Here is a 72,089-nt window from a genome sequence, read left to right as displayed (position 1 = left end):
CTGCAAACTCCAGCATATGTGTGTGTGTGAAAGTGAGTGTGCGCGCATGTGTTTATCTGTCTTTCTTTGTGAACCCGAAACAGTTTGACTTTTGAACAGGCCTCAGGAATAAGGAACCCGTTCGTAAGTCGGGGGACTGCCCGCACTTTCATTTGCGTGGCCTTTCTTTCTTTGGTCCATCGCGGGATGATTTGTGCGCGCCGGCTTTTTTGGTTTGATTTTCCCGGGCAGGCTTCGTTGGATGCCCAGGCATCTTCACATCGGGCTCCTGTCGGTTCTGCTCTTCCGCAGCGTCCAATCCCTTTTCCATGTCGGGGGCAGATGTTGATTTTTTATTTCGCGTGAAGCACATTACTGAACATAAAAGGGGACAAGGGAGTAAACGGGTTAGTGTGAGCCACTAAATGCACATGCATGTAAGTATCTGTAGTTATCTATTTGTGCATGTGTGGGTTTTTCTCCGGGTCAATCTCTGCCTGCATCTTTCCACGTGTATCTTTGTACGTGTCTGACACTATCCGTGTCTATAGCTGTCTGTGTCCTTCGTGTCTCTCAAAGTGTTTGTAAACGTGTCTCTGTGTCTCTCTAAATCTTAAGAGATAGAAAACTAATTTCTTTAAGAAACTGCTCGTTGTTGTGTTTAGTTTGGTGTCCTTTACCCCGCCCCTCCGATTAGCACTGTTGGCTACGGAAATGTGTGAAAGAAATTCAACATATACACATCTCCTACGATGATCTGCAGAGGACTCTACTTGTTGTTAAAAACGGCTCTGCTATCTGGAGGAACAAGCTAAAGGCTCACCGATGCAGAAGACGATTAAGCATAGCATGGCTGGCACGATCACGATCAGGGCAATCACGCTGGTCTTCGTGGGCTCAAACTCAGGGTCGTAGTCTGGCTCTGGGATGACGTCAGGATCGACGTCGTCCAGAACCTCCAAAGGTGCTCGCCGTTGCTTTTCCAAAATAGTTCCTGTAACACAAAGACAAAGATAAAGGTCCCCCGTGTAGCCTTAACAGACTGTCGGGGCAAGTGCTGTTAGCGAGCACCTATGAAGGCCGGTAACGGTACACGAGGGGGTGGGTGGCCAGCACCACGCCCGACCGCCTTCGTCTTCCTAGTGGCAATGTTTACACACCGCACCAGGTACTCATTTGAGGCTGAGTCGATCTAGAGGAGGCCCGGGACCGGTTCAGATAATCGTCACAGGTTTTGGCCGTGAGCGGGAATCGAACTCGGGTCGCCGGGTTCATAGCGCAGCGCGCTAACTGCTACACTACCGCTCCCCACTTCCTGTAACACATACATGCATACACGCGCAGGTGAGTTAGTGACGTTTAGAGACTTTAAAAAAAATCCTCGAACATTTTTACATCATTGCTTTTTGTAAAAACCTAGCAGAGTGAATTTAGACGTATCCCTGGCAGCAATGTGCAATGGCTGTATCTACATTGAACTTCTTTCACACCGTAACGTAGCCACCGTGCTAATCGGAGGTGCGGCGGGCGGGGGGGGGGGGGGAAGGATAACAAACTAAACACAAACATCAGCAATGTTTAAGAAGGCAGAAGCGTCGGGTGATACGAGCCGGCAGCAGCACTCTGGACAGCGCTGCTTGAAGGGCTCCATGCAGAAGTTGTGAGCAAATCTTTTTTGGCCATTCTCACACTCGTGAGGTTGCTCTGCTGTGACATTTTTGAAGGGTTTCTCTGCCTCCTGACAATAATGCCCAGAGTGCACCAGGAAAACAATTCAGAAGACAACGAAGTGCCTGTAAAGTGTATTGTCTTTTTAGTAGGCTTGATATGGAGACTTAGTAATGACATGGTGACACTTTTTTTTAAAATGTTACTGCGCTGACGTCACCACAGTGCGAGCGAAATTCATTGTTCCTACAATTTTGATTTGAAGCTTTCGTGACTGCAGGGATTCATATTCTTGGTTCTTTCAGTAAAGTCACGTAGAAGGGAAAATGTGTTTTTATTATTATTTTATTATTTTATTGTTTCCCTTCTACGTGACTTTACCGAAAGAACCAAGAATATTTTAGATTTATATATTTATTATTTTATTGTTTCCCTTCAACGTGACTTTACCGAAAGAACCAAGAATATGAACCAAGAATGTGTTCCTACAATGTTTGTGCTTGTTGCTCTACCCCTGCCTAGTTATGCAAATTGAGCATCTCAAGGCATTGCACATGCATGGAACGATGCATCGATGTTAATGAATAAAATGAATACTTCGATTCATCGTACTTGGATTGCAAGGACAACGCAACAGATTTTACGAGAGTCATATTTTAGGAGTGATATAAATTGCACGCAGTGAGGCATTCCTGACGTTATAACTCCAGGATGACGTACGTTCACAATAAGACAGGCAGACTTCCTTATTCTCTTTCTGGCAGGATTCGCAGCGCAGGGCAGATACATACGTGGGTTCTGCGGACAAAAAAAACACATGGACGGAGTTAAAAGGCTGTTGATGTCTGCAGATTGCAGGGAAGATTGGGGTCACGAAAGTTCACGTGATGGAACCAGATGTCACGTGCATTTTCAGTAGGGGCAAATGTAAACGCTACGAAGTTCCATTTATCACCTTTTTGATTGATTTTTTATTCGCTTTTTTTCTCAAATAGAGATAAAAAATATGAAACCAATTTGTACGCATGTTGAACTGCTTTCGCACCGTACATAGCCAACCGTGCTAATCGTGAGATGCAGGAAGAAGGACAACGAACTAGACACGTACATTTCCTACAGGAATGTCGGTCACGTGGTTTGACCATTTACTCGTCACACCGTTCAATGCGAGTTGGTGACCGTGGGGGGGATTAGGTTTCGGTCGTGGCATCGGGATCGGTTTGGATGTCACCCACCGGTGACGTTACGCATGACCAGCGATCAAACTCAGGCAGTGGGGTTCGTGGCACTGCCCGAACCGCCGCGACACCCACACGATAAGAATGATAAACGTTTACTTGCCCAGTCGAGTGTGTCAAGCAATTGCATTTAGAACACGGTGAGCGAGTTTAAGGTCGAAATAAGCGACATGTGATGACTCCAAGCAGTCTGTTACGTTCAGGATAAGACTAAAAACAAAACTGTTGTTGAGCAGGGCCCTACATTTAGATGTTTGGCCAATTCCATGCAAGACCGTTTGGCAGGAAACAAGCGCACTTGGAGACTGTGCCTGCACGTGAGTTGAGAACACTCAAGAGCTCAACACGAGTTGACTCCTCGATACGTTGCTGTGCTGCCGTCACGCCACGACTTCGTTAAAATTGGGCTTTACTTTCAGGTAATCCTTCATTATATTATTCAGTTAGAATATTACAGTAGATCATCGATTGTCCGGTGGCTTCGGGGGGCAGGGGGCGCCGGGTTTTCAAAAACGCCGGATAATCAAATGACTATTTAAAATTGCTTATTTTTGCACGCTGTGTTTTTCGGTGTTGTGCATGTGCTTTTGCATTTTAAATTTGTTTACTACATAACATTTGCATAAATATCCTACTCTAAAATAAAAAAATCCTAATAAAAAAAAGTGACTATTTACTGTACCGTACTTACCACTCTAATATTGAAGACTCGAGTATACACATGAAGCATTTTCATTGTTTAAGTTGTATGTATGTAGTGTATAATGTACCGTATATGATATTTCACAATGAAATCAAGCATAGCTACCTTTTTTGTCACGCCACATGGTGCCTCTATGAGGGGTTTTGCCAAATCGGCCCGGGACTGCCGGATAATGTGGGAAGCTGCCGGATAATCGAGGATCAACTGTATTTGGTCAATTGTCAGCAGGTTTAGCCTGTACATGTAAAGTTGGTGCAGGTTTTCCGGATAAAAGCCGGGGGGAAAGTGTTGCATTCATAGGCAAACATATGTCATGACAATGTTAGAATGTTGGGCAGGCGCCATTATCAAGCGCATGGTGACGACGTCGTTGACGTGCTTGAACGAGCGTGATGCTGAAGCCGACAGTCGGTAGCGCTCGCTCACATTTCCGGAATAACGCTCGGACCTTTTTGGCCTCATAAATTGTCCACGCACACGGGCACATGTACACATGCGCGCACGCACATACACAAATACACAAATACAAAGTTCGAGCACCTATGAAGGCCAGCACGGCACACAAGGGGGAGTCGACCTAGGGGAGGCCCAGGACTGGTTCAGATCATCATCACTGGTGTTGGCCGTGAGCGAGAATCGAACTCGGGTCGCCAGGTTCGCAACGCAGTGCGCTAACCGCTAAGCTACCGCACCCCTGACACACACACGCACACACGCACACATGCGCACACACGTATGCATACTGTCTCATGTGATAAGCTGATGAAGACGCAGTCACGGCACCCATACCGTCTTACAGAATCGCCAACATATATACAGGTGTACACAATCTTACCACAGACAGGGCATGACGGTTCCTTCGAAGCTGAAAAACAAAAAGGAAAGGACAAAACGTAACGGTTAGTTAAATTATATTCGCATTAGTTGCTTAACAACACAGTCACAAATCCCATACATCACCACCACACACAGCAGGGAGTGTAACAGGTAAGGGTGAAAGTGTCCTGCTCATGCCTCTGCTGGCTAAAGGGCCTCCACTCGAGGTATAGAGATCCCGTCTACAGAGTATTTGGCCTACTCTTCCATGGTGGCCAGAGACAGGAATATCCACACTTTGCCACACCGTATTGGACGTGCTGATCGACTGATTATGGTGTGTCCCCATGCCTACCGCTCGGTAGACAGAGGAAGAAAGATTTGACAAACTTGCATTAGGGTCACAAGGAAGCGAGCATGGATACATTAAGTTTAATATGTGGGCTTTCGCGACCAATATACGTAAGAGGTTTTCTGGGTTAGATCGTGTGAATATAAATGTGTCGTTACTCCCACCACCAGCACCACCCAACACAGCTAATTAGTAAGGTTTGCCACGTAAACAAACGTGTCAGTTACTAGTTCAGCAATAACCGGTGTGTTGAAGAGTAAACCCACAACATCTACAATTCGAGTACGACGTTTCGCCGGTAATTACAACTAGCCTCATCGGGCGACAGCTAATTATATCGCTGTATTAATAATAATGATCCTATACCAAACGAAAACCTCTTATGGATGGACGCATTAAGAGTTAAAGTTACAAATCTGTATCGCGCACAAGAGCAAGTGGAAGGGGACAGGTGTTAGCTTGATGCAGGTTCGTGAAGCATCAACAATGCCGTACTATGGTTAGTCTCGTCCCCACCACGGTAACGTGTTAGACACCGGTATTCTCAACACTGCTCATGTGAGCAGGAGGGAGGAGGAGGAAGACAACGATTGATGTTTGCGTCGCGCTGGGTGTGAGGGTGCATTGGGCAGGACTTACTCTTCAAAGCTTCCTGAAAATCCTTCCATAACTTGACGAGTTCTCTCCAGTAGACTGCCATGAGAGAGAGAGAGAGAACAAAACGAGTGAACAATTTGTAAATACAGTAAAACCTTGGATTGCGAGTCACTTGGTCTGCGAGTGTTTTGCAAGACTAGCAAAAACTTTAAATAAATATTAATTTGATAAACGAGCGAGGTCTTGCAATACGAGTAGTGTACGTATATGCTTTGTCTGCCGAGCGTCACGTGAACACAACTGAGCCGATGGTTCTTCTCTATCTCTGTCTCGCTGCGGGATTGTGGGTAATCGTCTCCCATGCTCGGTCTCAGTCGGCGTGCCTCACTCGTATAGTCAACATCCGTGCGAGCGTATACTGTTTACTACAGTACTATAGTGTTGTGACCACGTGTATACTGTTTACTATAGTACTATAGTGTTGTGATCACGTGTATACTGTTTACTCTAGTACTATAGTGTTGTGACCACGTGTATACTGTTTACTACAGTACTATAGTGTTGTGACCACGTGTATACTGTTTACTACAGTACTATAGTGTTGTGACCACGTGTATACTGTTTACTATAGTACTATAGTGTTGTGATCACGTGTATACTGTTTACTACAGTACTATAGTGTTTACTACAGTATAGTGTTGTGACCATGTGTGTGTGCGTAAAGCATTTTTGTTATTTTTGTCCAAGTGTAGTGACTGTTCTTTAGTAACTGTACTGCAACAATGCCCCCCATGAAATCCTCAAAAGGAGGCAAAAGCAAGTGTCATTGGATAGGTTCCTTGTTAAAGTCGCACAAAATAAAAAGATTCCAGTGAGCCAACAGATGCCAGTGATTCCGTTAGTGACAGTGAAAGTCGTCCTACACAATAACCCTCTCTCTCGTCTCCCTCACACCAGCCACGATTAAATTAAATTAATAAATTTGATTACTTTATATTAAATTTAAATAAGAAAAATATAAAAAAGTTATTTTGCATTAATAATTTTTACATGAATATTTTTTGGGGTTGTGGAACGAATCATCTGAGTTTCCATTATTTCTTATGGGGAAATTCGCTTTGATATACGAGTGCTTTGGATTACGAGCACGTTTCCGGAACGAATTATGCTCGCAATCCAAGGTATTACTGTATAGTGCAAAGACTTTTAAAATATTGCTTCATGATTGCCCCTGTACATGTCTGTCCATTGTACTTGCATTAATTTTTTTTACAAATGACAGCTTTCAGCTCCAGGAACTGGTCACACTTCTGTGACGGTGGCCCACATTTGCATTCATCACGACAGTTTCCAAAACGTCATAAATATTGCAAGCCATTAAAAGGATGCCAGCAATGTCTTTATAGTTACATGCAACCTGTTTCAATTTGCTTATTCGTGTCTCGACGATAAATCATCAGGGCCATATTATCCAATCGGCACAGTAGGTACAGTAGGCACTGTGCCCAGTGCCTACAAATACTTAAGGGCCTACAAAAACTAAAGGGCTTACGAAGACACATTTTTAGCACGTTTTTTGTTTGTATGTATTATAAAAAATAAAATGTAACCAGGATATCTTCTTGAATAAATATATTTGCATAGCAAGGATAGCCACAATGTACAAAGAGGCAACGTCACGTCAATGTTATCTGTGGCGCGCAGCACGCTCCCATCAATTTAGGGCACATGCTAAATAATACGTGTATCAGTAATGCCGTCTGTACAGCACCTGGACGAAGTACCGTGCGAAACAAGCGGAGTGACAGCGGCGGTAGCAGTAACATGGGGCAGCAGCAGTAGCAACTTTAGAAAGTTGTCACTGAAGGCCTACGAAACAGAAGTGCCCAGGGCCTACAAGAACCTTAATCTGGCCCTGTAAATCATTGATTTTGTTATATCATTCAATCATCCCTTTAAAACATTTTGCAGAACACCTTCCGAACCAGGCAGGTGTGTGTTTCTGGCTCCTGATCACAGCCTGTAGAGTTATCTGGTGTCCTCTCACATGAATCCCAAACTCTCATTCGTGAAAAAATTAACATCGCCAAAACATCCTCATGCAGCGGGACCCTCCTGAAGAGGAGTTTTGAGACTCAGTCAGGATTTCTTTGGTAAATAATGAACATTATTGTACAAGGTGGTCTAAATTAGTTTAGTGAGAAATTAATTCCGTATTTATAATTCGGGAAATTAACTATTGGACCATCCTGTAGATCTGCCAGCATTATTTGGCTCATCATACAAATCCTGTTGCATTAATGAAAATGATTAATAATAAACGTGTTTTTTTGGGGGTTAAATCACGTAAATATTAAGCGCCCGATTAAGCTGGTTGTAATTACCAGCGAAACGTCGTACTCAAATTGTAAATGTTGTGCCTTTACTCTCCAACACATCGGTGTGCTGAAGTAGTAACTAATTGGCACGTTTTGTTTACGTGACAAACCTTACTAATTGGCTGTGTCAGATGGTGTTGGCTTAACAACACATGCAATGTACAGATGGAAAAGGTGGAGTCCATGTTTTTATTGTCGCGCCTTCTCCTGGCAAGCCAGGGTATAGCAGCACCTCGACGCCCACAGTCAGGGAGTTCCGTAACATCTGTGTGCGGACCACCAACCCTCGCTGCCTCCACAGTGCTGGAATACAGCAATGTATGGCCACCATCGGCAGGCTAATTTCTTGGATTACGAGAATTTCATAACCAATTATACCACTATTGTGCTTTTTGAGGCACACACAATATTTAGTGTAGACATATTTAAATGTCTACCCAAAATATTGTACCTTTATTAAGTAAAAATAACTTTAATATATATTTATTTTCCAGTTTTGCTCCAGAATGATATAATTCTGGGTTTTGGTATTGATAACACCTGGGTGGTTAGTTTTCTTTTGGGGGTTATCTTTTGAATAGTTTTTGTGAAAATATTACAAGAGTCTACGGTGCACTGAGAGATGAAATATTCCCAAGCATAGCAAAAAGCAACCAGTCGGATCTCTCAAAACAAATCAAAACTGAATTTCCCACAGTCAGGCTCAATCTTTTTCCCCACACTTACTGGCATAGTGTTTTTCACTCAGCTGACCGGAAACTGTGAATGACAAAACCAATACATAGTTAACAAGGCAGGAGTGATCAAGCACGTAAAAAACCGACAGTGTTTGTGTTTATGCTGATACGGAGTTGTACGAAGCGCACATTATAAACAAACCGAGACAGCATTGAAGGTGCGACCAACATGCATCACGTGTTTAGATACCAGGGGTGGAATGATCAACAGTTGAGTCTTAAGCTCACGATACGTGCAACGAATCACTCGTGTATGAGCCCATGGTGTATCCCTTTGGATTTAAATTGAGTCACGGGTTCACGTGACTCTTGAAACCACGAGTTGCCACGAACATGACTGCAATTATTAAATACATATTTAATAAATATTTGTAAATCATTATTCTTGTTGGGCCAGGAAACCCTCAACAATGTCAAGACTTTTCCGGAGAGTTATGCCACATCTTTGCAGAAGGGGGTGATCTTGCTTTGAGAAATCCAAATTGTTTATTTTGCAGATAATTGATCAGCATTCGGGTGTTTGGCCAATACCAGTAATACTGTATTGTTTTGTTGTTGCTATGGGAGGACATTAGGGATCTGGGCGGAAACCCATGCAGAACAGGCGTAGAACAAACTGCACGCAGAGAGGTGCACATGTTGGGAATCAAACTCAGGTCTTGCTGTAATGCTCAACTAAACTACTAAAACTATGTTTTATTTCACCAGGTAAAGCCCACCGAGCTATGTCGCTCTTTTTCAGAAGCGACCTGACCACAAGTGATGACCCAATGAAGTGGCGTATCACGTGGACATTTATAGCAGCCGAATACTCTAAACGCGTGATGTTGATTCTAAATGTGAAGGGGAAAACTGGAGGACCTGGGGAAAATCCGCACGACCGCAGGAAGAAACATGCAAACTCCAAATATAAATGCATTACTGACGGGATCGAACCCTCGACCTCCTGTATACCTGGCGAGGTAGTTAACATCTCGCCACCAATTGCATCATTGAATCGTTCCACATTGTAATGGAGGGTGGGGAGGTATTCAAATGTATTATTGGCATTTCTCTATTTGTATTAAATTAACCGATTTGCTATCCACGATATTCGCCGTCATTACTTTGAATGCTGTTTTAATTCGTAGCGATCTAGGCCCTGATTACTTTCATGTATTCTTAGTTTTTTCGGTAAAGTCACGTTGAAGAGAAACAACAAAATAACAAAATATATGTAAAACAATAAAAAATTCTCACGACGTTTCGAATTACTGCAGTCACGAAAGCTTTAAATCAAAATTTACTTTCATGTAGTCAAACTTTTCGTTCAAGTTAACCGTCACAACACCCACTATATGCGTGCAATTTTCAGTCTTTAGCGTGAGTAGCAACACTCACGGCTGACCGTCTCTTCTCTCACACAAATACAGTAGGCCTGTATATTTCAGAGTTCAACGTTGTTGATGTTAGGATTTGTAAAACAAATTGACGATCTTTTTTTTTACTTTCAGATCATTGATTTGAGGTAATTACGAAGTACCTTTGTGCTTACAAAAGTGACGTCACACGATGCAGGTTTCTTTTACAGGCCCGTAAATGACACAAACATTTAATTTCCACTTACGTATTTATCAACTAAAGTGTCAAAAAAAAAGAGTAAGATCATTCTAAATATAGGTAGGGCCGTTTTTGGATATTCAAATCAATCTGACAATGGGCAACAAAGACAAAGATCCCCCGCATAGCCTTAACAGACTGTTCCGGCAAGCGCTGTTAGCGAGTAGCACCTATGAAGGCCGGCACGGCACATCAGATGGTGTGTCGCCAGCACCACGCCCGACCACCTTTGTCTTCCCAGTGGCGATGTTTACACACCCAAGGTCGACTCATCTGAGGCTGAGTCGACCTAGGGGAGACCCAGGACCAGTTCAGATAACCGCCACTGGTGTTGGCTGTGAGCTAGAATCAAACTCTGATCGCCGGGTTCGTAGCGCAGTGCGCTATCCGCTACGCTAACGCTCCCCACACAATGGGCAACACCGATAGCAACACCCGCCATTCGCCACTAAGTGACGGTGACGTCACCAGGGCGCCTGTGCCAGGCCAGGTGCACTGAGGCCACGTGAAGTGTCGAAGGCTCGCCGACAAGAGGTCTCGGGACAGACCCAGGTGCCATGGGCTGGCTGACTGAGACGACTGGTAGATGCACCAGTTGTACTCCCTGCTGTGCCAATGGTCAATACACCCACGAGCACACACACATTATACCCCTTTGTTCGGTACACTGTCTTCATATGCTCTTGCATTGCTACACGTAGATCGCTTTTTTGTCTCAATCCACTGATGGATGAGGGTTTCCCCATGCCGTACTCGTCATGGCGGTTATTTCACCATGCTGGTCGTTGTGGGTTGGAGTCAGTGGTGGGGGCTGGACATTGAAGCATAGGAGATCAGTACAACGATGGATTTTTGCGGTGCTGCGTTTGGCTAACAACAGCCTGGTTGAATTTAGATGCTCATGAAGATGAAAATGCAAATTGCAAGGTATATATTTCAGAAACTTGCACGGATGTTTCAACTGCCATGACGGAGAACGATATTTTTTATTTTACTATTTTTTTTACCAGGTAAGGCCCACTGAGCTAAATAGCTATTTTTCAGAAGCGACCTGGCCACAAATGATAGCTCAACGAAGCAGCTTACCAAGTGGAAATGTATAGCAGCCAAAAATACTCTCAACGCATGTTTCTAAATATGGAGGGAAAAACCAGAGGACCCGGAGAAAAATCCATGCGACTACGGGGAGAGAGAGAGAGAGACATGCAAACTCCAAATATACACGTAGGCTTTCGCGACCATTATATACAGTCGTTAGGGTCAGGATCGAACCCACAACCTCCTTCATATCAGGCGAGGGAGTTAACAGGGGGCCACGAGATTGCAAGTTATATAGTGTACAAACCATTACACCGTGGCATCACGCTGCTCATTTGTTAGACAACATATTTAGGTGTTGGATTTGTTTTCTCTCCAAAAATCCTGGAAAACGGTGGAGCAAAGTATCGGTTTGTTTGCGTTCTCTTGAGCTAGGCTGCTGAAACGACTTCTGCCGAGAACGTGCGAGTCAGCCCGCTGACATGCCCCTCGAGTCCGAACGCACGTACCGTCTCCAATTCTGTTGTTCATCTCCACAAACTTGGAGCCCATGGTTTGCTCCACCTGCTCGTACAAATCTACAAGACGGTGAACAACACGCACGCACGCACGGACACAGAGCGTTCCAGTTAACACGGCCAGCCTTTTCCGAATCCACAAGACGGTGAACAACACTGAAGCACCGACAAAGAGCGCGCACTCACAGAGAGACAGTTATAGAGAAACAGAATGACGGGCTCATAGAGACACAGAGAGACACGGAGACAGAAAGACAAGAGACTCACAGAGAGACAGTTACAGAGAGACATGGAGAGACAGACACGCACAGCGACTGACAGAGAGACAGTTATAAAAAAACACACAAACAGATGGGCTCATAGAGACACAGAGAGAGAGAGATATGGAGATACAGACACACACAGAGAGACAGTTATAGGGAGACACAAACAGATGGGCTCAGAGACACAGAGAGAGACATGGAGATTCAGACACATACACAGACACTCGAGCATAAACAGTTATAGAGAGACACACAAACAGATGGGCTCATAGAGACACAGAGAGAGAGAGACAGACACACAGAGACTCACTGAACGACAGTTATAGAGAGACGGGCTCATAGAGACACAGAAAGAGATACATGGAGATACAGACACACACACAGACACTCACAGAGAGACAGTTATAGAGAGACACACAAACAGATGGGCTCATGGAGACACAGAGAGAGAGACACATGGAGATACAGACACACACACAGACACTCAAGCAGAAACAGTTATAGAGAGACACACAAACAGATGGGCTCATAGAGACACAGAGAAAGAGACATGGAGATACAGACACACACACAGACACTCACAGAGAGACAGTTATAGAGAGCCGGGCTCATAGAGACACAGAGAGACACATGGATACACGCAGATAAGTGTACATACATAGAGATAGGCACAGAGATAAAGACGCATGATGTACGCAGGATGAGACAATCAAATGCAAAGAGACAAAGGACGAATGCATCGTAATTATACCTCTGTGCATTTATATTGAATGCCTCTCACCTACGTCTTATATTTCTCTAATTACCGTATTTTCCCGCATATAGCCCGCATACGCATATACCCCGCAGACGCATATACCCCGCAAAAATAACGATTTGTGTAAAACAAGTTTCAGATAGCCCGCACCTCCATATACCCCGCAGGGTCTTGTTTTGTTTGTAAAAAGTGGTATACCCCGCGGGTTATATGCGGGACAATACGGCACTGCCTCTAATTCCTATCGTTCTTTCATACCTCGCTACAAATGTAAATAATCTTATAACTCTCTTGATGACTGTATCTCTCTTCTCTTCGAAATTAACATCTCTCCTAATTTTCTCATAATATATAAATGTAATCACCCAAGCGAGTCGGCGCATGGAACATCTAAGAGACCGGGGTGTGGAGCCAGCAGAGGGCAGGAGTAGGGGCACGGTGACTGTGCATCTGTGAAAAAGAGCTTCATAGCTCATCGGATTCCTCCAGTATAAATAAATATTCCGATCCTGTATGCAGGAAATAGCAGGGGAGGGACGAGGTCACTCGAGGCCGTGAGCGGTCGAGCCGAGCGAAACGATCTCCGGCGGACAGTCGGTGGATGAGAGGGGAATGGAAAGCCCTGGGGGGTGGGGGGGGTGCCAATGGCCACAGGGGGCCTGTGGATGTGCAGACGACAGGGGGCAGCGTGATGGGTGTTAGCGCGAGGACACGGCCAGTGTAGGAATACAACAGGGGGAAGGGACGGGGGAGTGGCGTGGAGGCGAGAGGGCGGTGCGAGGGGAGAGAAGAGGCAGGACCAACGGAGGGGGGGAGGAGAAGGCAAGGGGCCGTCCATAATGACGTCACGCGATTTTTTACCCCCCACCCCCCCTCGTCACACGACGTCTCAAAAAGTCAGACCCCCCCAAATATGACGTCACAAAGCTCTGCCCCCCCCCCCACCCAAAATAAAACATGCTTCAAATCGCTTTGAACTATTGTCATTGTAGTTCGTATTTAATGTGGCGCTGCACTCTGATGTTGTAGGAGAAAACATTCATTAAAGTCTATTTATATTCTTAGTTTTTTCGGTAAAGTCACGTTGAAGAGAAGCAACAAAATAATAAAATATATATAAAACAATAAAAAATTCTCACGACGTTTCGACCATAACTCAAACGGTCGTCTTCAGGTGTGTTGGTTCGCATAAATTTATTTTTAAACGGCGCATTTATTTATTTATAGAAAACGTTAGTGCCACACACAACGATTTGGCAGTTTACCCAGGACTAGTCCATCTATATTCTGAAAAGAGGAGGGGGGAGACGAATTTTTTTTATAAAGTATGCTGTCTGAAAGCCACTGTAAGCGTGAACAATCAATTAAGACCTGAAATGGTTTATCAAATCTTTCCAATGATTGCTAAGATAGAATCCATCTTCTCGGTTGAAATTGTCTCTGTGCTTGTATATGTGGATAGCCTCATGAACGAATCTCTCATGGAAGCCAGATGGCTTACAAAGAACCTCTGTCTTGGCTTCCATGAGAGATTCGTTCATGAGGCTATCCACATATACAAGCACAGAGACAATTTCAACCGAGAAGATGGATTCTATCTTAGCAATCATTGGAAAGATTTGATAAACCATTTCAGGTCTTAATTGATTGTTCACGCTTACAGTGGCTTTCAGACAGCATACATTATAAAAAATAATTTCGTCTCCCCCCTCCTCTTTTCAGAATATAGATGGACTAGTCCTGGGTAAACTGCCAAATCGTTGCGCGTAGCGCTAACGTTTTTTTTATAAATAAATAAATGCGCCGTTTAAAAATACATTTATGCGAACCAACACACCTGAAGACGACCGTTTGAGTTATGGTCGAAACGTCGTGAGAATTTTTTATTGTTTTATATATATTTTATTATTTTGTTGTTTCTCTTCAACGTGACTTTACCGAAAAAACTAAGAATATGAATTACTGCAGTCACGAAAGCTTTAAATCAAAATTTAAAGTCTATTTAATTAAGTAGAACGTGTTGTCTATATTTATTTAAAGTTGCGCAAGGCCCAATGAGCTACGCAGCTTATCTTCAGAAGCGGACCTGGCCACAAGTGATAGCTCAACGGAGTGTACTTATCGCGTGGACACTTCTCTCAGCCAAATACTCGGAAGCACGTTTCTCAACGTGGAGGTAAAAAGAGAAAAATCCACGCGGCCACAGGGAGCGAGAGAGAGAGAGAGACGCAAACTCCAAATATACAGCAGACGTTAGAGTCGGGATCGAACCCACGACCTCCTGCATGAGCCGCCCGGGCGGCGGGCGGCGTTTACAGGGGAGGCCTCCTGGGGCGAAGGGGGAGGGCAGGGGGACAGCCACACGGCCGAGAGGCCACGTGGACGGAGAGGAGAGTTGGTGGCAGTGACTGGGCGGTGTGTGCGGAGTTTAATGTTCAGTGTTAGGCTCCACAGTGATGGTGGTGATGCACGCCACTCATTCACGAATTGTTGTGGAGTTGTCACGAAAGCCGCGCCGAGTTGAAAGATAAGTCTTCGAGTCGTCCCTGATTGTTGCGGTGGGCATTGCATATATTCTGAAACGCATCTTTATCCTCCAATGTCTTCTGAATACCTCTCATCTCTATTCTGTTTCACGTCCAGCTCATCTGAATACATCTTACATTCCTGTTCTGTCTAACACATGCATTACATACAGATCTAGACTAAATTACATTTTTAACACATCCACTATCTCGAGCATACATTTCCATCATCTCTCAGATACGTGTCTTACAGCTCTATTGCAGACACAAATTAAATGAAAGTAAAAAGGGTGACTCACAGATCAAGCGCTTGGAATGTTCTCCCAGCAGCTTGGAGATAATATTCTGCACGCCCTTGTACGTCTTCGTGCGAATGAAGGGCCTGTCGATCTCCATCCTGTTCAGCAGCGCTTTCAGGGGCACCGCGATGGCTTCCGTGCACTTGAAGCATGGCTCGCACGGGCGGGCGACGAGCAGCAGTAGCAGCAGCGTTGGCAGCACTGCGGTCACGAGGCACGAGGAGCGCTGGGGAGCCATGGCCTGGGGAGCGAGAGAAGGGGTCACGTTTAGCGACTCGACCTTTACTCGTTGTGCCAGTGAAGCAGGCACCCATTAACGTGGGCCATTTTGGAAATACAGGGGCTCCTCTACTTATGAACGAGTCAGAATCCAGAGGTGTGTTCGTAAGTTGATTTGTTCGTAAGTCCAACTTACTCCTGTCGGTTCCGAACATTTTGTACGACATGTACACTAAATAAGAGAATGGCTTTAAAAGTTGTATAATCTCATATAAACATAGATGCCACTGGTTCTTCAAGCTCTGCAGATGCCACCAATGCCATCTATTGCGCGGCGGTTAACTTACGACTTACGGTCCGAACAGGCAAACTGGACGTACAGACAGGTTTGTTCGTATCTCTAAGTCGAATTTTCCTCAGTAGAGGAGTCCCTGTAGAACTTTATGGTCATAAAAGATGTAAATGGCTTGCGTTATGGTAAACAAGATTGCTAAATTTGGTAATCAAAGCCAAAACATCACCAAATGCAGTTACGTGGCATGTTTACGTTTTCGCGCCACGATTCGTAGTTCACGTAAAAAGACTAGAACCGATACGACCAGTTATAAATAACAGTGGAGCGTTGGCATTGGGCAAGGGTCCGTGGTGGTGGTATTAAACCAGTATAGGGAAGGAGATGAATCTTAGAAAGAGGGTGGGCACTCAAAACAATAGCAACGTGCACGCCCCCATCAAACCAAATCCGTCACTGGCAGCAAGGCGAGGAATGGAAATGTACTCTTTGGTTTTATTCGGTAAAGTCACGTAGGTAAAACAAATTAAAATAAGATAAACAATAAAAACACGACGTTTCGGAGGCAGTGCAAGCTTCATTTTATTTTAATTTGTTTTACCTACGTGACTTTACCGAATAAAACCAAAGAGTATGAATCCTTGCAGTCACGAAAGCTTCAAATCTAGAATGGAAATGTCTCAGTGAGGAGAACGACTCCCCAATGAGAGGCCTTGCAGCAGCCAAACCGTGCAGCAGCAGCAGCAACAGCAGAAGTAGCAGCAGAAGCAGCAGCAGCAGCAGCAGGAACACCATCAGCATGAGCAGCAGCAGGAGTAGCAGCAGAAGCAGGGGCAGCAGCAGCATGAACAGCAGCAGGAGCAGCAGGAGCAGCAGCAGCAGGTGGAGCAGCAGCAGCAGAAGCAGGGGCAGCAGCAGCATGAACAGCAGCAGGAGCAGTAACAGCAGCAGTAACAGCAGCAGCAGGAGCAGATAGAGTGCTTCCATGCTCACGGCCCTGAACTCCTCCTCTGTGCAGGCGCGAGGCGTGCCGCACATTCCACATTCCCCAGCCTCTCTGCCCATTGCCACCGCTATCGATGTCCAAATGATGAGCCACTTTGTTGAGCTATCATTTGTGCTAGCCATGGCGCTTCTGAAAAATAAGTTAATAGCTTCGTAGGCTTTGCCTGGTAGGATGGGGATGGTTTAGTTTCATTTGTATGATTTGGGTGATTGTTTTCTTTACCTGTACTTTGCCCCTGCTGGACATCTGTGGAAAAGAGCTTCATAGCTCATCGGATTCCTCCAGTAAAAAGAAAGATTCTGATTTTAGTTATGAATTATAAGGTTACCAGGATCGCATTTTTCACGATACGATGCGAGAATTTTCACGATGTTATTGACTATCGCGATAATTTTCCCGTAACTCTGCATTTGTATTTCCCACATTCTATCATGATTGTGCTTGGCTGGACTTACACTTCGAATAAGGTGCTTTGGCAGTTGTTCAAAGGCAGCTCACCCAAGACAAAGCAGCCACACCTCTAATAATCCTTGCACCTTCAAATTACAGTCTATCGTTGTCACAACGCGCTTGTCTCTCCAATCAGTTCGCATGTCAACCACGAACGGGACCAGAGTGAGCCCTGCCTCGAGATCGTCGTCGTAAGCGGGAGGGTGGTGACGTCATGGGGCAGTGACGTAAGAGAGTTAGGCATCTTCTTTGGTTCTTTCGGTAAAGTCACGTAGAATGAGAATAAAATAATAAATTGATAAAATAAAATAACACAATAATATTCTCACGACGTTTCGGCCACAACACAAGCGGCCTTCATCAGGTGAAGGGACGAGACTGTCTGGTAGGACAGCACTAAAATAATAAATTGATAAAATAAAATAACACAATATTCTCACGACGTTTCGGCCACAACACAAGCGGCCTTCATCAGGTGAAGGGACGAGACGAAACGTCGTGAGAATATTATTGTGTTATTTTATTTTATCAATTTATTATTTTAATCTTATTCTACGTGACTTTACCGAAAGAACCAAAGAAGATGAATCATTGCAGTCACGAAAGCTTTAAATCGAGTTAGGCACGCCCAGTATCGGGTCACGTGACCCCCGTTCTCTGTGCGCCACCCAACCAGCGATGATTATTCTACGTGCTATGATTATGCTATGTGCTACGAATACTCTACGTGCTATGATTATTCTACGTGTTATGATGTGCTATGATTACTTTGCGCCCTATAATGATTTAATGTGCTATGATTATTGTACGTACTATGATTGCTCTACATGCTATTATTATCTATACACTATGATTATTCTACGTGTTGTAGATTACTCTACGTGCTATTATTAGCCTATTATGATTATTATATGTGCTATGATTACTCTACATGCTATGATTACTCTACTATGATTATTCTATGTGCTATGATTACTCTACGTGCTATGATTGTCTGTAATATCAAGGAGGCTCTTTCCCCGAGTCACTCACTACAAGCCCAGTGTAGTAGTAGTAGTACAAGTAGGGTCGCTTACCGCTTTTTCTTTCCAAAACGGGACTTCTCTCCAACAGTGGTGACGAGGTATTGTTGTTGTATCCCTCCCGTTGTGTTCTAACACCAATTAAGTTTTGCCTCTCCAATCAATTCGCACGTCAACCACGAACGGGACCAGAGTTGAGGCCTGCCTGGACACAGCCTGGAGATCCGTCGTCGTGAGCGCGCGAGTTGGTTGTCGTGACGACGCGGTGACGTAACAGTCACGTGGCCCGTTCTCCTAGTTCCGGGTCACGTGGCTCGTTCTCCCAGTTCCGGGTCACGTGGCTCGTTCTCCGAGTCCCGGGTCACGTGGCTCGTGTTCCGTGTGCTCGTGCGAGCCATCCAACCAGCGACGCTGCCGCGTGCACCTCGTGCTCGGCTGTGATTTGAATTCCTTAGAGACCCCCACCGGTGCCCTGTATAGGCGTGCGATGATGGTGCATGCGTGATGTTGGTCGTATTGGTGGTTGTTGCTGTAGTCGGTGGTAGTTGACGATGAAAGATACTGTTATCGGTTTGTGGTGGTTGTTTTATTGGTAGTGGTTGTTGGTGTTGACTGGTGGTTGTCATTGTGTTGGATGTGGTTGTTTTATTGGTGGTGGCTGAAAGTGTTGGTTGTTTTATTGGTGGTATATGGTGGTTGTTGTGTTGATGGTGGTTGTTTTATTGGTGGTAGATGGTGGTGGTTGTTGTGTTGATGGTGGTTGTTTTATTGGTGGTTGTTGGTGTTTTGTTATTGTTCGTGGTAGTGGTTGACGTTATAGGTAGCGGTGGTTGCTATCTGTTGGTGGTGATGGTTATAGATGTTATTGTTGTTGGCGACCATTGATGGTTGTTATGGTTAGTGGTGGTTGTTGACATTGGTAGTGGTTGTTGGTAATGATTACAGTTGTTGGTGATTAAAATCGGCTTTGGTTTATAGCTGGTGGTTGTTAGTGCTGTTGTGGTAGTTTGTGCTGATGGTGGTTGCTGATCGCGTGCTGCTGGTGGTGGTTGCTGTTGAGGTGGTTGTTGTTGATGGTCATTGATAGTTGTTGTTGTGGTTACTGTCGACTCAGTCTCAAACGAGTTCATGGTGCAGTGTGTAAACATCGTCGCTGGAGAGACAAAGGCGTCCGGGCGTGGTGCTTGCCACACCCACCCCCTCGCGTGCCGTGCCGGCCTTCAAAGGTGCTCGCTTGTAGCACTTGCCTCTAAAGAATCTTAAGGCTACACGGGGGAACTTTGTCTTTGACAGACCAGGTGAGAACGGCGGAACACACGCAGTGCCGCACATGAGGCCACAGGACAACTTGTCATCATCATCATCATCGTTGTTGTAACAAGGCGAGAGTTTCCCAAACATTGAACGCAGAATGTCTCATCATTCATTGGTCTTTGTGATCAATCGCACGTGCCACTTTCATGCTGACATGGCCAGCTTGTGTGATGGCTCACCTGAATTATAGGAATATACGTGAACACACACTTGGGGATCGAGTTGTGTCATTTGAGTAATCCGATAGATTCCCCGGGGTCCTGCCACTGCGCTGTTGTGGCTGTCTTCCGTTAGTGATAAACAGAATACATTAGTAACGTCTCCTTTTTAAAGCTGCGTACCACACTGTAAAAGTAATGATTAAAAAAAAAACTTTTTTAAAAAAATACGCTTTAATAAATTGTACCGTACTAGTATTGAAAGAACTCCACGACTCCAGGGAGTGGAATCGAAGCTCGCCACAACGTAAGGGACCGTGGTGCTTTACAGCCAACGTCAGTTGAGCGTGGACAATTAGACCCAAGCAAAAAAATAACATTAAAAAGAATTTGTAAAAATATATATTTTTTATTTTATGATAGAATACAGTATTGTCATCAGTATGACATAAGCATGCCAGGTTTGCAGTCGATACCACATTGGGAAGTGGGTAAAAATTGAGTTACAAGATTTGAGGATACAACAATAGAGTTAATAAAAAGCGTGTAATAATAATTTTAAAAAAACTTAAATTATTTATTACACAACGCAACGACCGCACAACCGCCGCCTGGCGGTTCAAAACTGCGGCGGCACTGATTGTGTACGCGCATTGAATTAACTCCGCTGAACGTATGCGCTCCCCCAGAAGGTCCGTGTGGCTGATGGGATGTGTCAAACACACTTCAAACCGGTAGATGGAGGGAGCGATGTATGGACAAGGTTGGCCTATTGCCTGCTGAGTTATGTTGTAACGTTACACGCAAAGAAGACGATGCCTCTCTGACTGACAGCGGAATTTGCTTCGAAGCGATCTCTGTGCGCGCGTGAACTCCGCACCGTGTAACCACGACGCGTAAACACGCGCACACAACGTGGAAACAAAGATCAAATATATTTTTTATTTAATGCTTTCGTGACTGCAGGGATTCATATTCTTGGTTCTTTCGGTAAAGTCACGTAGAAGGGAAACAATAAAATAATAAAAATATTTAAAATAATAAAATTCTCACGACGTTTCGACTGCAACACAAGCAATCATCATCAGGTGTGAAAACCTTCACACGTCGTGAGAATTTTATTTTTTATATTTTTATTATTTTGTTTCCCTTCTACGTGACTTTACAGAAAGAACCAATAATATAAAGATAAAAGATCCCCCGTGTAGCCTTAACAGACTGTAGGGGCAAGTGCTGTTAGCGAGCACCTATGAAGGCCGGCACGGCACACGAGGGGAGGGGGGTGAGTGGAAAACACTACGCCCGGCCGCCTTTGTCTCCCCAGTGGCGATGTTTACACACCGCACCAGGTACTCATTTGAGGCTGCGTCGACCGAGGTGACTCCCAGGACCGGTTCAAGTAATCGTCACTGGTGTTGGCCGTGAGCGGGAATCAAAGCGCAGCGTGCTAACCGCTACACTTACCCCTCCCCCCCACGTGGAAACACACACATGTCAACGCACACACGTGTAAACACGTAAACCGGAAAAACAGCAGCCATTCGCCACTAAGTGCAGGTGAGGTCACCACGGCGCTTGTGCCAGCCTAGCTGCACTTTGAGGCCACGTGAAGTGTCGAAGGCTCACTGACAGGTCACGGGACAGACCCAGGTACCATGGCTTTGACTGATTGAGATCACTGGCAGATGAATCGTCACCCGTGCCTCCCCACTGTGCCAACCTAGCCGTTTTCATTTCAACAAGTTGGGGCCTCTGTGCAAACACAGCACAGTATACAACGCATCACTCGGTAATGTCAGCATGAACAAACGAATCATGTTGAAGCAAGTCTGAAAGACCCGTTATGCTGTTAATTCAAAGCTATTCTATGGAGTCACAGTTGTTGTGTCCTTCATGAGCATTCTGAAAACAACCTCCTCCCTTCCCCCAGGACAGGTGCCGGCAAACCAAAAAAGTAACAAGCAGAGCCACTTGTTTTAGAATTCGATAACAAAAAACTCAATATTTCAAGAGCCGAAATGCACTGTGTGGTGAATACGAGACGGTGGGTCCTTAATAAACAACGTCACGAAACAGCAGTCCTTAAAGAGCCACATATTTGTCAACCCATGCCCTAGGCCCTGCCCTTTAAAACAACCAGTCGCTCTGCCTCCGCCAGCCCATCGGATTCCTCCAGTCGAAATAAATATTCTGATCAAAGTGGTCTTATATCACGAAAACATTGTTTAAACTGTAATGGTACAATATTCCAAAACAAATGCTACACATTTGACAGAATACGTGATATCAACCAACCTCTAAAAAACTCACATTTCAGATGTCCATACTTTGTTAATTTGTTCAACCTTACTATTTTACAAAGTATATTTTGTAAATAATGTCCATGTTTTTTTCGTACGTGTGTGCGCGTGAATATATTTGAATTTGTTCATTTGGAAAGCCCAGGAAACTCTGTAGGGAGATGCAGTCTTGAGAGTGACTAATGAGGGGTTATTAGCAGGTATCTCATCCACTCATTTCTTACAAGGTGAACGCAGGGGTACGGAGCTGTATGCTTGTAATTTAAGACTCTACAACCTTCACAGAGCCCTCTACCTATGCGTGGAGTCTCTGTACCTGAGTCTGGAGTCTCTGTAGCTGAGCCTGGAGTCTCTGTACCTGAGTCTTGAGTCTCTGTACCTGAGTCTGAAGTCTCTGTACCTGAATCTGGAGTCTCTGTACCTGATCCTGGAGTCTCTGTACCTGAGTCTGGAATCTCTGTACCTGAATCTTGAGTCTCTGTACCTGAGTCTTGAGTCTCTGTACCTGAATCTTGAGTCTCTGTACCTGAGTCTGGAGTCTCTGTACCTGAATCTGGAGTCTCTGTACCTGAGTCTGGAGTCTCTGTACCTGAGTCTGGAGTCTCTGTACCTGAATCTGGAGTCTCTGTACCTGAATCTGGAGTCTCTGTACCTGAGTCTGGAGTCTCTGTACCTGAGCCTGGAGCCCATGTCTCTGGCCGGGGTCTCCCCTCACGTCTCCAGCGCCATGCCGCAGTATTTTTCAAGTAGTGGTACCCCAAACTTTCGCAGCTCTTAAAAATTCCCTTTTCACACCATCAATAGGTAAACTTCCCCCCCCCCCCCGCGCCAAACGGCAAGTCCACCCGCACGTACACCACCTCTATGCCAAGTCGGCCAATCAAATGCTAATTTTTTTATGCTAATTCCTTTGTCAAGGCACCTTGTTTCCTCGCACACAGCTTAAAGGTCGCGGCTGTGTTTCACTCCAGCGCTGTCCTCGAGACAGCCTGATCCCTTCACCTGATGAAGGCCGCTTGTGTTGTGGCCGAAACGTCGTGATTTTTGTTGTTTTATTTTTTATCTAGGTGACTTTACCGAATAGAACCAAAGAGTACGTTCTGCTTAATTAAATAGACTTTTTATTAAAAATTGTATCCTACAACATCAGTGCAGCGCCACATTAAATACGTACTACAATGACAATAGTTTAAAGTGATTTGAAGCATATTCTTAGCTCTTTCGGTAAAGTCACGTTGAAGGGAAACAACAAAACAATAAAATATATAGTGTTATCTACGTATCTCTTCCACAGGGAAGGACGAATGGGTGGATGTCAGGATGGCATCTGTTTCAAATTTCTCCATGAAGACATTCGCTACCACTGGTGATAAGGGAGAACCCATAAGGGTGCCTTCATTTCGTTTGTAGAATGTACCATTCCAGATGAAGTAAGTTTTGGTAAGACAGCGCCTCACCAAAGTTGGTACATCAGGATTCAGTCCCTGTTGGACCAAGTCTTCAATGATTGCTATCGTGTCAGGTACAGGTACCTTGGTGAACAGAAACTACATCGAAGCTGACAAGCAAATCATCTCAACAACTACACAACCAACAATCACCTCACCAACTCCACAACCAACAACAATCACCTCAACGACAACTACACAACCAACAACAATTACCTCAAAAACAACTCCACAACCAACAGCAACCACCATTTACAACCACCACCACACGAACGAAGCCACCAACAATCAACAGAAATACACCACCGCTACTACCACAACACCAACAGACACCACTAAAACAAACAACAATACCCCCGACAACAAACTACCACCACCAGCACACGACTAGCACAAAACACCACGACAACAACAAGCCCAATTCCAGAACGAACAATAATCACCACCAGCCACCAGCTAAACCCAAGGCACTTACAATCACGACTAACAACCACTACTTCCATCAACAACAACCATCACCACCAACAACGAACACCACGAACTATAACGTCAATAAAAGACAAAGATCCCCCGTATGGCCTTTACAGACTGTTCGGGCAAGTGCTGTTAGCGAGCACCAATGATGGCCGGCACGGTACACGAGGGGGTCGGTGGCCAACAATCACGCCCGATCGCCTTTGTCTTAATTTGAGGCTGAGTCGATCTATGGGAGGCCGGTCTAGATTATCGTCACCGGTGTTGGCCGTGAACGGGAATAGAACTCGGGTCGCCGGGTTTGTAGCGCGGCACACTAACTGCTACACTACCGCTGCCCACTAACGTCAACCACCACCATGATCAATATTAAAAAATCACCACCAACAGCCACCACTAACATCAACCACAATTACCACCAACAAATCGACACCACTACAATAACAACACTAGCCACAATCAACAGCAAGCGTACACAATAGAGGTTTTTGTTTGGGTTAGATCATATAATTCTGTCGATAAACCCACCCGACACAATCAATTAGTAAGGTTAGTCACGTAAACAAAACATGCCAATTCGTTACTAATTCAGCACACCGGTTGTGTGTTGGAGAGTAATCCCACACTTACAATAATAGTACAAGGCTTGGCTATGGCTCGCTCACGCCATTGCCGACTTCTGGCGCATGGCGGGGTAAATCGTGGATACTTCCAACTCATTCTGGCTTTATTGACCTGGTCAAGGTCTATGATACCATCAAGAGGCCTCTCGGCTCTGGGTGGTTGTTCATGCTTTCGGAGCCCGCTCACAATCATTAAGGACCTTCATGATGGTGAGCGGGCCCGGGTAAAGCAACGAGGCCATAAGTCAGAGCCATTCCCTGTTCACCTTGGGGTGCGACATTATCCTCTGACCCCTACATTATTTAAACAATTTTTTCGACCACGTAGTTTAAGCTTTCCATGGCTGTACCAGAGTAATTTCCATCTGGTACAGATACAAAGGGAGGCTGATCGATGCTCCGGTGCGGTCGAAAGATTGCTCTCTATTGGTCAACCATGTTATGTATGCTGATGATCTAGTCATTGCTTTTTCACCGAGGAGTTGGAGACGCTGCCGCTGAACCTGGAACGTGCTATCCAGAGGCAAGGCCTTACCATCAGCCGCTCCAAAACTAAGCACCTGACTGGGTAGTGTCATCAAACACTACACCATACCTGGGCAGTGTGCAAAAACCAGCTCCAGTTTGACAGCAGAGGTGTCGCTCCGAATCAGTCGAGCGGCATTACCTTTTCATCAGCGATGTAACGCTGTATGGAAGCTACCCGGTCATGCAAAGCTTCAGGTTCTGTCGGCCACAGTCATGTCCTCCCTTCTCTATGCTTGCGAAATGTGGACCCCCTAATCTTTGCCAGTTAGAAACATTCAGGCTGCCATGCTTACGCTCAATCCTGGGTTTAACCAGGCTGGATTTGTGAGTTCACAAATCCTCTAAAGATCTGGACACAGTCCCATCGGTGAGCTCTTCCAGGAGCCAAGGCTGCGTTGGCTGGGTCATGGAGCACACATGCCCATACAGCTTTTGTTTGATTGGATAAAGGGGGCTAAACAGACACAGCACGGGCTAGAAAAGAGATGGAATGATGTGGTGCAAGAGGATATGGACTTTCCAATAACCGGTACCAGCGGTGTTAAGATAGGCCTCTGTGGAGGAGAGTCGTGAAGGATGCTACGGGGCAGTTGGAGGCAACCGCCCTCCGGCAACAAAGGAGGGCAGAGGAGTGACGCTCACATCAATGAGTGGAGCGCCAGGCGGCTAAAACACAGCAAGTTGGCATTGTAGGGGGCACAGATTGTGCATCGGCTAGTCAACCCATGGCACCTGGGTCTGTCCATGACCTGCCAGCGGGCGTTCGACACTTCACGTAGCCTTAAAGTGCATATAGGCTGGCACAGGTGCTGTGGTGACGTCACCGTCACTTCGTAGCAAATGGCGGTTGTTCTTGTTGCCTGTGTGTGGACATTCAAAGCAGACAATTTATAAAGCAAAAAGGTCCTAGCAATGTTCCGATTCAATAGGAAATGGTAGCAAGCCCGAGCTACTGTCGGCTTGATCATCACGCTCGTTCAAAAACGTAAATGACAGTGTCAGCATGTGCTTGATAATAGCGCTTGTCCAACACTAACATTTTAATGACAAATGTTTGCCTTTGAATGCAAAACTTTCCCCCGTCTCTTTTGCTGGAACACCTGCAGTAGTCTAGTGATGGAAACACAGCAATGTATCGAGGAGTCAATTTGGGTTGAGCTCCGAGTGTTCTCAACGTGCATGCATGCACATTCTCAAAATGCTCTGGTTTCCTGCCAAACGGCCTTGCATGGAATTGGCCAAACATCCCAACATAGGACCCTGCTCAACAATAGTCTTGTTTTTAAGTCTCATCTTGAACGTAACGAACGTCAGAGAGTTTCTCAACACGCGCGATCCACCAACCGTCGCTGCCTCCGCACTGCCGGACTAAAAACGCACGCCCCACGACCGTTCTCGGCTTGAATTTACACAAGCGGCCTAGGCAGAAGACGCATTGAGCAACACGCTCTCCCCGAACAAGCGACGGTGAAGACAGAAGGCATGAAAGTAAAGGCAACAATGCAGTAGGAACGCTCCTGCTGAAAACTTCCAGGACCGCTGCCAGAAGCTGCGTGAACGCTCCGATTGATGTATCGGAGAGAGGGGAAACTCACTGAACGGGGGACTGCCATTGGAATCTCAACTTGGCCTGTGTGGATATTTCACAAACGTTGACTTGCACGTCACTTAGATGTAATCCAGAGGGAAGCCAACGCATTTGGGGTGGCGCCACTCCATCGGGTCACTCAAGCGAGACGTCTGCACAAGAAACACGTGGGGTTTTTTTCCCCATAGATTTCTGTGTATTTGTGGGTTTTCATTTATTACTTTTTTTACATACATACGTACACACCCCCATGTGTCTACAGGCATGCGTGCACCGGTCTCTTAGTGCTTGTTCAGCGAACGGTTCGTGACTAATTACCTAGTAAACGGTAAGCATGTGACAATGTACCCTCCCCCTACATGCGATTTCATTGATCGTCACGAATGAGTGTTATGCTTTTACTGTTCGTCATGTTTAGACCATCCTACCGGTGCTCAATATCTAGGCACCCGTGTCGTCTGTACTTGCTCGACTGCACGCTATTGTTTCGCCGAGTCTTGCTTCACGAGAGACACTTGCGTGTATTGAGTGAACGTCACACACTTGCCTCACACCGATGGGCTGCTTTGCAATTATCCGACGGTTAAATTCCCTACGGGTAATTTGCAAACGATCGCGTCGAGCTGCGCTGCACGAGAAAACCACCACCGTGCGGACCGTCACGTCCTGGTCAGACGTTCGAAATCTATCACTAACCAAATTAACAACAACAAAAACGACTCGGCATCACGCAGCCGCTGCGCGTCTTCTGCCCAGTTCCCTCGCTCACAATGATGACATCACAGTCTACTCGTCTGTGATGTCATCATCATCGTCCTCGTCGATGACGTATTCGGTCCCCGAGGAATCGCCGGGGCTGTCCGCGGTGGAGCTGCGCTGGGCCTGCTCGGCGGCGCGCTGGATCTGCAGCCAGTCGCGCTGAGCCACCTCTGTCTGCTCTTGGCGGGTCTGCGTGCACACACACACACAGACACACGACAAAGACACTCGCACACACGCAGACACTCAGGACACGCACACACGCAGACACAACGTACATATGCACACACGCAAACACACACATACGAACACGCACACACAGAGACAAAGACACACACACGGAGACACGTACAAATGCAGACACTCAGACACGCAAACACACACACAAACACACAAAGACACTCACACACGCAGACAGGCAGGAGTCCGTAGCTTGCACACACGCAGGCACGCACGTGTCCGTGGTTTGCGCGCACACACACACACGCAGGCACACACACAAGTTCCCTGCACCTCCAATTAGCACGGTTGGCTATGTACGGTGCGAAAGAAGTTCAACATACACACGAGTCCATGGCATGAGCACACTCAGGCACACACAAGTCCATGGCCTGCATTGGATTAACTGACCTTGCTCAAACAATTATCATTATGCATGGTCAACTTGAAGGTCAATGCACTTTTTGATTTAAAGCTTTCGTGACTGCAGTAATTCATATTCTTAGTTTTTTCGGTAAAGTCACGTTGAAGAGAAACAACAAAATAATAAAATATATATAAAACAATAAAAAAAATTCTCACGACGTTTCGACCATAACTCAAACGGTCATCTTCAGGTGTGTTGGTTTGCATAAATGTATTTTTAAACGGCGCATTTATTTATTTATAAAAACGTTAGCGTCACGATCAGCGATTTGGCAGTTTGCCCAGGACTAGTCCATCTATATTTTGAAAAGAGGAGGGGGGAGACGAATTTTTTTATAATGTATGCTGTCTGAAAGCCACTGTAAGCGTGAACAATCAATTAAGAACTGAAATGGTTTATCAAATCTTTCCAATGATTGCTAAGATAGAAATAGATGGCAAGATACCTTTTTTGGATGTCCTAATTAAAAAGAGACCTGATGGTTCAATGAGCCACTCTGTCTACAGGAAAGCTGCCCATACGGATGCTTATCTGAAACCGGATTCCCACCACCATCCATCACAGAAGAATTCTCTCATCAAGAATCTGTATCATAGAGCCCAATGCATATCCGACCAGGAACACATAAGTAGTGAACTCAAGCACGTACACCAAGCTCTTAGGGCTAATGGTTACTCCGACTATACAATCCGCAAAGCTATCACTCAAACCATGAAGAAGAACCCTCTTGAGGAGCCTTTCAAAACCATCACTTTACCCTACATTGCTGGGATCACAAAAAAGATCTCCAAAATCTTGAATAAACACAAGATCCAAGTCCGTTTCAACACATTACATAAAATCCGTGATCTGGTTCCGTCTGTAAAAGATGTGATTCCGGACATACAATACCCTGGTGTCTACAAACTAAGTTGCCTCTGTGGTAGTAGTTCCATTGGAGAAACCAAACGCCATGTCTCGGACCGCATTCGTGAACATAAAGCAGACCTTAAACACGGTAGGACCAACACCTCGGCCGTAGCAGATCATTGTTCTAATTCAGTAGGCTCACATGCCATTGACTTTTCCAAGACAGAGGTTCTTTGTAAGCCATCTGGCTTCCATGAGAGATTCGTTCATGAGGCTATCCACATATACAAGCACAGAGACAATTTCAACCGAGAAGATGGATTCTATCTTAGCAATCATTGGAAAGATTTGATAAACCATTTCAGTTCTTAATTGATTGTTCACGCTTACAGTGGCTTTCAGACAGCATACATTATAAAAAATTTCGTCTCCCCCCTCCTCTTTTCAAAATATAGATGGACTAGTCCTGGGCAAACTGCCAAATCGCTGCGCGTGACGCTAACGTTTTTTATAAATAAATAAATGCGCCGTTTAAAAATAAATTTATGCAAACCAACACACATGAAGATGACCGTTTGAGTAATGGTCGAAACGTCGTGAGAATTTTTTATTGTTTTATATATATTTTATTATTTTGTTGTTTCTCTTCAACGTGACTTTACTGAAAAAACTAAGAATATGTCAATGCACTTGTTGCATCAATATTCTAGGGATTATAAATCAATGTTCCAAGGATGATTTTTTTTAAACCTTCAAAACACGTCTGTACACAGCTCATCCAATTCATTGGCGGTCCTGAGCTGGCAGGGAAAATGTCATTCACCCAGTAAATATTAACGTTGGGCAAACATTGGCATGTGCTTGGAACTGTTGGACAAACGATCGCCAAACGTCAGCCCAATGTTCCATGTTTACCAGGTATACGGTATGGACCAGGCTGCTGGATAACAACCACCTTGAATTCTCACGAAAAAACACGAAGAATCACTGAATGTATTAACTCCCTGAGGGATGATTGGCTGAATTTACCCTCAGCTGAGATTTAAACTCATGCCGTTCTAATTGTGAATAGGGTGCCAAGACGCAACGCCACCCAGCCAGAATCGCCCAGTACCCGAGTGCAGGCTTCCTTCGCTTCATCCGGTAAATGCGTTCCAATAAAACGGCGCACAAAGCGAAACCGCACGATGACCGCTGCGTGCAGAGTAGTAGAATATGGTACACACAGTACATAGAGCACAGAATGTTGTCCCACATCTAACTGCATAGCCTGCTGAGTAGTGCACAGTCAACACAATGTTGTACCACGTCCAACCGCATAGCCTGCTGGGCAGCACATTCAGTCCACACAATGTTGTACCACGTCTGACCACATAGCCTGCTGGGTAGCACATTCAGTCCACACAATGTTGTCCCACGTCTGACCGCATAGCCTGCTGGGTAGCACATTCAGTCCACACAATGTTGTACCATGTCCGACCGCATAGCCGCATGAGTAAATTCAAACCGCATACGGCGAATTTTGAGTAGACAAATGTGAGCTGCATATAAATCGCTCACACAAACCTTACCCAATTGATCAATAATGAGAACACTCCAGCCCACGACAGGTTAACGAATGATCATTTGAATGCGGAGCATTTTCCCCATCGCCCGCTGTCACGGACAGGGGCTTGCGAAGCGCCAGGTTTACACGAGCTTGCAACGAGCGTTCGCCCCGATTTGCGTAGTGCGAGGCCGCTCACCTTTTGATTTTCCAGGGAAGGTGAAGAGTACAAAACCCTGGGGAAATTAAATTGGTAAAACTGGGGTCCGCTAAAACAAAACCCCTTGGGGAGATTCAAGTGGCATTGGTCAGGAGAGAGGAATGGGTTGTGAACTCTTAGGTCTGAGGTCTAAATGTGCCTTTGCGATTATGCTTGCTCGAAGCGTCGTAGTGTGGGTTGGCTTCATAAAGAGCACGGTTCCACTTTGCCGTGTACTCCTTTACACCGTTAACGTTTGCTGTTTTGATCACAACATTCTGAAACATGAACGTTTGCGGCTAAAGGAGAGTTCTGTGCTCCTGGTGCTGTGATAACGGCGTCAGCCGCTTGCCCATTCCGATGGCGTACAAGTACGTCATCATGTACGTAACCAGAAGAAAAACGAAGATGAATTCACTTTTATCGGTATCGAAGCTTCCACAAGGCCATGCGGGAGGGCGTGTGGCACAGTTTGGCGCCAGCGATCGTAGAGTGCGGTCGTGTCGCTACAGTTCTCTACGGTGAGTACAATGTCTTGAAAAACAACGGCGCTACGCCGCCTCTCCAAATAAAATTAAAGCTGACCGCTTACGCGTTCCGAGATTTATCAGTTAACGGGACATCCCAGCCTGCAACCTGCAGTCGCCTCGGAACGGGAAAGGGTTAGCACACACACTCGTGTTGCACATGCAGCTCCATGCTAACACGACCGCATTCACGCCAAATGTGAGCGCCATGACGCTGCTAATAAAACAGAGGGGGTTGCTTCTCGTTTGCTTTATTAGTGTACCTCCTCGCACAGTAGCATTACGCGCATTGTGCACGCGACCGAGTGCCACTCGGCACAACGTGCTAAATACTCGAGCGTAAATGTTAGGGTCGCCGGCCCCCGGGACCTCCCCTGCCTGCGACCCTGTCCGCGAAGTCCCGACGCTCCCAGACTCTCCACTAGTGTGGGAGCTGCCGCCGCCGCACTCCTCCCCGGGCGGGGAAAGGTCGTCGCGCTCCTGTTCCCCCCCCTGTGCCGTCCCCCCCCCGAGTCCGGGTCTCCTGCTGGTGGGGCATCACCCTCGACCTCCCTGGGACCCGCTAGCGCTTCGCCGGCACCCAAACGCGATGCTCCCCGCCCGCGCAGTCCCACGCACCAATCACACGCGGGTAACCGGGGGGTTAAAGGTCGGAGGGTAAGCGACGTCGTTCGTGCTCACTCCGACGATTGGGGGGATTGGATTAAATGGGTTTAAAGGGCTATGCGATGGGCCTGCGTGCAAGATGGGTATCCGCTCGCAACGTGGGAGTCCGCAGCCGACGGTTGGTAGCGCACACACTCCACGCGGCGCCGCTCCACACACGCGGCGACCGCCGCAAACAGCAAGCGCACCCACGCTTCCACTCTCTTTCCACACCCGCGCAAAAACCACACCAGTCTGTTATGTAACGACCACCGCGACAGTAAGCGCACCCACGCTTCCGCAAAAACCACACCAGTCCGTTATGTAACCGCCGACGATTTATTCCACCGCGCCGGCGAGCCCTTATTTAACCGAGTCAGTCGGGATCAGCGGGGCAGGACCAATCTATCTCTCGATAGTCGGCACTACACTCTACCTGTCCTCCCCTTTACCCTCTCCTGTTTTGCTCTTAAGCTAAGTCCCAACTCCCTCTCTCTCTCTCTTACTCACGGTTCGTCGTCACTGCCGTCTGGTCCTCGCGGCGCGTCGATACGTCCCACGGACGTTCGCGCGGCTGGACTCGGGAGTTGACGGACCTGGGGTCGACTCGAGTAGCCAGAGGACCTTTTTCCTTCGCCCTGACCCGCTTTATTCTTTCTACATCAAAGGGGCTACCTGGTGCCGACTCGCAGGCCAATCAGCTCGCTGGGATCACCCGCCAATCGGTAGGCCCATCTGTATCCCAGCATCCCCCGGGCCGTTGCTTTCAGCGACGTCCGCATCTAAATTTACCTGCTCAGCGGCCCTCCAGCCAGAGGGCGACCCTGCTTTCCCGCCGCTCGTGGCTCTGCCCTCCTACCTGCCTGCTGACCCGTGTGTGTTGTGTGTGCTGTCTACCCGCGGTGGCTCGGCAGCCCCGTCGTGACCATGTAATTACAACCATAGTTACGGTGCCGCGGTGGGTGTTAGCGTCGGGGGAGACCGTCCAATTCCCTGGCTGCAGGAAACCGTGAAGATTATCCCTTTACGAGGGCTTCTGGGTGAAAACCTGTCGGCCAGGGTGTCTCCCCACGCGCTCTAATGGTGGGGGGGAGTGCGTGCGTGTGTGTTCCGGTGGGGGGGGGGGGGTGGGGAGGTGGTGGGGTGGAGCAATGTCGGCCTCGCCGCTCGGGGCGGCGAGATCGCAGGTGGGCCACCCGCCGATCGGCTCCGTGGCGGCGGCATCACATAGCCCCCCGAGGTGCCAGTCCCCGTCCCGGGTTGACTGGAGCACCTCGCCTGGGCCGCGCCCACGAGGTAGCGCTGCGGGGTCCGGGGGATCCGCCCGGATCTCGTGGCTGGCCTCGGGGGAGGTGGCTCCGTCCTCGGGGTTTCCTGCAGCGGTCTCCTTCTCCACTCCAGTGGCTCCTCCGATCCCTCGGCACCTGGGGGCTGGGGGACAAACTCCGCGGCAGCGGGGTTTAAGGGGCGGCGTCCCCGCCGTCCTCTGGCGGGGCCGGGACGCCTCGGGGCTGGGGGCACGGCGGGGCCCATGTAGTGCGCGAGGCCCCCGAGCACGGGTGGCGCAGGGGCACCGGGATTTCGCGGTACTCGGGCAGCGAGGTTCTCCCCCGCCGGGGCTGCCCTCCATGGTTTTAAGCGGCGGACGTTAACCACCGTTTCTCGGCCCCTCTCTCCACCCTGGATTAATACCGTCCAGGGAGAGATCTGCCGTACCACGGTCCAGGGTCCCCGCCAGTAGGTGGTCAGCTTCCCCACCTGTCCGGCCCCGACGCGAGGGGTGTGTAGCCACACCTTGGTACCTGTCAAGAAAAGGGGGGGCTCCACGCGGGGTCGGGTGCTCTGTTCCTGTCGCCGATGCGCGGCCTCCCCTTGCGGGTAGGCCCGGTCCCAGACCCCTCGTAGGGTCTCCATCAGATGTTCCACGGGGCGACTCCCTTCCTCCGTTTGGGGTGGAGGAATGCCGAACAGCAAGTCTGCGGGTAGACGAGACTCACGACCAAACATCATTAGGAACGGGGTTTGTCCCGTCGATGTGTGCACCGTGGTGGCGTAGGCGAACAGGGCGTAGGGGAGGTGTTCGTCCCAATCCCGTTGGTTTGCGGCCGCCATACGCTTGAGCTTTCCGGCCAGAGTCTGATTCATACGTTCAACCATACCGTTCGCCTGGGGGTGGTACGCCGTGGTTCGGTCTTTCTGGATCCCGAACTCCCGGCACAGCGCCTGAAACAACTCGGCCTCGAACTCGCTACCCTGGTCGGTAAGGACTCGCTCCGGGATCCCGTGCTTAAGTACATAGTGCTCCACGAACGCCCGGGCTACTACCAGGGCCGTTTTATCGGGGATGGCCACCGCCACGGGGTAGCGGGTGAAGTATTCCACCGCTACGAGGATATAGCGGTTGCCCCGGTGGGATCGTGGGAATGGCCCCTGGAGATCGATGCCGACCAGCTGGTTAGTCCGACTGACGCGGAACGGCCTTAGGGGTACTTGGTATCGTGCCGGTTTCGGCCCGCACTGCTGACAAGCGCGGCAGCCCTGTACCCAGGCGGCCACATCTTGCGTCAATTTGGGCCAGAGATACTGGCGACGCAGAGTCTCCCGAGTGCGCCGTTCCCCGTCATGGCCCCCGAGCGGGTGGTCGTGTACCAGCCGTAGCAGCTGGGGTCGCACCTGGGCGGGAACACAGATGCACCCCGGCTGGCCGGCCTCGGTTAACTCCCGTACCACCCCGTTCTGCACACACAACCGGGCATACAAACCGCTCCAGGGCCCTGGTAGGGTGCTTTTCCCCTCCCGCAGGGCCGCTTCCACCGCCGCCAGATCCGGATCCCGCTGCTGGGTCTGCCTCAGCTGCTCGTCGCTCAGGCCCGGGAAGGCGCAGCCGACGTCCTCCTGGATCCGTCCGATCGGGGCGGGGTGGTCCGCGGGGTCCCGAGTCGTGGGCCCTGCGCTCGCCGGGCGGCCGACTGGGTCCGCGCCTCCACCTGTGGGGGTCTCTGTGGCGCATACCGCACTCTCTCTCGCCGGGGGGGGGTTAGGTTCAGCGGGTTCCCGGGGGTCCGTTGCCTGTCGGCAACGTCCCCCCATGAAGCACGGGCAGGCCTCCTCCGCCCTTGTCTCGGCACACCGCGGGTCGCCGTGATAATGCGTCCGCGTTTGCATGCGTCCGCCCCGACCGGTATTCGATCTGCAGGTTGTACTCCTGCAGCTGCGCCAGCCATCGGGCCATCTGCCCCCGCGGTTCCTTGAAGGTGAGGAGGAACTGCAGAGCATAATGGTCCGTGCGCACTCGACATTTCCTGCCGTATAAATACGGCCGAAACTGTTTACACGCGAAGATCACAGCGTACAATTCCTGACGGGTCACACAGTAGTTCAGCTCGGCCCCGCTCAGGGTCCGGCTGGCGTACGCAATCACCCGTTCCACCCCTTCCTGCACCTGCGACAACACCGCACCCAGCCCGCTGCTGCAGGCGTCGGTGTCCAAAATAAAGTCGGTGGTAAAATCGGGGAAAGCCAGTGTGGGGGTGTGTGTGAGGTGGTCTTTGAGGGTGGTGAAGGCCGTCTGGCCTTCCACTGATAGGGGTTCTTGGGGGAAGTGAGTTGGGTGAGGGGGCGTGCAATCTCGCTGAATCCCTTTACAAATCGACGGTAATAGGTGGCGAGCCCCAAGAATGACCTTATCTCCGACAGGTTTCTTGGCTGTGGCCAATCCACTACGGCGCGTACCTTGTCCGGATCGGTGCGCACCCCCGCCTCGCTGACGCGATGTCCGAGGTACCCCACCTCGCGCTGTGCGAGGTAACACTTACGCGGCTTGAGCTTGAGATGAGCCGCTCGCAGTCGCTGGAACACCTCCCGTAACCTGGACCAGTGCTCAGACAGAGATATACTGAACACGATCACATCATCCAGGTAAATCAGGCATTGCTCCCACTGCAAGCCCCGCATCACCAACTCCATCAGCCGCTGGAACGTCGCGGGCGCGTTGGTGAGCCCGAACGGGAGTACTCGAAACTCGAATAGTCCCATCGGGGTGGTGAATGCGGTTTTTGGCCGATCCTCCTCCGTCATCTCCACCTGCCAGTACCCGGATGCGAGATCGAGGGTGGAAAAATACCGCGCTCCGGCGAGGCTGTCAAAGGTGTCGTCGATGTGCGGTATGGGAAAGGCGTCGCCGAGGGTGACTGCGTTTAGTTTGCGGTAATCGACGCAAAACCGGGTTGACCCGTCCTTTTTTGTTACTAGCACCACCGGGGCAGACCAGGGGCTCGCCGAGGGCTGAATTATGTTATCGCGGAGCATGTCCCTGACCGCCTCTTTGATCTGGGCGCGTTCGGGTGTGCCCACGCGGTACGCGGGGAGTTTTATGGGTCGGGCGGCCCCGGTGTCGATTTGGTGCTTAACGAGATCTGTGCGACCCACGTCTGAATCGTGTTCGCTGAACACGTCGGCGTACTCCCGCAGTAACCCGCGTAGCTGATCGGCCTCTCCCTTGGGTAAATCTGCCCAAGGTACGTGTACCGCGTCAAGAAGGGGGACGACCTCGGCGTGGGGAGTCGGGCCGACTCGCCAGGCCAGGTCTTGTTGGTCCTCGGGGCGACCGGGGTCCTCCGCCCAGAGTGCGAATACCGAGTCGCTGGAGTGGCGCGCGTGTAGGGGGTGCACGGTGGCTACTGTGGTGCGCCATCGTAGTATTGCTGGGGTGCCGTGGGGGTTAAACACACGCATGAACAATCGGCCCCCATCGGCGTTTACCAACGTGGCTGACCCCACAACCCCGTATCGTTTTGCCAACTCCGGGTGAGGAGTTAGCATTACCTCCCCCGATGGTCGGTGCGCGGGGTCGGTGGAGGGTGTCGCCACAGGTACCAGCATCTCGGCGAGCGGCCCGATGGTGACGGCCGTCGTCAGGGTAGCGGCCACAGGTGTGAAGCGGGGGCGATTCGGCTCCCGTCCCAGGAATGGAATCCGTTCCCCGCTGCCTTCCACGGTGGCGCACCGCTGTCGGGGCTGCACGTTGAGCCCCAGCTTTCCCAGGAGGTCGGTACCTGCGATACACTCGTGGCACAGCACACTCGAGACGTAGAACTCCTGAGTGCACACCTGGTTTCCGAGACGGACCTCGAGGGAGATCCTTCCCAGCAACCCCATCCCGGCTCCGCTCGCTGTGTGCAGCGCGCAATCCGGGGCCGGCAGGCGGCTCACGTCAACCCCGAGCACGCTGCAGTGCGCGGCGCTCACGAGTGAGGCTACGGCCCCCGTGTCCAGTAGGATCCAGGTGCGCTGCCCGTTCACCTGTCCTTCCACCAGTGACGTGGCCCCCGTGATTCCTGCCACCAGCTCCCGTAGCCAGTCGCCCGTCCTCACCGCGTCCTTGGGTGTTGTGGCCGTGACCTGTGTGGGTGTCACTTGCTTACCATTATTATTATCGTCGTTTTGTTTCGGGACCTCGGTGATTGCACCCCTAGGTGGTCCACTCTCTAGGGGGCGTTGGCGTTTAACCCTTCGGTATATCTAGCGCGGGCGATCTGTGGGCAGTCTCTCATGAGATGCCCCTGACGGCCGCACATATAACACGCCCGGGGGGGGGTGGCGGCTCCATAGTGGGCACCCTGCCCGCTCCCTCTCCCCCCCATGCGCCGCTGCCCAGACTCTGCTTCTAGTCGGGCTACCCTCCCAGCTAGCCCTCCCAACTCGGTCTGAATCGTCTCTACCGTAGTCTGCAGCGTAGTCACATGTGCCCGTACTTGGGTTACGTTGTTGTCCACTTGGGTTACTTTGTTGTCGATCCCCCCGATGCCCGCCTGTATCCCCGCTACCCATCCCGGGGTGGTCTCGCGGGATACCGGAGGCCCCCTTTCCCGACCCCCTACCATCCTGGCGAGCTCCTGTTCCTCCTCTTCCTCCTCGGTGGACAGACTTGCGATGGTGCGCTCCCATCCCAGTCCTCGGAGCTGTGCGCGTTCGCTAGAAATTCTTTCACATTTGCGCGCGCGCTCGACAAGGGCATCAAAGGAGAGGCGCGTACAGTTCACGTCTGGCTGCCACCACGCCGTGCGCGTTAAGTATCGCTGGATTTTCTCTGCGGCCAGCTCCTCAATCGCTTCCGTGGTGTACCTCGGGCGTGCGATCTTTGTTAGCTCACGCACATCCTCGGCATAATCGCGCAGGTCCTCGCCGGGTTGGCGACGGCGTGCCTCTAAGGCCGCTTTTGCCTCCTCCTCATTGCGCATACCGAAGCGCAGATCAAGTCGGCGCATAAGCTCCTCTAGCTGTGTCTGCGCGCTTGCGGGTAGGGCTTCCACAAAATCGGCTGCCCGCCCATCCAGATTCATATTAAGTTGACGTAGCGTCTGCGCGTCCGTCCACCCATTAATTTCCTTAGCCCCTAGGACGTTGCGGGCAAATGCTCTCCACGAAGGTGTACCCCGGCCAGTGAATATATGCCTTATTTTCGCGTGAGGTAACGCGGGGGTTCGTACCGCTTCTGACACCATAATGTTAGGGTCGCCGGCCCCCGGGACCTCCCCTGCCTGCGACCCTGTCCGCGAAGTCCCGACGCTCCCAGACTCTCCACTAGTGTGGGAGCTGCCGCCGCCGCACTCCTCCCCGGGCGGGGAAAGGTCGTCGCGCTCCTGTTCCCCCCCCTGTGCCGTCCCCCCCCGAGTCCGGGTCTCCTGCCGGTGGGGCATCACCCTCGACCTCCCTGGGACCCGCTAGCGCTTCGCCGGCACCCAAACGCGACGCTCCCCGCCCGCGCAGTCCCACGCACCAATCACACGCGGGTAACCGGGGGGTTAAAGGTCGGAGGGTAAGCGACGTCGTTCGTGCTCACTCCGACGATTGGGGGGATTGGATTAAATGGGTTTAAAGGGCTATGCGATGGGCCTGCGTGCGAGATGGGTATCCGCTCGCAACGTGGGAGTCCGCAGCCGACGGTTGGTAGCGCACACACTCCACGCGGCGCCGCTCCACACACGCGGCGACCGCCGCAAACAGCAAGCGCACCCACGCTTCCAATCTCTTTCCACACCCGCGCAAAAACCACACCAGTCTGTTATGTAACGACCACCGCGACAGTAAGCGCACCCACGCTTCCGCAAAAACCACACCAGTCCGTTATGTAACCGCCGACGATTTATTCCACCGCGCCGGCGAGCCCTTATTTAACCGAGTCAGTCGGGATCAGCGGGGCAGGACCAATCTATCTCTCGATAGTCGGCACTACACTCTACCTGTCCTCCCCTTTACCCTCTCCTGTTTTGCTCTTAAGCTAAGTCCCAACTCCCTCTCTCTCTCTCTTACTCACGGTTCGTCGTCACTGCCGTCTGGTCCTCGCGGCGCGTCGATACGTCCCACGGACGTTCGCGCGGCTGGACTCGGGAGTTGACGGACCTGGGGTCGACTCGAGTAGCCAGAGGACCTTTTTCCTTCGCCCTGACCCGCTTTATTCTTTCTACATCAAAGGGGCTACATGGTGCCGACTCGCGGGCCAATCAGCTCGCTGGGATCACCCGCCAATCGGTAGGCCCATCTGTATCCCAGCATCCCCCGGGCCGTTGCTTTCAGCGACGTCCGCATCTAAATTTACCTGCTCAGCGGCCCTCCAGCCAGAGGGCGACCCTGCTTTCCCGCCGCTCGTGGCTCTGCCCTCCTACCTGCCTGCTGACCCGTGTGTGTTGTGTGTGCTGTCTACCCGCGGTGGCTCGGCAGCCCCGTCGTGACCATGTAATTACAACCATAGTCACGGCGCCGCGGTGGGTGTTAGCGTCGGGGGAGACCGTCCAATTCCCTGGCTGCAGGAAACCGTGAAGATTATCCCTTTACGAGGGCTTCTGGGTGAAAACCTGTCGGCCAGGGTGTCTCCCCACGCGCTCTAATGGTGGGGGGGAGTGCGTGCGTGTGTGTTCCGGTGGGGGGGGGGGGTGGGGAGGTGGTGGGGTGGAGCAATGTCGGCCTCGCTGCTCGGGGCGGCGAGATCGCAGGTGGGCCACCCGCCGATCGGCTCCGTGGCGGCGGCATCACATAAACGACGGTGATGGGACTGCACGCGCGTTGCGGGGGAAAGTGTCCGGGGGGGAGGGGGTGTGGGGGATAACAGCTCGCGCCTCGCCTGCTCGATGAGCGCCTGCTGCTGGCGCAGCAGCTCCGGCTCCGGCACGCCAAGCGCCTCGAGGCGACGGGTGGCGCGGCGGCGGCGAGACAGCGCCAGCGCACGGAACTCGGCGTGACACGCGCGCAGCTCGCCCATGCTGCCTGCCAGACCCAGGCGCTCCAGTGCTAGACGGACGCACCGCACACGCCGCTCTCGCGTCAAGACAGAGACTCGACCCCGTGCAGCCTCAACAGACTGGTCGGGGCAAGCGCTGTTTGCGAGCAGCTATTGAGACCGGCGTGGCACCCGAGAGGTCGAGTGGACAACAACATTTCCGCCGTTTTTTTCCTCCCCAGTGCCGATTTAAGGCCGAGTTGACCTAGGGAAGGATGAGGACCGGTTCAGATATCCGGGTCGGGGGGTTCGTACCGGAGTGCGCTAACCACTGCACCGCCGCTCCCCAGTGTTACACACACACACAGTGCTCCAGTGTTACACACACACACACAGTGCTCCAGTGTTACACACACACACACACAGTGCTCCAGTGTTACACACACACACAGTGCTCCAGTGTTACACACACACACACAGTGCTCCAGTGTTACACACACACACACACAGTGCTCCAGTGTTACACAAACACACACATACAGTGCTCCAGTGTTACACACACACACACACGGTGCTCCAGTGTTACACACACACACAGTGCTCCAGTGTTACACACACACACACAGTGCTCCAGTGTTACACACACACACAGTGCTCCAGTGTTACACACACACACACAGTGCTCCAGTGTTACACACACACAGTGCTCCAGTGTTACACACACACACAGTGCTCCAGTGTTACACAAACACACACACAGTGCTCCAGTGTTACACACACACACACAGTGCTCCAGTGTTACACACACACACACACAGTGTTCCAGTGTTACACACACACAGTGCTCCAGTGTTACACACACACACACAGTGCTCCAGTGTTACACACACACACACACAGTGCGCCAGTGTTACACACACACAGTGCTCCAGTGTTACACACACACAGTGCTCCAGTGTTACACACACACAGTGCTCCAGTGTTACACACACACAGTGCTCCAGTGTTACACACACAGTGCTCCAGTGTTACACACAGTGCCCCAGTGTTACATACACACAGTGCCCCAGTGTTATACACACACAGTGCTCCAGTGTTATACACACACAGTGCTCCAGTGTTATACACACACAGTGCTCCAGTGTTATACACACACAGTGATCCAGTGTTATACACACACACACAATGCTCCAGTGTTACACACACACACACAGTGCTTCAGTGTTACACACACACACAGTGCCCCAGTGTTACACACACACACACACAGTACTCCAGTGTTACACACACAGTGCTCCAGTGTTACACACACACAGACAGTGCTCCAGTGTTACACACACACACAGTGATCCAGTGTCACACACACACACAGTGATCCAGTGTTACACACACACAGTGCTCCAGTGTTACACACACACACACACTGCTCCAGTGTTACACACACACAAACAGTGCTCCAGTGTTACACACACACACAATGCTCCAGTGTTACACACACACACACAGTGCTCCAGTGTTACACACACACACACACAGTGCTCCAGTGTTACACACACACACAGTGCTCCAGTGTTACACACACACACACAGTGCTCCAGTGTTACACACACACACAGTGCCCCAGTGTTACACACACACACAATGCCCCAGTGTTACACACACACAGTGCTCCAGTGTTACACACACACAGTGCTCCAGTATTACACACACACACAGTGCCCTCCAGTGTTACACACACAGTGATCCAGTGTTACACACACACAGTGCTCCAGTGTTACACACAGTGCTCCAGTGTTACACACACAGTGCTCCAGTGTTACACAAACACACAGTGCTCCAGTGTTACACACACACACACAGTGCCCCAGTGTTACACTCACGCACAGTGCTCCAGTGTTACACACACACACAGTGATCCAGTGTTACACACACACACAGTGCTCCAGTGTTACACACACAAACACAGTGCTCCAGTGTTACACACACAAACACAGTGCTCCAGTGTTACACACACACAAACAGTGCTCCAGTGTTACACACACACACACACATTGATCCAGTGTTACACACACACAGTGATCCAGTGTTACACACACACACACAGTGATCCAGTGTTACACACACACAGTGCTCCAGTGTTACACACACACGCAGCGCTCCAGTGTTACACACACACGCAGTGCTCCAGTGTTACACACACACACACAGTGCTCCAGTGTTACACACACACACACACAGTGCTCCAGTGTTACACACACACACACACAGTGCTCCAGTGTTACACACACACACAGTGCTCCAGTGTTACACACACACACACACAGTGCTCCAGTGTTACACACACACACACAGTGCTCCAGTGTTACACACACACACAGTGCCCCAGTGTTACACTCACACACAGAGTGCCCCAGTGTTACACTCACACACACACAGAGTGCCCCAGTGTTACACTCACACACACAGTGCTCCAGTGTTATACTCACACACACACAGTGCTCCAGTGTTACACACACAGTGCTCCAGTGTTAAACACACACACAGTGCTCCAGTGTTACACACACACAGTGCTCCAGTGTTACACACACACACAGTGCCCCAGTGTTACACTCACACACACAGTGCTCCAGTGTTATACACACAGTGCCCCAGTGTTACACACACACACACACAGTGCCCCAGTGTTACACTCACACACACACACAGTGCTCCAGTGTTACACACACACAGTGCTCCAGTGTTACACTCACACACACACAGTGCTCCAGTGCTGGAGCCGTGTGTACCCTGGATGACGTGCTCAGGGGAGATGGTCTTGCGCTGCGCATGCGCGCACGCCGTGTTCGCCTCGCTGGACACGTGGCGCACGAAGCGCGTGCACGCCACGCGCAGCAGGTCTCGTGCGCCCGCCGTCAGGCGCAGGCACGGCACCAGCTCGCCCACGAGGCGCTGCACGGACGCGTAGGGCAGCGTCACCTGGTCGGCTTCGTGCGCCGGACCCCCGACCCCCAGCGGAGACGCCATTGCCTCCTTCTCACCGATCTTACAAAAGTGCCGCAACGACGCACAGATCAGAACGCTGGGCTACGTACGGTGTAAAAGAAGTTCAACAGGCAACAACGTTCATCGCTGCCTCCCCTCCACCCCATAGGGCCTCTTGAATAAACTGTTGGGGGCCCAGTGCTGTGCGCGGGTACCAATGAAGGCTGGCACGGCGCCCGAGGCGGGTGGGTGGGTGATTAACACCACGCCCGGTCGTCTTTGCCTCCCTAGTGCTGATGCTTACTAGCCGCACCAGGTACTCATTTAAGGTCGAGATGACCTAAGGCCCTGGGACCGGTGCAGACATTCATCACCGGTGTTGGGCTGCAAGTGGCAATCGAACTCGGGTTGCCGGGTTCGTAACGCAGCGAGCGCCAACCGCTACACCACTGAGGATGCATCGAATTCATCGACTGAACGTATTCAACCTGCACTGGCCAGCCTGGTGAAGTATGGTCAAACTGCCTTCATCCACCAACAATTGACAAAAGCGCCTAAAGGAAAAAAATATACTTTATAGCATTCCTTCTCTCTCGCCTCCTCAATTAGCTCGAGTGTAAGAACTCCGCACAACTTTCACCGATTTCAAAGTCTACTGTTGAAAACCTTGAGTTCGACGCGTAATGGAAAATATAAATCCATAGATCGACGATGCATTGACAGGAGGCTAATGGCGAGCCATTAGTCAGCATTCTTCAAAAGGCCATGCAGCAAACAGCTGACGCCTTACTCATTGGTTTTTTTCGGTAAAGTCACGTATGTAGAAATACAATAAAATTGTATTAAAACAAAACAATCACGACGTTTCGATCACAACACAAGCGATCTTCATCAGGTGTCAAGAACAAATCATGGAGGTAAATACAACAAGATGAGAGACGAGAATTCAACAAACCTAAGAAACATTATGTGAAGCACAACCAGTCAGGCCAACAACACAGTTAGACACTTCCTGGCGGACCACGAATTTCAGAAGAGTGTTAAATTTCGTGTTCAACCTCTGGATTGCACCTACCAGCATAGAGTGAACAAATACGAGGTACAAAGTCAGCAGAAATACATATACAGGCCCACCAAGAGGCAAGGAGGGAGGAAAGACGCCTTCCCTTCCTCCAGGCACGGAGAGCGAAGCAGAGCTTTACAGAGAATCCAAACTTTTTTTTACCAGGTAAGGCCCACTGAACTATATGGCTCTTTTTCAGAAGCACCCTGGCCACAAATCATAGCTCAACGAAGTGGCTTATCATGTGGAAATGTATAGCAGCCAAATACTCGAAACGTGTGTTGATTCTAAACGTTTAGGGGGAAAACCAAAGGAGCCGGGAGAAAACTCCACACGACCAGGGGGAGAGATGCGCACGTTCCAAATATACAACAGGCGTCAGGGTGGGCATCTAACCCACGACTTTCTTGCATACGAGGCGAGGGAGTTAATACAAATAAAACACGTGTGGTTAATACAGACTTGATTCTTTGCAAAAGGAATGTATTTGTCGTCAACATCTTAACACCTCCTGTTTTTTTTGCCAGAAAGGGTAAAACCCATCAATATTTTTTTATAATCTATTTGTGAGACATTTGGATGACGTGTACATCGGAAATGTTTTTGCATATTTGTTGCATACGTATTTTTTTTTTTATATCTCATCTTGCCCGATTTTGCGATCGCTTTGTAATCACGAAGATGTTAAATGTCAGTGCTGCTGCTGCTGCCGCCGCACAGTAGAGAATAGGTTCTACCTTATAAAACTGTAAATGTGGCCGAAATGTACACCCACTAGTAAACAAGGAACGTTGGGAAAACGTTTGGCACGTGGTTTGAACTGTTGGACCAACGATGGCCGAACGTTCCACGTTTACCGGGCAGTCCCTTAGTAAAATGTCCTTTCAATTGTGATGGAGACGGCAGATTGGCTCAGCCGGCTCGTTCAAATGAATCTCTTTAGGGGGGACTTTTGTCGACACTGGAGCACGTGCTCAAATCGATGAACAAACAATATCGGCAACAATTACAGTGCAGGCTACACGGCGAGTGGACACAAGTCCCCTCCTGCCACGAGCAAGGCTCATTGCCGTACAGTACCGGTGTCAGAAGGTCATGGACGGGAAGGTCACGGACGGGAAGGCCCTGCCGATATCTCTTTCGTTGTTACAATTCTGTGGTGAGCCCGATGGTCTTGGCCTGCTCACGCGATGGCTTACACACACACAAAGCCGTCGAGCATCGTCATTATCACCACCACCAACCACCACGTGCTAGTTCATGCCATGGCGGTCACCGTTCACTCGTGCCGTGCGTAGGGTGAGTGGGGGGGGTCACAGATGGTTGACAAACACCACAAAAAAAAATCTTCCACCGTGGGATGTTTGCAGCGAGTGCAGCAGCGTGAAGACTGCTGGGACCGGAAGGGCGAGAGATTCTCATCTTAGTCTCTTTTGAACAGTGCCACATCCCACCCCACTCGTTCAACACCCGAGAGCACGGATGTAATTCTCACGGTCCTTAGTGCCCCAATGATTGAGGCACATTGCTGGGCATCCGTGATAAAGAGCTTCACAGCACTTGGTCGGATTTCCAGTCTATCCGATTCTGACATTGCAATTCATAACCCTTGCAACATTAATGATCATTATCAGAATGCTAAACTTTCGAAACCACAATGAAAACCACCATTATCATCAAGCACAGTGTAAGCTGCCAATATACCGGATTCATATAGCGTGCATCACAATACAAATTCGCGTTATTGTAGATTACTTGACGGTAACACAAAAACACACACAGTACGAGTCTCTCACATATCTGTACCCCTCCACATAAAAAAAAGTCCTACAACATCCCATCGGTCACACGGCTTTCCTCCTGGGAGTGGGGAACTTCAGCAGGCACGAGTTCCAACCCACAAAGCAGAAGTGGGCTGACTTGTTCGAGATATACACTGCTGGTGGAGTGCCCAACGTGAACGCACAAACACCGTGACGGGCGTGGTGCAGGAGTGTAGGAGTGTCGTGTGTAGGAGCGGAGCGTTGTCGTGTGTAGGAGCAGTGTCACGTGTAGTGTGTAGGAGCAGTGTAGTGTGTAGGAGCAGTGTAGTGTGTAGTGTGTAGGAGCAGTGTAGTGTGTAGGAGCAGTGTAGTGTGTAGGAGCAGTGTAGTGTGTAGGAGCAGTGTAGTGTGTAGGAGCAGGGTAGTGTGTAGGAGCGGTGTAGTGTGTAGGAGCAGTGTAGTGTGTAGTGTGTAGGAAGTGTCGTGTGTAGGAGCAGTGTAGTGTGTAGGAGCAGTGTAGTGTGTAGTGTGTAGGAGCAGTGTAGTGTGTAGGAGCAGTGTAGTGTGTAGGAGCAGTGTAGTGTGTAGGAGCAGTGTCGTGTGTAGGAGCAGTGTCACGTGTAGTGTGTAGGAGTAGTGTGTAGGAGCAGTGTAGTGTGTAGGAGGAGTGTCACGTGTAGGAGCAGTGTCCCGTGTAGGAGCAGTGTCGCGTGTAGGAGCAGTGTCGCGTATAGGAGGAGTGTTGTGTGTAGTAAGTGCACTCCACTATCGTAACGCACGGTATGCGAGTGCAGCTGTTGGACGCCGGCACGTGGCTTCACACGTGGCGTCGTATCGCCCTTTAAATACAGTAGCGTCACGTGACGTCTGAGGTTGTCGGAGTTGCGGGGGGAGGGATGGGGGTTGGGGGGTGAGGGGTGGGGGTGAGGGGTGGAGGGTTGTTGGAGACTCTCACTTCTCCTTGTATGGCTGCTGATGTTCGATGCAGGGCAACAACTACAATTTCACATTCAGGTGGTGGTCAAGCCAGCAGACAACCGCGTCAGAAGCCAGCTGAGTGGAGTATCGCAGTGATGTATCTTTGTGGATCGGGCCATTGTGTCGTTACACGTTGTACTACGGTGTGTTCAGGATGACAACAGCCGTATTTCCATTTGTGCATCAGGGCATCCGCATCTACTGCCGTGGTTTGTTAAGTGGATGCGGTTTAGGGATGCGGTTTAGGGTGGACCGTGAGCAGCTTCGTGGAAGATTAAACCCAGCGACCTTCTTCGTTGGGCTCTTTCACAACAAGCTGTGACTTCTTTTGAACTCCCATTCCGCTCTCAAAGACTCTTCACTCAAGAGGCGGAGCAGATGCTCTGTCGTTCAAGCGCGCACCCACACGGATGGTTTGCGTTGTCCTCGGATCACAATACCTCTGGGTGAGGGCCACCCCACAGTCGTCACCATGCACCACGGTCCCCCGTGATGGCAACAATCCCTCTAAGCGGCTGACCTCACCGCTCCATCTCCACGAAGGTCGCCTGCTCCGTGCGTCTTCTCTCCCTTGGGCTGCCATTCTTGTCACTCGTCTCGTCCCGTCCATCGACAAAATAAATATAATCGGCGACATTTCGAGGAATGGCCCTTCAGAGCACATGGTAATACCACGGGGCTTGATGTGATAGGTTTTTATATTTGTTAAATAGGTATATGAAGTTATCTAATAGTATGTAGTAAGTACTTTCATTTTAACACGTAGGCTTTCGCGACCAATATCCATAAGTTTTTTTGGGTTAGATCGCGTAAATGTCGTTAAAACCCGCCACCACACGACAGCAAACTAGTAAGGGTTGTCACGTAAACAGAACATGCCAATTCGTCACTAGTACTGCACACCGATGTGTTGGAGAGCCAAGCCACATTTAAAATCTGAGTATCATGTTTTGTTAGTAATTACAACTAGCTCCATCAGGCGACAGCAAAACGTCGTACTCAAGATTGTAAATGTTGTAGCTTGGCTCTCCAACACACAAACGGTGTGCTGTACTAGTGACGAATTGGCCACGATCTGTTTACGTGACAACCCTTACTCGTTGGCCGTGTCGGGTGGTGGCGGGTTTAACGACACATTTATATATTTACGCGATCTAACCCAAAAAAACCCTCTATTATGGAAGTACCTTCATATAAACAAAAGGATGAGTGAATAAACGCATTTATGTTCAAAGTAAAATTATTAAAATGTTGCCGGCACAATGCATTATGGGAAGGTTTGTGCTTGCAGGGCGGTGTTCTTCACTGCAAGGCCCGCGGGCCACTGGCGGCCCCTGGAAGCCTTTCGTCTTGCCCCTGCCGTGCGGCCCTCCGACAATACACAAAGGGCAAAAACACCCTTCAGCATCATCATCGCGCTGCTGTCAAACCCCCAATGGTTTCAAATGTGGCGAAAACTTTTTTTGGTTTTGTTTTTGTTTATTGTAGTATGGAGTTAGACTGATGGCCTTAATCTTAGTTGTCTTGTGGTTGTTGTTGTTATTTGACTTACATCCCACTGGGATTTTTGCACACAGCGTTGGTGTACGGTGCTATTTCAGGAATATTTTGATGTTTTTTTCCTGGATTTTCTGTTTGCACAGTCACATAATCACTTTAAGATGTTTTCTTGTTCATGTTTTTGTTTGTTGCGGTTGCACCCGATTCAAGAGCCGAATGGCTCACAGGGCTATACCAAATAAATGAACTATGAACTAACTGCTGATGTCTCCTTCGGTGAAAGTGGCCTCTGAAAATTAGTGAAGGACCCACCGGTGGAGGGCAAGGCGCGGCCCCACTGGCAGGACATTCCTCATCAGCGTTGTTGAGTGCACTACTGGACAGCAGGCGAGGTCCAAACCCCACCTCGACATGGTACTTGAGATGAAGGCCCACACAGCATCACACAAACCACGTTGGTTTCCATCAGAGCCGTTTTGACATTTTTCCTTGATTATCTAAATCACAAAAGCGCACGAATAGTTTAGCAATGTTTAATCACCAAAGCAGTACACGTACGTACTCAATACACACATTTTTAGATTTTATAATAATAGGCTCACACCGTCGTAATAATTATATTCTATATAGGATCTACATTGCACCCTTTCCACGAGGTAGGGAATCACACTACTTGCACTCCTCACCACTGTGTGTGGACCTCCCACCAGCAGCCAGAGGAGAGACATCACCAATGCAAGCTTTCATACGCACCGCTCTCAATCGCTTCTGTTACGCAGTTATCTTGGCCGTAGTTATTTATTCTAATTCATATTTGCTTGATCTTCGCCGACTTCTATTTGCTTGAGTTCGCCATGACATCGATTGGTGTCACTGTTGTACTCTGCTCTTTATTTTTTTCTGCTTTTGCCACTTTGGCCACCCAGCTGACTCTTGCAAAATGAAAGTCGCTCCAGGCCTCGAGTTCTCACCCTGGTTAAACAAAACCATCTTGAACCTGAGTCACTCCCTTAGGACAACTTACGCAATACCAGATGGTACAGTGAAGGAAAAAGTATTTGATCCCCTGCTGATTTTGTACGTTTGCCCACTGACAAAGAAATGATCAGTCTATAATTTTAATGGTAGGTCTATTTTAACAGTGAGACACAGAATAACAACAACAAAATCCAGAAAAACGCATGTCATAAATGTTATAAATTGATTTGTATTTTAATGAGGGAAATAAGTATTTGACCCCCTCTCAATCAGAAAGATTTCTGGCTCCCAGGTGTCTTTTATACAGGTAACGAGCTGAGATTAGGAGCACACTTTTAAAGGGAGTGCTCCTAATCCCAGCTTGTTACCTGTTTAAAAGGCACCTGTCCACAGAAGCAATCAATCAGATTCCAAACTCTCCACCATGGCCAAGACCAAAGAGCTCTCCAAGGATGTCAGGGACAAGATTGTAGACCTACACAAGGCTGGAATGGGCTACACGACCATTGTAAAGCAGCTTGGTGAGAAGGTGACAACAGTTGGTGCGATTATTCACAAATGGAAGAAATACAAAAGAACTGTAAATCTCCCACGGCCTGGGGCTCCATGCAAGATCTCACCTCGTGGAGTTGTAATGATCATGAGAACGGTGAGGAATCAGCCCAGAACCACACGGGAGGATTTTGTCAATGATCTCAAGGCAGCTGGGACCAAAGTCACCAAGAAAACAATTGGTAACACACTACGCCGTGAAGGACTGAAATCCTGCAGCGCCCGCAAGGTCCCCCTACTCAAGAAAGCACATATACATGCCCGTCTGAAGTTTGCCAATGAACATCTTAATGATTCAGAGGACAACTGGGTGAAAGTGTTGTGGTCAGATGAGACCAAAATGGAGGTGGACACATTATGTTTTGGGGGTGTTTTTCTGCTAAGGGGACAGGACAACTTCGGACGGGGCCATGTACCTTCAAATCTTGGGTAAGAACATCATTCCCTCAGCCAGGGCATTGAAAATGGGTCGTGGATGGGTATTCCAGCATGACAATGACCCAAAACACACGGCCAAGGCAACAAAGGAGTGGCTCAAGAAGAAGCACATTAAGGTCCTTGAGTGGCCTAGCCAGTCTCCAGACCTTAATCCTATAGAAAATCTGTGGAGGGAGCTGAAGGTTCGAGTTGCCAAACGTCAGCCTCGAAACCTTAATGACTTGGAGAAGATCTGCAAAGAGGAGTGGGACAACATCCCTCCTGAGATGTGTGCAAACCTGGTGGCCAACTACAAGAAACCTCTGACCTCTGTGATTGCCAACAAGGGTTTTGCCACCAAGTACTAAGTCATGTTTTGCAGAGGGGCCAAATACTTATTTCCCTCATTAAAATGCAAATCAATTCATAACATTTTTGACATGCGTTTTTCTGGATGTTTGTTGTTGTTATTCTGTCTCTCACTGTTAAAATAAACCTACCATTAAAATTATAGACTGATCGTTTCTTTGTCAGTGGGCAAACGTACAAAATCAGCAGGGGATCAAATACTTTTTTCCCTCACTGTACATCCTACATGCGCCTAATTAGGCCACGACAACTTCGACATCACCCCTGTGGACACTTCTATCACCGTGTGCCCCTGGACACCGCAGCACCACAGAGCAGCCGCCACACACCAGACCATCCGCCTGCCAGTAGCCCTGGTGAAGATGACTGCAATCCGCAATCTTCCAGTCGTCATGTGTAGAAGTAGCCGTTGTAGGTGCTCTTCTTGTGCCGGTCCTTGACATTCACCTGCTCAAAGGGGCACTGGGACGGCAGGGGAGACGCCGCTTCAGCGTGTGCGGCCGTGTGCCAGTGTCAACGTGAGGGTAACCACATCCCTGTGTCCGCGTACATCGTACACGTACACTTAGACACGGTTGGTACTCAAACACCAGCATACATCGGCTCGGGAAATAAGAGGGGATAAGAGGGAACGGAGGGAAAAGGAGTGGAGAAATGGGAGAGACGAGGGAGACAGATGCTGCATCAGGCCATTTATGGACTCAGTCTATTGTCCTATCATCTCATAGCGTCCCTGGCACGAGTCATGTGTTACACAGTGGCAGTGGGGGGTCGCAAGATGCCGATTTATTACTAATAAACCCCAAGGATCAGATCGAAATCCTTAATTTCGATCGGATCATTGGGGGGGGGAGGGGGCACGTGCCACCCCCCCCCCCCCCCACTGGCTCCGCCAGTGCATACAGTGGGGGTGGTGCAGTGGTGACACTTGTACATCACAGCAAGAAAAGGGCTGACTTCGATTCCAATTTCAGGTGCCTTTGTGTGGAGTTTGTACGCTCTCCCCCTGTTCTGAAGTTTGTGCGTATGTGGAGTTTGTATGTTCCCTCCCCCTGTTAATTCTCCCCGCTCTGAAGAGTGTGAGTGTGAGTTTGTATGTTCTCCCTCTGTTCCACACAGGTTTCCTCCGGGCTCTCTGGTTTCCTCTTAAATCAACAAAACAAAAGGCACACGATAAAACAGGTGTCGGCCAAGACATCCCCAATGCTGAAAAATTACCTGAACAATTACTCAACTGCTATCACATACAGCAACATCACCCCCTTACGTCGTCCCAACATCACAATCTTGAGGCCAGATGGATGGCGAAGCCTTACTGGCAAGTCCTTACTGACAGAGCGCCACAGGACACATAGCTCTTGTGGGTTAGGGGCCGTCCATAAATGACGTCACGCGATTTTGGACGATTTTTGACCCCCCTCCCTTCGTCACACGGCGTCACAAAAAGTCAGACCCCCCCCTCAAATATGACGTCACAAAGTTCCGCCCCCCCCCCCCCAAAGATATAAAACATGCTTCAAATAGCTTTAAACTATTGTCATTGTAGTGCGTATTTAATGTGGCGCTGCACTCTGATGTTGTAGGAGAAAACATTTATTAATAAGTCTATTTAATTAAGTAGAACGTGTTGTCTATATTTATTTAAAGTTGCGCAATTTGATGTCACGTCACATTTATTAAACGCCAACCCCCCTCCCAGGTGCGTGACGTCATTTATGGACGGGCCCCTTAGCAGGGTCGAGTGACTGCTGGCTGTGGGTGTTACCCGTGTTAAAACTACTCAAATCTACTCAGCGCTCTGCTCACTTCTCAAGGAGAAATTTCCATGCACAATACTCCCGGCACCTCTGCTCATAACGCACGTTTATGGATAAAGATGCAGCCCCTGCAATTGCACTATCACACCAATGCTGCCAGGACTTCCACTACGTATGTCGAACTTCTTTCGCACCGTACGTAGCCAACTGTGCTCATCGATAGCTCGAGAGAACCGCTTCACAGGGTGTTTGGCCTACTCTTCCAAGCTGGCCAGACATCTTAGAAGAGGTGGAAGTGCCCACACTATACCCCCGCCATATCAGACGTGTTGATCGACAAACTATCGTCTACCCATTCACACTGCTGGGTGGACAGACGCAGAGCATTTAACACAAAAAACTTGCACAATGGTTTCAAATGCCGCAACAGGAGTTCGAACTGACGACATCTGGATTGCAAGTGCAGCGTGCTGCTATTACACCACAGTGGCAGCATTCAATTTCTGTTCGTCTAGGAATAAAGTGTAGAGGAACGCTTCCTTAAGAGTTCCAAGGAAACGTGTAGGACCCTATTGTGCCTGCAACTGCTGGGTCACAAGTTGGTGTGCAGGGCTGTGTTTTCACCAACACAACAGGGGCGGCTGTATCATTGTGATATTATTATGCTTGTTTACCCAAGGTAAGCCTCAAGGAGTCTCTCTTTTTTAGAAGGTTCATGCTAAGTATAATTCCAATTGAGTGATTTGTGGTGCCATTTTTAGAACTTGGCAAATTTGGACTGTGACGGCGGCATAACGCTTGACCTGCTCTTGCAAATCCTGTCACAGGGTCTTTTAACATCCACTGCGAAGCAGACGCCAGGTATTTTTGGTGGTTAAACACCGGCAGTAATAACCAGGGCGGCCGATTGGAATCAGACCGTGAACATCTGCACGTCACAGGGTAATGAATGGTGGGGGGGAGGCGCTTAGGGTGATATGCGAGGGATCATCAAACATCTAGGGCAGTGTTCTTCATTGCGAGGCCATTGCGGGCCATTGGCAGCCCTGGAGTGCAGCCCATGACATGCGGCCACCCAACAATCCTAATATATAAACACCTAGGTCTGTGATTTTGTCATTGTGACTAACGCGGCACGGATTGGTTTAAGTGCCTCACGTGACTGGGACCAAGCAGCCAACCAACGCTTGGCGGGGCTATAGAGGGGCAGGTTAAAGTCCGCATCGAACCAAACCCCCAGCAAGACCATCTACTTAACGACGAGAGGAAATTCACACGAAATGTCGTTTTCAATTTAGTTATTCCAGATGTAAAATGATATAAGCTTTTAATGAAGAAATAAAATTATCTAATTCAAAACATAATACAATTCAAAGATGTTTCATTTTAAAGCTTCAAAACGGAGCATCGGGTGCTTGCGCGAATCTGTCGTTCGTGTGCAATTTTTTTCGTGACATTCCTGGCCGAAGGCCGTAAATGGTTGTGAGGGGTGCCACAGGCGCCCCCGAACAACCCCTAGGTACACAAATGTGAAAACACCCCCCTTGCAGGCAGTGCGGCGGCCCTCACACTTGTCGGCGAAAGTGCATCCCCTGACTCTGCAAATGAGTCAACACTAATCTAGGGCCTCATGACCATGGAACTGTAGCACCACTCCTGACAAACGGGCGACACCGACCGTGTCATCACCCCCGCCGTGTTTCGTGCTGAATTAGCAAAGCCAAGCACCTGCTCCAGGCCAGCGTTAAAAGCCACCCGACTGCAGCGTTCTGGCCGGATGTGAATAAACCAGGCGGCCCATTCTCACAGACTGTGGCATCATCCCACTGCCTGCGCACGAGAAGGATTCTCAGACACTTGATAACGAGGTGGGGGGGGGGGCAGCTTAGCAACACTATTGAGGAAGTGCGTCGGCTTTGCTTCTCCACTCCACTACCGACAGTGACACGTTGTACACGTACAGTCCTTTTGTCAACACACTGCTGGACGAGGGCCCGTGTCCACCCCTGTGTGGTTCAGTGGCGTTGTTTCACCGTGCTTCACCACGCTGCACAGTGTGGGTCGGTGACATTGGGGAGCGCAGGCAACGGAGTGTAGCACGGTACAATGAACTTTGTTGCACTGCCCTTTGCCAAAAATGTCGGAATCAATGGATGTATTCATACTGGAGGAATCTGATGACTTATTGAAGCTATTTTTCACAGATGTTCAGTCGGAGTGGGTCAGAACGTTACAAAGAAAAATTAGAAAACACGATCAGAGTGAAAATGAGTGTATAGGAAAGGTAAAGAAATTACTTTTTAAAAAATATGCAGTCCTCAGCAGCCTGTAGCACCTATTGTATGCACGGTGGTCACCCATCCAAGCAATATCCATGCCCAGCCCAGCTTAGCGACTCGCAATATTGGGGCGAATTCCTCGTTGGTTTGGTCGTACGAGTTGACGCGATGCATTGTGCTTAACCAACTGGGACTGGGAGAGGCCCAAGCCAGGTCCAGATGCAAAATGGTCAGAAGTGGTAATGTGTGTAAGGAGAATATGTAACAAGACATTAGGATAATGTAGTGCAGCAGTGCCTACATACCTACGCCAAAGATGCCCGGTATAGCCTGAACACACTGTTGGGGCAAGTGCTGTGAGCGAGCACCTATGAAGGCCCGGAACGGTACACGAGGGCGTGGGTGGTCAGCACCACGCCCGGCCACCTTTGTCTCCCCCAGTGGCGGTGTTTACACACAGCCCATCAGGTCCTCATTTGAGGCTGAGTCAACCGAGGGGAGGCCCAGGACCAATTCAGATAATCATCACTGGTGTTGGCCGTGAGCATGGATCGAACTCGGGTCGCCGGATTCGTAGTGCAGCACGCAAACTACTACACTACCATTCCCCATGCGGAGGAGACGCACGCACACAGGATGAGACACATACACAGGGATTCCATAATAAAGGTTTTTGGGTTAGATCGCGCTATTTATAAATGTGTCGTAACCCTCCACCATCTGACACGGCCAATCAGTAAAAAAAGTGTCACGTTTACAAAGGACAAATAATTCACTACTTTAGCCCAAAAGGTGCGTTGAAGAGTGAATCAACATCATTTAAAATTTGAGTACGACGTTTCGCTGGTAATTACATGCAGCATCATCGGGCAATTTGCCAGAATGGTGAGGCCTTCCACTTGCTCCCGGTCTTAAATAGAGCAGCAGCAGGGTGACGTCATCATTTAATTCATTCAGGTGCAGTGATTTGAGGCGGAAAGGGGTACTGTAATTATATAATCGATTGGTAATCATTCAATTGTTATTCATTGGTATTTGTTTCCGTTATAAAGAATTGTGATTGTATTACATGAATATTTTTCTTTATTTAATAATACGCTTCCAGGCCGCACTAAGCCTGTAGCTGTCAAACCGACAGTGATTCTACTCTGTTCCTGCACATAAACAGAATCACATGCGAGCACAACGGAGACGCACCAGACAGGCCTCTGTGTGGTTTCTCAGAATTTTCTTCTCCTCCACTGTCAGATTGTTGCCTTCCATTGCAGCCGCAATGTTTTTATCTTTGGATTTCACTTCCGTCACCTGCACACTCCACACACACGCACACGCACGCACGCAACTTTCGTTCGAATGCAATTGGAAAGAATTCGGGTGAGAGCCTGCGGAGATTCACAATGCATTTTACAAGGTCATAAGCATGTTTGTCATGACGACAAAAGTGGTAAGGCCATTTATGCTTCCCCTCCAATGAATGCTGCTCGCGACGAGTGGTTGATTGTGGGCGACCGGCCAGGAGGAATCAAGCACACATCAGCAGCAATGTGGACAGTTGAAATATGAATTTCCGAAAACCATTTCCCACATTGAATGCCAAAAATAATAATGAGATGCCATACATCAAACAGGCTGTGTGTATGTCATGTCTCATCAGCCACATTCCCATATCAGGGCAATGTATTGTTGTTTCGGTGTAGCCGTTTCCACCCAATTGTAAACGTCGCAAAAATTCAAACCTAACTTGTTTTTCCTCCCCCAAAAAAATAACGAACAAAAACTAGTAGCAGTTTCGCTGCTCTTCTAATGTGCAGTTGCACAAGGGTGCCACCACCTTTGATAGCGGTACGTTTCATCTCGTCGCAACATCTGGGAAAAAAAAATTCTGCACAAGCGCCAGGCTCACGCCCCATTCATTGTGCAATTTTTTTTCCGATTGAAATCCGACTGGGGCCTCATTATTTTAGCTGTGAAGGCCGACTGAGCAGAGCAGCTCACTTTACAAGGACAACCACAGCTGAAGACCCTCGGCAGTGGCCGCAACAGAACTTTCTACAAACAGGGCAAACAATAAACAGTGCTTACGTACAAATCAAAAACAGTGTCAACAAATCCTGTCACAGATATATGAAAAAGAAGTGAATACCTCAGTGGGCTTTGCCTGGTAGGATGGGGATGGTTTAGTTTTATTTGTTAGTGTTTTGGTTATTTATTTACCTTTCTTGTACGATGAACTACTATCACGTGTCTTTGTACTGTTTGTTGCTGTAACGTCTTTACCCGCCCCTACTGGACATCTGTAAAAAAAGAGCTTCATAGCTCATCGGATTTCTCCAATGTAAATGAATATTTTCATTTTTTATTAAACAGACTCAGATATAATGCAGCTGAGTGACAGCATTCAGCAATTGCCGAAGACATCCTGCAGCATGGCCAGAAAATGTTACGAAATGATCACAAGTCTCTCTACTCTTTGGTCAGAGTGCACCAAGTAATAATCCGAGTGACGTTGAGCAGCTTGAGCTGGATCGAGGAGGAAGGCAGGTTACTGTAACAGACACTGAAGTTGTCACCCAGAGGTGAGCGATGAAGGGGCAGACCCACGCCCAGTTGGTGGCATAATATTGTAAATAAGACTTGGAGGGTCAGGCATTGACTGTGCTGCAGGATCTGGCAGAATGAAGAATGGTGAGATAGAGAATCAACAGCATTGACCGTGACAGTGGGTTTGTGAGATGTGGTGGTAGCAACGGCATTGACTGTTTGTAAAAGGTTTATGGGGTTTTTTTTTCTAATTATTTTAAAATACAGTAAAACCTTGGATTGCGAGCATAATTCGTTCCGGAAAAGTGTTTGTAATCCAAAGCACTCGTATATCAAAGCACTCGTAATATCAGTTGTGATCACGTGATGCTCGGCAGTACAAAGCGTACACGTGCACTACTCGCATTGCAAGACCTCGCTCGTTTATCAAGTTAATATTTATTTAAAATTTTTGCTCGTCTTGCAAAACGCTCGCAGACCAAGTTACTCGCAATCCAAGGTTTTTACTGTATTGCATTTTACCTATGACATTACGCACACAGCCGTATGATGACTGGGCTTCATCAGTGAGATGCGGGAGATGAGGGGACCCCAAGTTTTTCTAACAGAGTACCGAAAAGGAAATGTCTCATGACTTGGTGCCGGTTGCAGAGAGATTAAGAACGTTTTTTTTCAGACATTGAAACAACACCAAATGTTATATTTTAAATGATGTCACCTTTTCTGCTGGCTCCACCGCTTTGGCTGCATGCTCAATACCTATTGGGCAGCCACAGCACCTCACCCGTGACATCACCACAGCCAGGAGTCTCATGCGCCAGTCACTTGAGGGCCAGGGGCTGCAGAAGAAAATATTGTTCCTCTGCGTCGCCTCCACCCCCAAAGGAAGGCAAACGACACGGTCTGCGAAGACAAAAATAAAACCAAATTAAACTCGCACGCACGGCAACGGTAGACTTCAACTGAAGAGACGGGATATTACCAAAACAAATAGGTCGCTTTTGTAAGTTAAGATTCATCCTGGTATCTTGTTTGAGTTCTAAACCTGGTGAAAGAAAATAACACTTGAAACTGGTGACACGGCTCCTTGAAACGGCACAAAGGAGGGTGAGAGGTGGCTTCGGGTCTAAAGCAATGCCCTGTGTATGAGAGATAAGCGAGCGATGGTGAGGTCCCGAATTAAAATCACAGTTCCCAGCTGGAGACCAAAAAAACCCGTGTTCTCAAGCACAGCGTTTGATAGTCACTAACTGCATACACCAAAGCATGCGTACAGTCCAACCCATTTCCTTCGGCACTCACTGCTGTCACGACAAATTCTGAGGGCCCATTTGACTTTGCACAACTTTAAACTGATACGAGTTGCTTCAAGGAAGAAGCGTGACAGGCTTTATACTTGAAGACACAAACCTGCACTCTGTGTTCTGGGCTTTCTGACCTTTGCCACGTTTGAACCTTTGCTAATGAGGAACAGAACCAAATTATCCGTGCCATGATAGCACTATAGTTACGTTTAACAGGAAGGCTTTCGTGACTAATATTATCCACATATTTAAGAACGAAACAGGAGGATTTCTCCACATATTTGGCTGTCGCCTGATGAGGCTGGTGGTAATTACTGGCGAAACGTCGTACTGCAATTGCAAATGTTGTGGGTTTACTCACCAACACACCGGTGTGCTGTACTCGTAACGCATTGGCATGTTTTGTTGACGTGACAAACCTTACTAAATGGCTGTGTCGGGTGGTGGCGGGTTTAACGACACATTTATATTTACGTGACCTAACCCAAAAAAAACCTCTATTATGGATTATCGTTACATCATGTCAAAGTTACTACCCATACATTGCAACGCATGCACCTTACAACCCTAGTGTACACAAGCAGCGTTCTTAGCTGTAACTTTAAAATAAATAAAAATCCCATTACCAAACCTTCAAACTCACATCTGACAGGACCCAAGACACTGCCTAGGCACACAGCTGCAGAGGTACGAGACAACGGTGATAATGTGACTCAGGGAATTCATAATGGCTGCGTCAAACAATCACAATGTGAGAAAAAATTAAATAGGTTTTATCCTTTCTGGCAATACAACAGATGTTAAGATATTCTTGGTTCTTTCGGTGAAGTCACGTAGAAGGGAAACAATAAAATAATATTTTATTGTTTCCCTTCTACGTGACTTTACAATAACAATATTGTTTCCCTTCTACGTGACTTTACCGAAAGAACCAAGAATATGAATCCCCACAGTTCCGAAAGCTTTAAATCAAGATGTTAAGATGTTCAAACACCAAATATAAACCTTTTGCAAGAAACCATGTCTGCATTAAACACATTCTTGCAGCGGGAGCTGGTAGGAACGTTGGGTTGCTCGGTCAATGGCCAGGGTTAACGGCGGCACCACGTGGTGTATTCCGCAAATATGCTCCGACTGTGAGGGCGGGCACAAGCCGGCGTGAGTAGGTTAAACGTTGAGTTTTATAAGGGCACCACGGGGTGACCAGCCCCTTCCCCCCCACCCAGCCCCTTCCCACCCTCCCCACCCAGCCCCTCCCCACCCAGCCCCACCCCTCCCATGTTTGGATGCACGACGGACGGACACAATAATCCCCCGTGGGCTGGTGTAACCAGGAGGTTCCTACCAGTACCACGCCTACTTGTGAACATGCAAACAAGAAGGCTGTCTCTTCAAACAAGAAGGCTGTCGTCTCTGGTGTAGACCAATCAGTTTCAAAGACGACGCCACATTTTTTCAGAGCATATTTGTTTGCATGTCCACCACAAGTACCGTGTCGTTAATGCTGACTTGATGTTTCTGTTTGGTGTTTGAACATCTTAATACCTCCTGCCAAAAAGGGTAACAGCTATTCTTGTTTTTCATCAGAGTTATCGTAGCACAATTGTTACACAACACAACAACAACGTGAAAAAACGAAATGTTTCAGTCGTGAATACGATCGAGACAGAATCCGTCACTCCACGTGAGCAGAAGTCGGTAGTCCATCGCCGTCATCGCCTACAGGAGACACAGCGTGGTCACCGTGCCGCTCGTGTGAGGAGCGAGTGAGGAGTCACCCTCGTGGTGAGGGTGAGGGGTGAGTTCACCCTCGTGGTGTGTGGGGAGTGAGGGGTGAGTCGCCCGCGAGGTGAGTGAGTGGTGAGTCGCCCGCGAGGTGAGGGGTGAGTCGCTCGCGAGGTGAGTGAGGGGTGAGTCGCTCGCGAGGTGAGTGAGGGGTGAGTCGCTCGCGAGGTGAGTGAGGGGTGAGTCGCCCACGAGGTGAGGGTGAGGGGTGAGTCGCTCGCGAGGTGAGTGAGGGGTGAGTCGCTCGCGAGGTGAGGGTGAGGGGTGAGTTCACCCTCGTGGTGTGTGGGGAGTGAGTCGCCCGCGAGGTGAGGGTGAGGGGTGAGTCGCCCGCGAGGTGAGGGTGAGGGGTGAGTTACCCGCGAGGTGAGGGTGAGGGGTGAGTCGCCCGCGAGGTGAGGGTGAGTGGTGAGTCGCCCGCGAGGTGGGTGAGGAGTCACCCGCGAGGTGAGGGTGAGGGGTGAGTCGCCCGCGAGGTGAGGGTGAGTGGTGAGTCGCCCGCGAGGTGAGTGAGGGGTGAGTCGCTCGCGAGGTGAGTGAGGGGTGAGTCGCTCGCGAGGTGAGTGAGGGGTGAGTCGCCCACGAGGTGAGGGTGAGTGGTGAGTCGCCCGCGAGGTGAGTGAGGGGTGAGTCGCTCGCGAGGTGAGTGAGGGGTGAGTCACCCGCGTTTCACTCACCCCGCGCCGGCCCTACTTGATAGGGAACATCTGCGCGATGACGTCATCCTTGCAGCATAACATGACGTCATTTGCCGACAGTTAACCGCAGGCGTGACGTCAGCGAGGGTACGTGCAGTCTCTCCCATCTCGTTCGTTATAATAAAGTATGAAAGCTTTCGTGACTGCATAAAATTACTCATTGTTTTTTTCGGTAAAGTCACGTATATAGAAATACAATAAAATTATATTAAAACAAAAAACAATCACGACGTTTCGATCACAACGCAAGCGATCTTCATCAGGTGTCAAGAACAAATCACGAAGGTAAATACAACACAAAGATGACAGACGAGAATTCAACAAACCTGAAAGAACATTATGTAAAGCACAACCAGTCAGGCCAACAACACAGACACTTCTTGGCGGACCACGAATTTCAGAAGAGTGAACACGAAATTTAACACTCTACATAAAAACTACATAAAAACTGACAAGCAGGTCGTCTGGGGACAAGGAAATACCCTTGATTGTCGATACCAGGTGAGTAGAATTTTGTACCACAGAGGTGTTTTTTCCAGTGAAAGGCCGCAGGATTTCAGACAGAAAGCGAGCCAGTTTGTAGGTAGGGGAGTTGATAGTAGAGACGATGGGACGAAGGGGTGTATCTACTTTACGTATTTTTGGTAAGCCGTATAATCTTGGTGGCCTGGCAGCAGAAGGTTTCAATGAAAACTGGTTAGTTTGATCAATTAATGCGGTTGAATCAGACATTATTTTGTTGGTTTGTGTGACGAGGCTGTTGGTGGGATCTCTTTTTATTTTTGTATAGCTGCCATCGTCGAGTAATTCTTTAATTTTGTTGTTATATTCTATTTTATCCATGATGACAGTAGCATTGCCCTTGTCGGCTGAGAGGATTACAATGTCATCCCTCTTTTTTAATTATTCACCAAAGCTCCTGTACCTGACACCATCGCAATCATTGAAGACTTGTTTCATCAAGGACTAAACACTGAGGTACCCCCCTGGTGAGACACTGCTTAACCAATACATACTTCACTTGGAATGGAACTTTCTACAATCAAACTGAGGGCACCCCAATGGGCTCCCCCCTATCTCCGGTTATAGCCAACATTTTCATGGAGAAATTTGAGACTGACGCCATCCAGACTGCCACTCTGCGCCCAACCTTATGGAAGAGGTACGTGGATGACACTTTTGTCATCTGGCCACATGGCCGGCCTGCTCTAGACCAATTCTTCGACCACATCAATTCCATACACCCAGCCATCAGATTTACCATGTAAGTCGAAAAAGATGGCAAGCTACCTTTTTTTTGGATGTCCTAATAAAAAAGAGACCTGATGGTTCAATGAGCCACTCTGTCTACAGGAAAGCTACCCATACGGATGCTTATCTGAAACCGGCTTCCCACCACCATCCATCACAGAACAATTCTCTCATCAAGACTCTGCACCATAGAGCCCAATGCATATCCGACCAGGAACACATAGGCAGTGAACTCAAGCACGTACACCAAGCTCTTAAGGCTAATGGTTACTCCGACTATACAATCCGCAAAGCTATCACTCAAACCATGAAGAAGGACCCTCTTGAGGAGCCTTTAAAAACCATCACTTTTCCCTACATTGCGGGGATCACAAAAAAGATCTCCAAAATCTTGAATAAACACAAGATCCAGGTCCGTTTCAACACATTACATAAAATCCGTGATCTGGTTCCGTCTGTAAAATATATGATTCCGGACATACAGTACCCTGGTATCTACAAACTAAGTTGCCTCTGTGGTAGTAGTTACGTTGGAGAAACCAAACGACATGTCTCGGACCGCATTCGTGAACACAAAGCAGACCTTAAACACGGTAGAACCAACACATCGGCCGTAGCAGATCACTGTTATAATTCAGTAGGCTCACATGACATTGACTTCTCCAAGACAGAGGTTCTTTGCAAGCCATCGGGCTACCATGAGAGATTCGTTCATGAGGCTATCTACATATGCAAACACAGAGACAATTTCAATTGAGAAGATGGATTCTGGCTTAGCAATCATTGGAAGGATTTGATAAACCATTTCGGGTCTTAATTGATTGTTCACGCTTACGGTGGCTTTCAGACAGCATACATTAATTTTTCGTCTCCCCCCTCCTCTTTTCCGAACATAGATGGACTCGTCCTTCTAAACAAACTGTCAAATCACTCTCTGTGGTGCTAACGTTTAAAAATAAATAATTACAAACCGCCACTTCTTTCAAATGTTTCTTGCCGTTGGTTTTCACACCTGATGATGACTGTTTGTGTTACAGTCGAAACGTCGTGAGAATTTTATTGATTTATATATATTTTATTGTTTCCCTTCAACGTGACTTTACCGAAAGAACCAAAAATGTTTTAGTTGTTTGGGGGGGGGCAGAGCTTTGTGACGTCATATTTGAGGGGGGGGGGTCTGACTTTTTGTAACACCGTGTGACTTGGGGGGGGTCAAAAATCACCCAAAATCGTGTGACGTCATTCATGGACGGCCCCTAAGATCACTGCTACATTGTTTTTATAACTTTATATTGGTGATTTCGAATACAAAATTTGATTTAAAGCTTTCGTGACTGCAGTAATTCATATTCTTAGCTCTTTCGGTAAAGTCACGTTGAAGGGAAACAATAAAATAATAAAATATATATAAAACAATAAAAAATTCTCACGTTTCGACCATAACACAAACGGTCGTCATCAGGTGTGTCGGTTTGCATAATTTTTTAAAATAAATTTTAAAATAAATTTAAAAAACATTTTATGCAAATCGACACACCTGATGACGACCGTTTGTGTCATGGTCGAAACGTCGTGAGAATTTTGTATTGTTTGATATATATTTTATTATTTTATTGTTTCCCTTCAACGTGACTTTACCGAAAGAGCTAAGAATGATTTCGAATACGTTTTGGTTTCGCCATAATTATTTGTTGTAGTACAGAGTTAGACTGATCACTTTAATCTAAATTGCCAGAGATAGCCGGGCTAGCAGCAGATAGAGCCCGGGGTCCCTATGAAGGACCCAGTGTAAGGGGCACTTACCTCTTGTGCTGTAATTGCTCCCTTGTGTTAATAAACCGACGGAAGCCCTTACCTGGAAACCTGCCTCCGAGTCGTCATTCACCACAAAACATATTCATAATGGGCCCCAAGCGTGGTGATAGTGTTTATTTATTTAAGTTTTGTTTACTTATTCTTACGTTTATTTTTGTTTCTTTTATTTCTGTTTAGTTAGGTTTCGCACGTACGTGTTATATATTTACTGTCGTTATTTGCACGTGCGTTTTTCGCCGGCCAAAATTAAATGTGCAAGCTACATATAAAGGCTCTCTGTTTTTACATTCGTCCATGTTCTGGTCCCTCACCAGACAAAAGTGCAAGGTGTTCCTGTACCTGGTGGGCTGTGTAAACACCGCCACTAGGGGGAGACAAAGGCGTCCGGGCGTGGTGCTGACCACCCACTCCCTTCGTGTGCCGTGCCGGCCTTCATCGGCGGTGCTTGCTAGCAGCACTTGCCACAACAGCCTGTCTTGGGGATACGTGGGATCTTCGTTGTGTGCGTGTCTGTGTCTGTGTGCGTGTCTGTGTTTGTGTGCAATTGGGAGGTGGTCCCCCTTCCGACAAGCAAGTCAACGTCAGGGACTTAATGTTTCAATTACTTTTCAGTATGATTAAAGTATTGAGTTTCACAATGCTTACCTTTTGGTGAACTTTAACGTATTTTGTAAAACTGTCCTATATGTACATTTAAATATTGTAGGTACATGATTCCGTTACAACTTACGAACAGTTCCGGATGCGAACGGGTCTGAGGAACGGAACCAGTACATGTCGATAACCGTCCCGTGCAGTAATTTAGCACTTAATTAGCTAGTAGTCACATCACAAATTCAATGTCAAAATCAAACTAAGACTGGGGGGAAAAAATGTCAAAAAGAACAATGATTCTGCTATGAGTTAACATAGCAGAATCACAAAAATGAACAATGCCAATAATTTACAGAGATGCCTATACAGAGTGCTTCGCTACGTGAACAAAAATGGCACCCTACCATCTAAACACATAAAGCAAGACAGTGGGCAAGCAGGGTCACAGGCAGCGATTGTGGGGCACGACGTCCACCCTGACGTCCATCCTGCCACCCTCGCCGGGCAGGTGGGGCACGACGTCCACCCGTTGCGCTCCTTCCTCCACCGCGTCGGTCAACTCCCGCCAGGCCCCCGCTGAGCGAGTGACGGGGGCCCCCGATGCTCGCGCTGCTGGCCTCGGAGCCACACGGGGCTAAAATACACGCCCGTGCACACCACAGCTGCCACTATTAGAGGGGCCGCGGAGCGCGCTATTACCTGCGAGCGCGCTCACATCTGATCGATTACCTCACTCGCGCAAGACATGGTGACGATCCCGCGGTCACCACCCCGCGTTCACTCTCGCCGCATGTTCCCCCACCGCCACCGAGGACTCGGCTTGCACACGCAGTCGCTCCACACAGAAATTGCAGACACCACACCATCGATGATCTGTGCTAACTTTTATTCTCGGCGCAAACCACAATCCCTTAAAGCTGCCCAGTCGGCACTACCGGGGGGAGTATCTTGCGAGAAAAGCCTAGGCCTACTGCCGTCTGCGCTCCTGCTCACCCAAGCGTCCTACCATGTACCTCGTAGCCGTACTCGCGGCGTCACACGGACGCTGTGAGAGGCGGAGGGAAGAGGACGAGAAAGCCTTGCCTAACACGGCCTCGTAGTGGCGAATGAGTGGCGAATACACACTGCCTTTCTCGCTTTTTCCACCCCGGCTTCCCAGATATCGTGAATGACTCATCGCGGCTGGCCCGGTAATCTTTTTGCGCCCATACACTATTAAGCCAACTCAGGGGCACCGCGATGTAACTTGTCCTGCGAGGGTCGGCCAATCCCCTGGCACCGGGAAACCGTGGGACTTTCCTCATAGGAACCCTTCGGATTAAAACCCGTTGTGCCAAGCAATCCCACGCCAGGACACTACGTGTGTGCGCTGTGTGTGTGTGTATTCAGTGTGTGGTCGCGGAGTTTGCAGAGTGGTTTCGAAGCCGTGGCACCACACAATCCCTGCAAACTCCAGCATATGTGTGTGTGTGTGAAAGTGAGTGTGCGCGCATGTGTTTGTCTTTATTTGTGAACCCGAACAGTTTGACTTTTGAACAGGCCTCAGGAATAAGGAACCCGTTCGTAAGTCGGGGGACTGCCCGCACTTTCATTTGCGTGGCCTTTCTTTCTTTGGTCCATCGCGGGATGCTTTGTGTGCGCCGGCTTTTTTGGTGTGATTATCCCGGGCAGGCTTCGTTGGATGCCCAGGCATCTTCACATCGGGGTCCTGTCGTTTCTGCTCTTCCGCAGCGTCCAATCCCTTTTCCATGTCGGGGGCAGTCGTTGATTTTTTATTTCGCGTGAAGCACATTACTGAACATAAAAGGGGACAAGGGAGTAAACGGGTTAGTGTGAGCCACTAAATGCACATGCATGTAAGTATCTGTAGTTATCTATTCGTGCATGTGTGGGTTTTTCTCCGGGTCACTCTCTGCCTGCATCTTTCCGCGTGTATCTTTGTACGTGTCTGACACTATCCGTGCCTATAGCTGTCTGTGTCCTTCGTGTCTCTCAAAGTGTTTGTAAACGTGTCTCTGTGTCTCTCTAGATCTTAAGAGATTGAAAACTAATTTCTTCAAGAAACTGCTCGTTGTTGTGTTTAGTTTGCTGTCCTTAACCCCGCCCCTCCGATTGGCACTGTTGGCTACGGAAATGTGTGAAAGAAATTCAACATACACACATCTCCCACGATGATCTGCAGAGGACTCTACTTGTTGTTAAAAACGGCTCTGCTATCTGGAGGAACAAGCTAAAGGCTCACCGATGCAGAAGACGATTAAGCATAGCATGGCTGGCACGATCACGATCAGTGCAATCACGCTGGTCTTCGTGGGCTCAAACTCAGGGTCGTAGTCTGGCTCTGGGATGACGTCGGGATCGACGTCATCCAGAACCTCCAAAGGTGCTCGCCGTTGCTTTTCCAAAATGTTTCCTGTAACACAAAGACAAAGATAAAGGTCCCCCGTGTAGCCTTAACAGACTGTCGGGGCAAGTGCTGTTAGCGAGCACCTATGAAGGCCGGTAACGGTACACGAGGGGGTGGGTGGCCAGCACCACGCCCGACCGCCTTCATCTCCCTAGTGGCAATGTTTACACACCGCACCAGGTACTCATTTGAGGCTGAGTCGATCTAGAGGAGGCCCGGGACCGGTTCAGATAATCGTCACAGGTTTTGGCCATGAGCGGGAATCGAACTCGTGTCGCCGGGTTCATAGCGCAGTGCGCTAACCGCTACACTACCGCTCCCCACTTCCTGTAACACATACATGCATACACGCGCAGGTGAGTTAGTGACGTTTAGAGACTTAAAAAAAAATCCTCGAACATTTTTACATCATTGCTTTTTGTAAAAACCTAGCAGAGTGAATTTAGACGTATCCCTGGCAGCAATGTGCAATGGCTGTATCTACGTTGAACTTCTTTCACACCGTAACGTAGTAACCGTGCTAATCGGAGGTGCGGCGGGCGGGGGGGGGGGAAGGACAACAAACTAAACACAAACATCAGCAATGTTTAAGAAGGCAGAAGCGTCGGGTGATACGAGCCGGCAGCAGCACTCTGGACAGCGCTGCTTGAAGGGCCCCAAGCAGAAGTTGTGAGCAAATCTTTTTTGGCCATTCTCACACTCGTGAGGTTGCTCTGCTGTGACATTTTTGGAGGGTTTCTCTGCCTCCTGACAATAATGCCCAGAGTGCACCAGGAAAACAATTCACAAGACAACGAAGTGCCTGTAAAGTGTATTGTTTTTTTTACTCGGCTTGATATGGAGACTTAGTAATGACACGGTGACACTTTTTTTTTTATAAAATGTTACTGCGCTGACGTCACCACAGTGCGAGCGAAATTCATTGTTCCTACAATTTTGATTTAAAGCTTTCGTGACTGCAGGGATTCATATTCTTGGTTCTTTCGGTAAAGTCACGTAGAAGGGAAACAATAAAATAATTAAAAAATATATATTTTTTATAATTTTCTTTTTCCCTTCTACGTGGATTTACCGAAAGAACCAAGAATATTTTTGATTTATATATATTTTATTGTTTCCCTTCTATGTGACTTTACCGAAAGAACCAAGAATATTTTTTTTTATATATATATATTATTATTTTATTGTTTCCCTTCAACGTGACTTTACCGAAAAAAACAAGAATATGTTCCTACAATGTTTGTGCTTGTTGCTCTACCCCTGCCTAGTTATGCAAATTGGGCATCTCAAGGCATTGCACATGCATGGAACGATGCATCGATTTTAATGAGTAAAATTAATACTTCGATTCATCGTACTTGGATTGCAAGGACAACACGACAGATTTTACGAGAGTCATATTTTAGGAGTGATATAAATTGCACGCAGTGAGGCATTCCTGACGTTATAACTCCAGGATGACGTACGTTCACAATAAGACAGGCAGACTTCCTTATTCTTTTTCTGGCAGGATTCGCAGCGCAGGGCAGATATATACGTGGGTTCTGCGGACAAAAAAACACATGGACGGAGTTAAAAGGATGCTGATGTCTGCAGATTGCAGGGAATATTGGGGTCACGAAAGTTCACGTGATGGAACCAGATGTCACGTGCATTTTCAATAGGGGCAAATGTAAACGCTACGAAGTTCCATTCATCACCTTTTTGATTGATTTTTCATTCGCTTTTTTTCTCAAATAGAGATAAAAATATGAAACCAATTTGTATGCATGTTGAACTGCTTTCGCACCGTACATAGCCAACCGTGATAATCGGGAGGTGCAGGAAGAAGGACAACGAACTAGACACGTACATTTCCTGCAGGAATGTCGGTCACGTGGTTTGACCATTTACTCGTCACACCGTTCAATGCGAGTTGGTGACCGTGGGGGGGATTAGGTTTCGGTCGTGGCATCAGGATCGGTTTGGATGTCACCCACCGGTGACGTTACGCATGACCAGCGATCAAACTCAGGCAGTGGGGTTCGTGGCACTGCCCGAACCGCCGCGACACCCACACGATAAGAATGATAAACGTTTACTTGCCCAGTCGAGTGTGTCAAGCAATTGCATTTAGAACACGGTGAGCGAGTTTAAGGTCGAAATAAGCGACATGTGATGACTCCAAGCAGTCTGTTACGTTCAGGATAAGACTAAAAACAAAACTGTTGTTGAGCAGGGCCCTACATTTAGATGTTTGGCCAATTCCACGCAAGACCGTTTGGCAGGAAACAAGCGCACCTGGAGACTGTGCCTGCACGTGAGTTGAGAACACTCAAGAGCTCAACACAAGTTCACTCCTCGATACGTTGCTGTGCTGCCGTCACGCCACGACTTGGTTAAAATTGGGCTTTACTTTCAGGTAATCCTTCATTATATTATTCAGTTAGAATATTACAGTAGATCATCGATGGTCCGGTGGCTTCGGGGGGCAGGGGGCGCCGGGTTTTCAAAAACGCCGGATAATCAAATCACTATTTAAAATTGCTTATTTTTGCACGCTGTGTTTTTCGGTGTTGTGCATGTGCTTTTACGTTTTAAATTTGTTTACTACATAACATTTGCATAAATATCCTACTCTAAAATAAAAATCCTAATAAAAAAGTGACTATTTACTGTACCGTACTTACCACTCTAATCTCGAAGACTGGAGTATGCACATGAAGCATTTTCATTGCTTAAGTTGTATGTATGTAGTGTATAATGTACCGTATATGATATTTCACAATGAAATCAAGCATAGCTACCTTTTTTGTCACGCCAAACGGTGCCTCTGGAGGGGTTTTGCCAAATCGGCCCAGGACTGCCGGATAATGTGGGAAGCTGCCGGATAATCGAGGATCAACTGTATTTGGTCAATTGTCAGCAGGTTTTGCCTGTACATGTGAAGTTGGTGCAGGTTTTCCAGATAAAAGCCGGGGGGAAAGTGTTGCATTCAAAGGCAAACATTTGTCATGACAATGTTAGAATGTTGGGCAAGCGCCATTATCAAGCGCATGGTGACGTCGTCGTTGACGTGCTTGAACGAGCGTGATGCTGAAGCCGACAGTCGGTAGCGCTCGCTCACATTTCCGGAATAACGCTCGGACCTTTTTGGCCTCATAAATTGTCCACGCACACGGGCACATGCACACATGCGCACACGCACATACACAAATACAAAGTTCGAGCACCTAGGAAGGCCGGCACGGCACACAAGGGGGAGTCGACCTAGGGGAGGCCCAGGACTGGTTCAGATCATCATCACTGGTGTTGGCCGTGAGCGAGAATCGAACTCGGGTCGCCAGGTTCGCAGCGTAGTGCGCTAACCGCTAAGCTACCGCTCCCCTGACACATACACACACACACGCACACATGCGCACACACGTATGCATACTGTCTCATGTGATAAGGTGATAAAGACGCAGTCACGGCACCCATACCGTCTTACAGAATCGCCTACATATATGTATAGTAGTAGTTAGTGACGTCATGTCACGCTCGCCCTCCGGTACGATGACGTCACGTACGGTGACGTCATGGACAGGGGGCGGGACGGTGACATGTCCCCCTGGGATATTTAGGTTGGGACCCGTGACGTGTTCGTGGTCGTTGCGGGGAGCCAGGAACGTGTGAAGTTGGAAGTTGGGACCCAGGGTAGGGGGAAATTGGCACCAGGCTAGCGTAGCCTGCGGATGCTAGGGAATCCCCAGTACCCTTCCCCTGGGGGAGCGATGAGTGAGCGTGCAGTACACGGAGTCGTGAATGAAGAAAAGTCCTTAATAAAACAACTGGCGCAAGCCCCTACATGAAGATCTGCCTCCGAGTCGTCATTTACGCCGCAACATATATACAGGTGTACACAATCTTACCACAGACAGGGCATGACGGTTCCTTCGAATCTGAAAAACAAAAAGGAAAGGACAAAACGTAACGGTTAGTTAAATTATATTCGCATTAGTTGCTTAACAACACAGTCACAAATCCCATACATCACCACCACACACAGCAGGGAGTGTAACCAGGTAAGGGTGAAAGTGTCCTGCTCATGCCACTGCTGGCTAAAGGGCCTCCACTCGAGGTACAGAGATCCCGTCTACAGAGTATTTGGCCTACTCTTCCAAGGTGGCCAGAGACAGGAATATCCACACTTTGCCACACCGTATTGGACGTGCTGATCGACTGATTATGGTGTGTCCCCATGCCTACCGCTCGGTGGACAGAGGAAGAAAGATTTGGCAAACTTGCATTAGGGTCACAAGGAAGCGAGCATGGATACATTAAGTTTAATATGTGGGCTTTCGCGACCAATATACATCAGAGGTGTTCTGGGTTAGATCGTGTGAATATAAATGTGTCGTTACTCCCACCACCATCACCACCCAACACAGCTAATTAGTAAGGTTTGCCACGTAAACAAACGTGGCATTTACTAGTTCAGCAATAACCGGTGTGTTGAAGAGTAAACCCACAACATCTACAATTCGAGTACGACGTTTCGCCGGTAATTACAACTAGCCCCATCAGGCAACAGCTAATTATACCGCTGTATTAATAATAATGATCCTATACCAAATGAAAACCTCTTATGGATGGACGCATTAAGAGTTAAAGTTACAAATCTGTACCGCGCACAAGAGCAAGTGGGAGGGGACAGGTGTTAGCTTGATGCAGGTTCGTGAAGCATCAACAATGCCGTACTATGGTTAGTCTCGTCCCCACCACGGTAACGTGTTAGACACCGGTATTCTCAACACTGCTCA

At 48.6% G+C, this 72,089-nt stretch overlaps 1 protein-coding gene across 1 annotated transcript; it reads right to left on the bottom strand.

The window, feature by feature from the left end:
- Positions 1–27,675: 27,675 nt before the first annotated feature.
- On the bottom strand, positions 27,676–45,631 carry LOC142912315 (protein Dr1-like). The gene is made up of 4 exons (XM_076060485.1): positions 45,401–45,631; positions 43,062–43,317; positions 40,024–40,346; positions 27,676–27,837 (listed from the first exon to the last, which is right to left on the bottom strand). Exons 2-4 carry the CDS (start codon positions 43,297–43,299, stop codon positions 27,676–27,678), a joined length of 723 nt encoding a protein of 240 aa, XP_075916600.1. The 5' UTR covers positions 43,300–43,317; positions 45,401–45,631.
- Positions 45,632–72,089: the final 26,458 nt, after the last annotated feature.

The sequence above is a fragment of the Petromyzon marinus genome, chromosome 5 (assembly GCF_048934315.1).
Source record: "Petromyzon marinus isolate PM22_M1 ecotype Great Lakes invasive population chromosome 5, UKy_Petmar_22M1.pri1.0, whole genome shotgun sequence".
Lineage (NCBI taxonomy): Eukaryota > Metazoa > Chordata > Hyperoartia > Petromyzontiformes > Petromyzontidae > Petromyzon > Petromyzon marinus.
The sequence above is the reverse complement of the archived record's forward strand: the minus strand, read 5'-3'. Positions and strand labels throughout refer to the sequence as shown.

Coding starts and splice junctions, on each gene's coding strand:
- LOC142912315 (XM_076060485.1), bottom strand. CDS start 43,299: ATGGCGTCTCCGCTGGGGGTCGGGGGTCCGGCGCACGAAGCCGACCAG. Junction 40,347..43,061: donor CCCTGAGCACGTCATCCAGG/GTACACACGGCT, acceptor GCGTCCGTCTAG/CACTGGAGCGCCTGGGTCTG. Junction 27,838..40,023: donor TCGCCGCCCCGAGCAGCGAG/GCCGACATTGCT, acceptor GTGTGCACGCAG/ACCCGCCAAGAGCAGACAGA.